We start from the raw sequence: 71,849 nt of genomic DNA on the forward strand, positions 1-71,849 counted from the left end.
TAAAGTTTCAACCAAAGTCAGTACCGTCTTGTGACTAATGTAGAGTACGCTCGGGATAAGGATGCCGGTTTGTTATTGTGTGCGTATACAAGTATATGAGAGGGAGAAGCGATGTAGCGTGTACTTCGTTGTCACGCTTTCTCTTTTAAGGACAGTCGCTGATTCGTCAACGCTAGTATTCGTCATTAAATTGCAGTGTGGCACAGAAGTTCGATCTTCTCTAGTGATTTATTTTAAATAATTTTGTGTTGATATTGGTTTAACCCAGATATGCCCACTGTCCCATGGGTAGGTCACTAAACTCGTGCCACTGTTTTTTTTTGAAATTTGAAATTTTAAGAGAACAAAATTTCTTGGGCATATCTGGGATAATTGATATCAAGGCTTCAAATATACACTGTAAGTTATTCGTTCTCTTACCCGTGGATTAAAATATTTTAATTATTTTTCCATTAATCCGTACGTTGTTGGTTTTTTTACACTATTCTCTGTAAGGCTTAAAAAAGTTATTATTCTTATCGTTGCGCCAATGATATTTTTTTAATTTATTCAATGGATTCTAATAATTTTAGTCGTCGAGCCATTAAACAATCTGCGAATAATTTCTTTCCCCATTTTATATCTTTTTGCTTTTGAAGAATAGCTAAAGACTTCATTATTTTTTTGACTAGTGAAAGATTTTGAATTTTGCAAATATTTAATTAATGACATCAATGTCTGGTTTCTTCGATTATATAATATATTTTTAATTGTCCGTTGAAATTTCCAACTGAACTCAGATGTATGTATGTTAAATAAACATATATTTTCTTGTAAAATAAAAAAAAAAAATATTCTGAGCGAAATTGTTTTGAGCCACACAGTTCACGCACACAATAACAAACCGGAATCCTTATTCCGAGCGTACTCTACTTGTTTGTATCTCCTTCATTTGTATTTTCACTATCACTTTCTTCCTCTTCTGTTTAAGTGACAATAAAAATTATATTCGCATTATTCAATCATTAAAAATCCGGGTCATTTGAATCGCGATTAAACCACTCACTAAAAAGTTCACTAATTACGTATGTAGGTAAAGGTAAATTATTACAAAAAATAACAACGGAGAATGTTATCATAAAATTAATTGAAATTGGTGTATTCAAAAGAAGCTCGAATGTATTATAATATGAATATGTTTCTTTAAATTATTTATAGCTCAATAAAAACTATACTCGACTCTCAAAAAGGTCGCATTACTAATCGAATATTAAATGAACCATATATTTGTAAAAAGCATATGTGTGGTGACAGTCACCAAAAATGAAAAAGCTGTTTTAATTTTATTGAGGAAAAAAGGCTTGTGAGTTTAATCGACGTTTTCTTGTATAATAATTCCAATAATTATGATGGCTTTTTCGGCGATTAAAATTAATATAATTATATTTATTTAAAATTCACGTCCGACTTTTTATATTTATATTATATTAAAAAAACTTAATGAATTTTTTTCTCACTGGTTTTCCGTTCCAACATAATCCAAGATTTAATGAGGTATAATAAACAATATGACTGCGCACGTTTATCACGCGCGACAAGAAAGATCCATGGGCCAATTATCTATGGGATTTTGGGAACATCCGAAATGGTATTTGTGACCCCTCAACGCCCCCCTGCCAAGGCCCTTTCGGAATGGTAAAGGTAAAAAGGTAAGCCTCGGTGTGTTTTTTATTCGTCGATCGGTTCGCGTGACTCCCTCGTGAAATATCTTCATCGGGATTGGTTTCGGAGTGGTAGGTACAACAAAGAAAAACCATTAAAAATATTTATAGAGATGTTGCATTATGCAGGTATCTTTTCTCTCTCTGTTGAAATATGCGCCCAGGTAGATAAGTCCGGAGTTAATGTAAATGTAAAATAATCTCCGAGGGAATATTCGTGTTTTTAAAATTTACTATCAGCCTTTGCTCTCTCGCTCGCTAGGTATGATATGGGTACAAGCTTTAACCCCGTGCTTTCCTGAATCCCGATTAAATTTATTACGAAGCTCGTATTTTACACGACAATGTGCAAAGATTAAAATTTTAATTATAGATATTATCATATATGGAAAATATACGTTTAATTTAGAGATGTATGTTCTAATTGCTATATTTTTTAATGCCAATTAGTGCTTACGTATATGTACATATGTATATATAAAAAAAATATTGTGTTATAATATTATATGTAGAATAAATTTGTAGTGGTGGTTAAGCCGCGAGATAAAAATAAAAACAAGGACTCCTACTGTACGATTGAGGTATAAAACAGGATTTTATTATCTGATAACTGCTCGCTAATAATGAAAACGTTCATCTCGTGTCGTTTTAGTCCTTTCCAGGTGGTATTGAATAGCCAAAAGGATGATGTTACTTTGTTAAACGATCGCGTACGTGACCCTCGCGTTTGTTTGTTTTTGGTCAGATTTATTTCAAAGGTAAAAAAGCTGAGCCATTCGTTTCGGTGGATTTATGGACACCTTTGTATTCGATAATGAAAAAAAAGCGCTCTTCTCCGAAAGAAATGTACAAATGTTAAAAAATACCACACGAACAATGAGCTTTTTGTTGTCTTTTCAAAGAAAAAAAATGTTGTGTTTTCAAAGAATACAATTGTTCCAATTAGTATTGAACCATAAAACATCTAACGGGAAACTCGTGTATAACCCGATTTTTGTCAAATTCATTGTTGTAGTATCCTTTGGGAAGGAAACAATCTCAAAAGCATATTTTTGTAGTATATTCGGTCGGTTAACTTTTATCGGTCGCAAAGTTTCGTTTATCGCATTTTAATTACTATCCGGGAAAAAAATGCGTAAAATTAGGTGAGTTAACGTTTTTTTATGAGGCGTAATAAAATATAAACATTTGCGGTCCTTAAATTTTATAGTGTCAAGGCCTTAACAACAATAAAATAAATTTTATTGCTCGTAAAATACTCCCCTTCTTGTATAAAACATTCTTTTCATTACACCACAGATTATTTGGCTATAAAAATTAAAATCACTCTGCGTATCAATTTATAGATCAATATATAGCTAATAAAATCATATTATGTATTTTAGTTGAATCCAGTAACAAAAATATATCAATTTCGCGTTTTGTCGTTATTATTGTGTTTATTGATATTTTTTGCCATATTTCGGTATTTACAAAACGATCATGGCGAAGGTTTCGGGGCCGATCGGGCATTATTTGAATTTATCGAATGATCGAGCAATAAAAGCAGTTGAGTGGAGATAAAACTTCAATTTCAACAGCTTCACCGTCTTCTCGGGGAAAACGATCGGGTCAATCTATTTCCTACCGTTTTATAGACACCGGCTCGATAACAAACCTCTATTGGCCGTTAATTGCTCGTTAAAAACGTCCTAGCCTTTTAAATTCAATTAAAGGCGCTTTTATTGCACAAAAATTAAACAAGCACTATTATAAAGACTACAGATGCTTAAACTATTCTTTACTTTATTTTTTATAGATTTTTATAATACAATAGTCGCGATGAAATCACTACGCGTAGTTAATTCGTTTCGAAAACGTAGATTTACGTCATTAATTTTAACGAAGGCATCCATCTACGGGATTTAGGGATAGCTATATTCAACTTTTCCGGGCCGGGGAATAGGTAAATGTACCCGGGGCTTATACCACCTACACCCGTATAAACACACAATTTATAGAATAGGGGATAAGGCACCAGAGCGCACAGATAGTGTTTTCTGAAAACTTATAGGCAATCTCGCAGATGAGAATTGTGAATTATCACTTTCGGCGAAATTGTATTCGGCAGCGTTGCTGCAAAATTCGCTTTCTCGCCGAATATATTATATTTAGTGTGTTATATATTTTTTCCTCTAATAAAAATACAACTATATATGTATAGTTATATAATAAGATCATAAAATAATATTTATGAAACTTTTCGTTAATATATTATAAGCTTATATGCAATATATTTTTTGAAAAAATGAAAAATAAAAAATCTAAAATACTCTTAGAATAATAAATTAAAAATATACTGATATTTATGTGCATAAAAATTTTTTCATTGCTCTCAAAATCTTACAAATCCTTACATTTTAGATACATAAATTTTTTAATGCAATTTATTTACATATTGAATTAAAAGTAATGTTTTAGAAAAAACGAATTTAACGTAAAATTAGCAATTCGAGATAGCTTAAAATTATAAAAGCCTTCTCAATGAAAAATTTCGCTCGTCTTTAATGAAGAAGACATTTATTTCTCTAATGAGCTTCTATCCTAGTTTTAGTTAGTAAGTTTAAAAATATTCATCGTATACTTAAAAACGTAACAGTAACTAATTGTATGTTAAAAATTTTAAGAAAATAGTTTATACAATAAAGAATATTTTTGTTGTTCTTTTACTAGTTATTATAAAAATTATTTTTGCTAGCAATTAGTATGTCTAATATTTTCTGTTATTTTATCATTCGCTTCGAATAGTTAATGTCTAATATTTATCATCATCTTTATCTGCGAATTTTATTTTTCAGCTTTTTATTATAAATAAATATAGTTGATTTTCTAAAATAAATATATTTTTCTATATGAAATGTATTTTGTTCTATATTGTTTGTTTTAGATAGAATCATAAATATAGTGACTGCTTTTATAAAATCTGTTCAATATTTATTTTGCTAGCAATTAGTTAGTCCATTTTTTTGATATTTTATCTTTCGTTTTAAATACTTAAAACTCGTTAGTTAATGTCCAATATTTATCAGCACCTTAATCTGCGAATTTTATTTTTCATCTTTTAAGTTAACCTTAAAACAGTTGACCTTAAAAAAAAACATTTTCCGACATGAAATGTATTTTTTTCTATATTGTTTTAGATAGAGTCATAAATATTTTGGCTACTTTTATATAATCTGCTCAATATTTGTTTTGCTAGCAATTAATTAGTTCATTTTTTGTGTTATTTTATCATTCGGTTTGATTACATATTAATGTCCAATATTTATCATTTTTTAGCTTTTAATTATAAATTAATATAGTTACTCTTCAATATATTTTTTTTACATGTAATGTTATATTTTATTAGGGTTTAATTTAGATAGAATCATAAATATTGTGACTGCTTTTATAGAGTCCGTTTAAACTTTAATTTTCATCAGTCGATAATAAAGTCAAATATTTATCATCACCTTTATCTGGAAATTATATTTTTTAGCCTTTTATTATAAATAAATTTACTTAACCTCCATGAGAAATATCCTTTTTTATATAAGATGTAATTTATTTTATACGATTTTTGTTTTGAATAGAATCAAATATATTTTGGCTGCTTTTATAGAATCTGCTTTAACTAAAAATCAGTAGTTACGAATTTCCTGTTCAATTGAATACTTCAAACACTTTTGTTTAAGCCTCTATTATCTGTAAATTTTACTTATTATAGATTAATTTAATTGATCTGTAATCATGATCATTTTTATACAAAATTCGTTTTCGAAAGAATTATGAATATTTGAGCTGCATTTGGAATCTGTTTAACAGTTATTTTTGTAGCAATCAATTGTTATAAATTGACTGTTTTATTTCAAATAGACAAAATTATTTAGGTAAATCTTAGTATTTATCATCACCATTATCTAATAACAAAGATTTTTGTTGTATTGTATTTACACATATGTAGATAAATTTAATTGCTTTGCTAGAAAAATATCATTGTCTACATGTGGTGATTTTTTTTCTATACGGTTTTCAATTTTGACAAAATTAAAAATTGCCTACTGCAAATATGCAAATATTGTTACAACACTAGAGCTTAGTTTTGATATGTAGAATTCTATGTATGATATAACTATACTATTTTATCATTATATAAAACTATCTAGAAATGAAAAATAAAAAGATTTGCTTTTCACGAGAACTTATAAAAAGCTATTTGGCTAGCTATTATGTAATAACCTAGATTGTATAATAAGTTACTGTGTTTGATTGTGTAAATAGTAGTTTTAAAAATTATATTTTATATATATGTTTATTTTATATTTATATTACACACGAAAAATGGTAATTTTTGATTAAATACATTTTATATTTTTAAATTGAAACTGAAATTTTTGGTTGATTAATAGTCGAGACATCATTTATATGTTTAATATGTTTTTTAAAGTAATAATGCAGTAATTAAAGAATGTAATTTATGTATTTTATAATTAAAGGGTATGTATTTTATATATATTTTAAAAAGTGTTGAGGGGCGTTTGGCTGTATTTATTTACATTTAGTAATTTTATTTTAAGGAAATATTTAGTTTAGCAATAAGGATATTTTTGTGGATTATATATATTTTTTGCTCGTTTTCAAATATTGGTCTGATATTATATATCACATTATGACTTCTAATTTTGCCAAAACAGATTGTTTTTGAATTCTAAACACAGCTTCCTTGCGCTGAATACTAAATACCGACTACTTAAAAATATCTTTCTATAGTAATTATAATAAAATTTCAATATAATTACTGTGTCTCATAAACTATTTATTACGTTTTAATTTTATCGTTTCTTTTTTTAAACAGCAAATAACATATAAATTAAAATTGCCTTAATTAACAAAATACCCCGTTTTAATAATATAATCATATAATACAATTACACTTATAATGATAAAAGTTTATATAGATCTTCAATATAGGTAAAAAACCTTTTTTTACCATCACTCTTGATGCTTTTTAGTTGTTTTTTTATTTATTTAAAGACAATATACTGTAAGTAAATATAAATATGCACAACATATACTTTGGATATGTTAACAAATGACTTCTTAAATCCGGATAGTTCGAGTTCACTTGGTATTCATGTAAGTTTTACTAGGTTAGCGTTTAAGGGCAGCGAAATCAAAGTCAATGGCATCGTTTAAACACGTATTAGGCGGTCGGAAAAGGATTGTGCCTATCCCGACCGCGCGCTAGTTGTCCGTTAAGTCACTTACTCGTCTTAATAATTAACTTAATGGAGTATTAAGTCCATTAAGTTAATTATTAAGACGAGCTCATTCACAATTTTGTCTAAAACTTGGGATTCAAATAGCTTGGATAAATATTTTAAGAATACAACTTTTTCCATTGTGTTGATAACATTTTTAATACGAAAATTCTATAGCGAATTTTGAAAATCGACGCCCCTGAAACTGAAGCGAGGCGTCTTTACAAAAGCGTCGGCTAACGCTGTTGAGTCGTTATTTGTATTTTTATAACGGCTCGGCCCGTTATTACGTCATAAACTCATAAAGCTCACCCCCATTCCTATCTTCAGCCTTACACGCTCTTATTTGCCTACGCTGTACGCGCACACACATATACAAAACCATAAATTATGTCAAATATTTAAATATAATCCCGGGCGCTTTTCCGACGCCCAAGCGGAAAAATATGAAAATTAAACGCCGAAAAGCGAACGGCTTTTGCGAATAATCCGATCGGGGCGTAACACCCCATGCCACTCAATGACATGCGCTATAACGAGTTGTTAATGATTTTTTTAATACTTATGCTATATACATAGTTATAAATTAATTTAGACGAATGACTCAAATTTGGATATTTTCAATTAATTTTTATGTCTCAACCTGCCTCCGCGTTATTTAGTATTTTAGTTTTAAAAAACACATTAACACGAGTTATGCCACTAATAAAAATACGTTAATGACAGCAATTCTAATCCTAAGCCGCATAGATTTAATAACGACTTCTTCGGAAAAATATTTACTGAACGAAATGAAGCGATTCCCGATATATAGCTTAATTCCTAACGACCGCCATTAAAATGATCAAGATTATACAGAATTTAATTTTGTTTATTTTTATTCTGCCCATGTATGTGTACACAGTTGGTGTGTGCAGCTATGCGGTGAATTTTATTCTTCTAATCCCCTGTTTTCTCAGATGGTAAAACAATCTAAGCGATTTCCTTAATGGCGAGTACTCCAGTCGCATTTAAAATTCTCCATCAAGGGTAGCGCCCTCCTTTCTAGACAATATATCTTTCCGTGTTTGGATGATTTAAGAGTTTTAATAATAACACTCGAGTGAAATAACATTATACTTTCAAATTAGGAGCAAAAATTTAATTTAAAATCGGAGCGAGGGAGTAGTAACGGGGTGGAAATTCGAACGACCTAACTAGATTGGTTTCGATCGTGTATACGCCGCTTTAGTTGTTTAATAATTTTTATTTTTAATATATGATCTGTGGTAAATATGCGTTTAAAGCTTTTAAGCTCTATTATAAATATATTTTTACAAAACAATCTGTGTGTGTATATTAAATAATATTAACGAAATTAGAGATTATTACAAAAAGATTTTAGAAAAAATTAAAATACCTCTGATTACAGATGATACTTTAGTTTATTATATCAGTGATAGTCAGTGCCGTAGCTATGGGGTATTGCGGAGGGGGCGGGCTGCCCCGGGCGGTACTTGCTTGGGGGCGACATATTCGCGATTGGATCGTCTAGTGTGGTTCTTAAGCCTGAATGCACTAAAACACATATAAATCTACGAATAATAAGAGCTTAATAATAACCAATTTATTATTTTAAGAAATGCTGATTTTATGACCCTGCAAAAAATAAACGGGGGGGGGGGCAATTTTAAGGATCGCGCTGGGCGGTACATACCCTAGCTACGGTATTGGTGATAGTGCATAATGATAGAAAGGTGATTAAAGTAAATGGACTTAAGCTAAGCAAAAAATAGATAGGAAAAAATTATATTAAATTAAACATAAATCTATTTATTTAAAAATAATATTAAAAAAATATATTTTTTCATTAAAAAATGCATTTTTAAAAAAACTGTAAAAAGCCCTTATATAATCCAAACGTAAATATGCCATAAAAATATCTCTAATATTACTGTTTAAATATATAAAACTTTGCACTCATACATTATATTTTAGTTACGTTTATATTGAACTACAACAACATTATTTTCTTATACAATCTATTTTTTTAATTATAAAACTATTATACAATCATTGTTTCTTTAAAGTAGAATATTTTATTTACATCTTTAATTATATTATTTTGGTAACACTCTAATTATGACTCATATTTACAATAAAAAAGATCGTCATCACTGCTTATTGTATTTTAGGCAATTTTACAAAAAATACTTTTTATTGTATAATTTATATATTATGATGGTAAAAGTCATTGGTAATCAAAATATTATTGATTGTTATACTTTATTCATAAAAAAGTACATATAAAAATATTCGTATACTAAAAGTACTTTCTTATAAAACATTTTTTTTTATTATTATGTAAGTGTACAGAAAAAATAAATATTTTATTATCAAAGGCATACTTGAAACATAAAAATTTAGTTATTCATATATTTACCCATAATCCCTGTCGGCAAGCGCCAACAACACGGGTTTCGTTCACGTCGTTTCATGGTCACATCTTGTCACATCAAAATCTATCGATTCTAAAATTCAGACCTATGTAGTCTATTTCGATTTTCAAAAATCATTTAGCGTTTTTTAGAGTTATCAAAGCTTTGGAAATCGTCACTCCGATGAGTATTTTGCTCATTCTGGAGTAGCACAGGGATTTAATCTGGGCCTTTTCCTCATTTTGCTATTTATTAACGACATATATACGACAATATATAACTCTGAATTGTATTCGCAGAAATTCGGATTCACTCTCTTTACAGAAAGACATTTCATGTATGTGTTTAAATGCCAGGTGGTGCAGACGTGTAGACGCTACTATGTAAATATGCTAAAAATAGTATTTTTCTTTACGGCCTCGTATTTGTTTTAATCTTCTTATACATCATTCTAGAGTATCACAGGAATCCAATCTGGATTCTCTGCATTGGAGAAATCATTTTACATATGACATGATGGTCAAATTTGTAAAAATATAGCAATATTTATGTAATACAATTAATGGAATATTTTTATTGTTACAGTAAATAATTAGCTATTAGTTAATATAAATAAATTATTATTTAAATATTTTATTTTTATTATAGGTATAGAATAGAGTTTAGGTTAAATAAAAATTAAGGATTATAATAATTCAACGTAGAATCTTGTACTTTTTATACTAATAGGCAGTGTTGTTAAATTTCAAAACTCTTTAAATCTCACCGAAAATGTACGTTTTTTATTTTATTTTGAAGGGAAAAAAATCGAATTTTCACGTAGAAACGATCGCATTAATCGCGTTAACGTCCGTTATAAACATGTAAAAGAATATCTATTGCAACATAAACGTATACGTTAACGAGCGGATAGATCAAGCATAAGATCTTGTAGTTTAATCAATTTATTCGATTTTTTTTATAAATAAATTACCCCATATAGTTTTGGGCTCTAATTTTAGCCACATTACGAAAAGCTTCCGATATAGTGTTATACCATATACCCCAGTATATTACACGTCTAGTACGAATTGACGATAGAGCTTTTACCGTTCAATAAATCCGCTGCGTTACGAACTAGAACAATGAGATTATGAGCAATAAAATGGCTCGCTCAGATCATTTTATTACCGGATTTATGAAAAGGTTACTCTACCGCCTCGTCGTTACAATTCATTATTTCCATTTTGGCCTCGTTCAATCTAAATACGCGTATGTTCATTTTATTTATTTTAATTAAAAAGTACCCCATGAAGGCGCAATATCTCCCATCGGAACGCGACGAGTTTCCACTTAAAAAAAGTCCTGAGCACCATGCAATAAATAAAGAAACGTTTAAGTTGTTTTTAAGAGTACTTCGGGCGAAGCCACCCTATCAACGTAAATGCCTATTCGAAATATAGACGGGGCCATTGCTGATATCGATTTTCCATTGCGACACTCTTAGAGGGTAGGAGAATCGCTTTCTTCTTTTTCACCCCCGAAGGATCAAGGGGTGTGTTGGTAGCCCCGCGCTTCCTGTTCTCTGCTCTTTCTCTCTCCTCCGGGCGGGGGTTTGTTTTTCAACCCCCCGCGATTGGTACATTCATCTCGGCTTAGTAACTAAAACAAAACAATCGCTCGAACCCTCCCCATGCGATGCGATGAACCCCTACTGAAATGCTTGAAAATTCATAAGCGCCGGAGGACGAAATGAGATTCGCATTGGGAGAGGAAAATATTAATCATTTGATTTATTTCTTGTTATTGTATTATTGTATATATATACATATAGTGTTCTCATATGTATTAAAATACACCCCAGTTATAGTTTCGAGTCATTAACTACACAAATACACGTCTTTTCACGTAGCATTTCAATTCATAATAAAATACGTTTAATGAGGTATTTATTTTTATAGAGACCCACAAAAATCCCTCGTCCCTAATGCATGCCATTAAATCAAACTCAACGAGACATTGAACTTATCATTTGTACGCTGAGTGCATAACGTAATAATGGCTCGAATGGGAAATTATATAGTATGTATCATATTCATAAGGAGTTTCCGCAAAATGCACGCACTCTGCATCGGGGTTGCAGTAGAGGAGCATAGCCCCTATTAGCTTTCAGAGGCCTCTCTCCTTACGACGCAATAAACTTAAACTGCTATCAATTTACAAGCAATAACTCGGCCGTAAACATCTAAGTAACTGCCATGAAACTGTTAAAATGTTACCACTCAGCTTGCTAATCTTTATAGTCTTTGGAGGCTTGCGGGACCAGCTTTATGCCCTCTTGTCGAACGGCCGACACGCGTGAATAATGCACCGTGGTTTTATGGGACTTTTTTATCGGTCAATATATTTGAGTGATTTGGTAATACGTCACGGGTCAAAATTTACAGTTACTTTCGTTGGAAGAAGAGTGTGGTTTGGATTCGACGTGGGTTTTCAGAGCGCATTTGGGATTTCAACGGTGATTTGTACAATGTCATTATTACAACTTATTATTTTGATAAGTAAAGTTCAATTGAAATTAAATCTTTATTTATATTTTATAATGAAGAGATCATAATATGGGTGTGAAATAAATATAGATTTATATTTTAGAAGAAAGAGATTATAGTTTTAAATATAGGCGTGAAATATTTAACAAATATATGAGTCGGTGGAATAAGTTATATATTTCTTTATTTCGTATTGCGATAATAATTTAACACTACAAAAAAATACATTATTATTGGCATCAAAATAAACTGTACTTGTGAAAATTTACGTTTATCTTATAATATTTTTACTACCTTGAATGACTTGTTCCACTTTCATAATAAACAATTTTTTCCGAAACTGACTTGTGTGATTTTTTTTAATACGTTTATTTCAATAATATAAATAATTTTAAAACATAGGTATATACTATACTTGTTACTGGTTTATGAACATTTTCATGTTTACAATTTATTAAAAAATAAGAATACAAAATAAAATGTCGGTGGCTATAATTTAAGGGAAAAAAACTAAAAAACCTTTTACTTACTTTTTCTTGAAAAAAATAAACAATAAATTAATTGATAATTTTCGTATATTTAACTGTAAATCTGGACGCATTTATATGTTGTTTTAAGCAATATGTACTTTGGCATTTTGTGCCTGTATTTAAATATAAAGTTGTTTTTATCGTAGTCACCAATACACGAAATTAGTGGGTTATTAAGATTTCGCGAAATATTTTTATAATATTTTCTCATATGAAGATGACAGTGTTTTATAACTGTTTATATTTGAAGATCCATTTTTTAAGATTAGTATAGAAAAGTGTATTACATATTATTTTATAGCTTATTTTGAATGACTTAATATAACAATTTTTATTTTAAATATCTATTAGTGAGATTAAGAAAATTTAGGAAAGCATAATCTGTGATGATCGATCGGAAATATAATGATATAGTAAATACTAACTCAGCTTTCCCAAATACGATAAAAATTTAAAACATGGTCACCGATTTTAAACACTGTTCAATCGTGATAGTAAATTCTAAATAAATGGCGAAATATACAGTAACAAATTCATTATAACTTTGTACTTTTCATTGGTCACTTGCTTTTATTTTCATTTAGATGTAATAATAAAACGTCACTGATTTGTTTTACTTCTTTTGGGAAATAAATCCGAAGTTTAAAAAATATTTTCTTTGCCTAAAATATGTCATATAATAATTTTTAACTTAAAAATCTTATCTACTGTATTTTCAAACAATCTTTCTCTCAAGAGTCTTTGTTTTAAAAATCGAATTGTATCATAAGCTTTTTTGCATCACTGTTATTAATAATTATCATTAAAAATGAATGAGCATGTTGTTTATATTAATCCCATCCTAAGATTCCAATAAACACCACTATTCAGCGAAATTGAGATTAAAATATTCAGAATGAGGGACGAGTGGTATAAGTAGACTATTAATCTAAAATACTTTTTTAGTTTGAATCCCATATTTTACAATTTTTATCGTGTCTGGGAGATCAGAATTAGTGATTGTTATATAATTAAAATTCTGATTGATTAGACATTGAAAATTCTTTAATAAAAGCTACTCGTAGAGAATATCTTATATTTATTTACCAAAAAAAAATATATGGCCTAATGTTTCGATTTTGTACTAAGCATATTATGCTTTTATCACAAGTGTAAAATCAACAATGTTTAATGTAGTATTAAAATACAAAGCAAAAGTTAGTATAGCAATTCAGACAAAGAAGAAAGTTTAATCGTTAATAAGCGCGCGGTCGGAATCGGCACTATCCATTTCCGACCGCCTAGTAAATGCTAAAAATTAGGGCCAGATTGTTCGCACTACCCGTCTTGCCTATGGCTGTCGCCATCCAGCTAGCATTGCACATTGATATATTTAATGTCAGCTACGAGGAGCTGGTCCGGTTCATATAATTTAATTTTAATATTTTATTATGTATTTTCTTCTTATTTAAATTACATATTTTTTGTATATTGAAATACTACAATTTATTGATTTTCTACTATCGTCACGATGGTCCTTATTAAATTTAAAGAGATAAATGTCACAAGAATTTTATACGTATATAAAAATATATGTGCTCAAAAAAGTCATAAACTTTACAAATTTATAGCCCTAAAATGTTTAATAAAAATATATTATCTCTGATGAATCAGATAAAACTATGTTGCAAAAATTACAAAATTTAGCAATGGGAGGAGTTTTAAATAAAATAGATTTATTAATTGTAGAAATATTTTTGAAAGCTAGGAATAGTTGGAAGTTTGAGAAATATTAAACATGAATATTTTAGCGTTTTTATACAAGTTAGAAAATAATATATAACCAGAGTATTTTAAGTATTTAATAAAAAATAAAGTTATACTTATATTTAATACTAAAAAAATATAATTCAAGGGTAGATAGGTATACAAAAATTTTATGTGTGAATATATATAATAATATTCATAGAACAATCCGCAGAGATATTCTTTAATGTAATATAGAATAGAAGGTTACCATAAAAAATATGTTAGCAGACTATTTTATAATTAATAAAGATGTACATATTATATGCTAGAAATAGTATAATAAATAAAACCACATACCTAAATTATAATATTATAAACTTTTATTTTTCTATTTGTGTTATATTTTATATAAACGATTTTTCGTTACATTATTTAATTAACTATTAGCTTTATAAATATATTAAACAATATATATTAAATAATAATAATATATTTAAAACATGTAAAATCCATATAAAATTATAAAAAATTAAAAAATTATATATGCTACTTAATTGAATATATTATTTTTTTATGTATAAACGGATTCATGTTATCCATAAAATGCACGTTAACTTGCTTTATGTGCGATATTAAAAATCACCCTAATCGCGATTTTTAATACAGATCGTTAATAATAAAATTATCACAACAATTAAATTATCATTGTATAAATTCATGGTAGAAGTGTTTTACGACGCTATAAAGTAACCATTATCACGCTTTTAATATATTTTTTACGATTTTTCACACTGTTAATTTTAAATCGACGCCACGTGATACACTCGGGATCAACAGTTAAAAACAAATATCTCTTTTATTTTTATTGACTTTTTATTACAACGATTATTATATTATAGCTTTATTCTATACCTAAACCATCAAATTGATATAAAAATCGAGAGGGACCCTCCGTGGTTCGGTTCTCGTCTAACCGGCTTAGTTTCGCCCCTCACCAAAAGATACCACCTCGTGTTCATTAGTAAAGACAATGAAAAGAGAAATTCATATTTATACTTCGAAAAATATTATAAATTAATAAATGAAGTGGAAGCACAAGTTCACGAAGATATTTATACAAATTACATTCTACATTATAGCGAATAATGTTTAATCAATATTTATAATATCTCTTATATCGGTTTTTTCATCATCAATGAATAAATGTATTCATTCTATAATATATCTGATACTTTCAATAATATATGTTAACTGCTTGTGACACTTATATTCATTCATTCAAATTAGTCTTTTGCCGATCTGGTTGTAGGTTAGTTTATCTTAAGATTGACAATATTAATTTATCTTAAAATTCCATATTTTTGTCGATTTTTAAGAACCGGCTTTACGGATAAAATTGTAAGATTCGAAAACAGGTTTTTAAGTTTTAAAATCATCAAAGCATTAGCTTCGTATATCTATCGAATATACATGAATTCGCTTCGTAACATTTTTAACTGATATTTTACAGAGTAAAAAATCAGAAATTACTTATTCTGTAAAGAAAGATTATTTAATATTTTTCAAAATATTTTTTTATAGTAAAAAAATGTTATTTATTTAATATATAACGTATGAGATTTGTCGGTTTAAAGAAAACATTTTTTTTTCTATAAATTTGTGAATAGAAAAATGAATATGTTAACTATAAAGTTAACAGTTTGACTTGAAATGGCTCCGGGGTCAATATCCTAAATTCGTCTAAAATCTTTCATGGAATAAAGAAATTTTTTATGGAAAAATATTCCAAAGATGAATATTTTTCCATCAAAGATTAATTAAGACAATACATTAACATAAACCATGAAAACTATAAAACTAACTTCAGTAGTCAGTAGAAGAGTATTTTCTATTCCAAATATATAGTGTTAAAAATAAGAGCAATATCAAGTTGAGAGGACATTTTATATTATAAATTCTGTAATGGAAAATTAGTTATTTTGCTTTATTTTGTTATGAGTTTGTAGTTAATAATAAAAATATTTAAATAAAAATAAATATTTTTTTATTTTAAAAGTTCCAAAACTGTTTTTAACCGTTTTCTGAAATTACTTGAATTCGAAAACTAGGCTTTTAAAAGTAGGTTTTTGTAAAAATCTCACTTGAAATCATTCTTAAGTGTCGCAGTAATGTTTTTTAGTACATGGAAAAAGCTTTCGCAGTCGAAAAATTAGTTAATTAGTTAAATGTATAATAAATCTTTAAATTACCAAAATAAACTTTTGGGGAAATATCGTATAGATTAATTATAGGAGTTAAATTATTTATCTCACATTCTTCGGCGTGACAATTAATGGCCTGTATTTAATTGCTGAGCTAGTAAGTTTATTAACTTTTGGAGAGTAATTTAGTTGAATAGTCAGTAACTTAATAAATGGTCCGATTTTAAATTAAAGTGTCTAATTTGTATATTTCGATTCAATGTTAATATTTTAACAGAGCACGATAATAATCTGCGTTGATAAGATTAGTAATTATGAAATTACAAAAGTGCTCTGTAAAATTTACAAAAAATACTAAAATAACATATTTATGTATTTAAATATTAAGCTAAGACTTAAATAAAATTGTTGTGGTTAGATTTGGTTAGTAATCCTGTGTATCAAATTATTTGGCGTAAAAGTAAATTAAATATTAAAAATGTATAGTCTGTATTTATTGTGTTAGTAATTTTGTTTGATTTTAGTAGGTAATTTAATTAAATGGTCAGTAACTTAACGGTGTTTAATAAACGCTCTGTTAATGTTGCTATTTAATACAGATTGATAATCTGCTTTGCTGATGTTATGCATTTTGAAAATGTTTTGTAAAAATCTACTATAAAATATTTCATACATAAATCATATAATAGGAATTTTAATGTTATTGTTCTGCTAATTTTTTTTTGTCGTTAGGTTAGGTTATGCATTTTAGGAATATATAAAATTTTTTTTGCAAAAGTAAATTTAATATTAAAAATAAATCCTATATTTGTTGTTAGTATTTTTGTTTGCTTCTGGTCAATAATTAATTATCAGTAACTTTTATAAATGGTCAGTTCATAATTCTAGTTCTAGTATATTATATAATTTGACTCAATATTCATATTTTAACAAAGAAAAATAATCTGCGTTGCTAGATATTAGGCATTATGAAAATGCTTTGTAAAAATCTACTAATAAATAATTACATACATACATAAATCACATAATATGAATTTAAAAATAATTGTAATACATAAATATATTAGTTTTATTTAGGTAAGGTTACGAATCCTAGGAATATAGCAAATTCTTTGGAGTAAAAGTAAATTAAATATATATTTTATATATAAAATATATATTACAAAAATACTGACACAATATATTGTGTCAGTATTTTTGTTTGGTTTTAGTCAGTAATTTAATTAAATGCTTAGTAAATAATAAATTAAACAATAGTTACAGTATAAATTTTGATTCAATGTTTCTATTTTATAGAGAACGATAATGTGATTTGCATTATGAAAATACTTTATGGTTACATTATATTATGAATCCTATGAATATATCAAATTCTTTAGCGTAAAAGTGTATATATTGAATTAGTAATTTTGTTTGCTTTTAGTCAGTAATTTAATTAAATAGTCAGTTGTTAAATGATCAGTATATAATAAATGGCGTTTTTAAATTAAACAGTAATTACAGTATGTATTATGATTTAGTGTTGCTATTTAATGGAGAACGATTATATGAGTTAAATTGTGAATATGCTTTGAAAAAATCTATTATAAAATAGTTTATGGTTAGGTTATATTATGAATCCTATGAATATATCTAAGTCATCGGCGTAAAAGTAGATTAAATAATACAAATAAATGGCCTTTATTGATTAAGTTAGTAATTTACTTTATTTTGACCAGTAATTTAATTAAATTATTACAAACATTTATAAAATTACTATTCAATTAATTTATAAATTTATATATGTAATATATTAACGTTGACCCCGTTTGGTATTTTTACCATGCGTTTATATATGAGGGTCATTCGTTATTTTTATGGGATAGCACAGAGAGGAGCATTTTGTGAAAATTCGTAAATTGCGACGTGAAAAAAAAATATTTTTCGCGAAAATGTAGGCCTCTTCCATACATACATAATATATGTGATATTATTACATATTATGCACATATATTATACGTATTTATTGTAAGTATCGTGTGTGATAATCGCATTGGTCGTAATTTACTGCGATAACCCGCTGTTATCGTTAACGGATGGATATTATTCAACGTTGATATATTATTAATATTAATATTTTTGTTAAAATATAATTTAAAATATTCACTATAAATATATTTCATATACAAAAAATCTTCCAGTGGAATCTGTCTCATTGTATTCTCACGAAATAAATCAATGTCTAGCAAAAATCTTATCTGGGATATGTATGTTTTTCATCAAGTTGCTTAAAAACATTCCCTTTTTTTTAAGCATAGTCCCTTTTCAAAATTCCATTCCACCTTGAAGCACGGTTTAGAGGAGCTCTGAATTGATTTTGATCTATTAAGGTTAAGAATTGTCTGTTTTATATCTAATATATATTTTTGAGATATTTTTATCTAATATGTTTATATGCATGTAACAATTCTCTAAAACTGTCAACACACTTTAATAATGAAACACTCTTTCGGAACATCATAGCGTGATGAGATAAGCAGTTTTCTTTATACATCCTCGTCCTGTGCGCATGATGAAAATGAATTCAGCACAAAAAATCGGAAGGAAGTCCATTCCCCGTCTTGTCTAAAAGGGGATGGGGGTGTATACCGACGTTGTGTGTGGGGTGGGTATCAATAGGGGGTTGTATTTTGATACCCAGCCAGCCAGCTCCATTGTTCTCCACTCTTTTGGAAGCGATTTCGTCTGTAGCGCACCATGCATGACCCCATCAGTCTCGGTTCTGGATCCATAAACCCGCCTAATGGTCTGGAAATATCAATGATGAAGACACTATACCGTCCGGAATCGACCATTTTGTTTGTACAGACGACGACGCCCGAGTAAACTCGTGTAAGTAAAAGCACAGGACCAGACAGAAAATATGCTATGCGATGATAAATATGTGTATTTTATGAAGTGTGGACCTCTGATCTGATGTGATCCAAAGTTGCAGGACCTCTGATGTCCAAAACTGAAATTAGGTGAATTATGAAATGATAAAATAATATTTCAATTAATATGTAAATAAAATATGAAAAATAATTCTATAGAATCATACGCAATATCACAATGCTGTAATTTAAACACACGTATGTAATAGTATATACGTGGGTGAGTTTTAACCACGTTAACAAAATTACCACTTACGAAGCTAAGCCGCATTCATTGGAGGTGTTGTTCGTATAATTACGGAATATATTCGTACGAAGCGATCGAATCTAAAATTGCATTTTTTTTATTCACAATCTTCGTGATGTTGAGAATAAAAAAATTATACGATGACCCCACATTTCCCATGGATACGATCATGGAACAATTGTCACATGACGATAATCGTTTTTCCCGCATAGTCGATCGTTCCGCAATGAATCAGCCATAACAATCATCGAAAATTTTGGCAATATATATACATAAAATAGCTCAATGTTGAGAGGTTGTTTATGTGTTCGCATGTGGGTTTTAGGTGATAACGAATCACCAATATGGGGTGTCGAAAGTCGCACAAAAGGTTAGATAATGCATATAAATTTATTTTATATATGTATATTATTATGATGGGTTGAAATGTATAAAATATAAATGCATATTATTTATAACATAATTAATTAAATAAATTTAGAATCATATACACAGATACAGTCGAACAAAAGGTTGCATATATTATTAGTTTATTTATTCTGGTATGCGGATTATTCGGTCCCGGATAGATAGATAAACGACTTTTAGCCCCGGCTGACTAATTATTTCGAAAAATATGCGATCATACCCGAACTACTTCTAAATATATGTGCGTTTTAATTTATACTCAGACATCAGGCGAGTTGAACTCGTGCCAAGGCAAAAGAATATTCGAAATGGCGTCCGAGCCGACCGGGAATTTTGTTAACGGTGACTCGTGAAGTGGTAAAAGCCGGGATTATAATCATTTTTATGTATATTAAATTATATAAATATTGTTAATAAAACACGTTTGCATGCGTAATGAAAAAGGAGTGTTTTATACAGCGGATCTTAAATCGATCAGTTTGTGGGAAAGCTGCGGCGTTAAAATTCTTTAACGTTTTACGATCTCATATATCGCAGATACGTTGTTTATATATTGCCGTTATAAACATATTTTCAATAATAAATAACTTTGACTGTTTTAAAATCATTATTACACAGTAAATTATATAGGTATTTGTTTACGTTATTTTGATCTATTGAATCATTTTTTTAAACATATTTTATTCTTACAGATTCTGAATAAGTTAGATTGGAACTTTCTCTATCTGAAATTAGCCAAATATTAGTCAGCTACACACTTGAGTAAAATCATTGTATAACTATGCTTTATAATATTCTTCCTAAAAAAAGATTATAATAATTAAAAAAATATTAGATATTAATAATTAGTGTTTCTTGGTTTTTCAATTTTAAAAATTAATTTTAGATACTATAATTAATTTAAAAAAAAAAAATATATTACATCAAATAACTATGTTTTTAATAAAAGAGTCTTAAATAGTAGTTTAAAAGTAAAGTGCCGTATTTTTTTCAAAGTAAAAAATTACATTATACTATTTGTCGATTTTTAAAAACCGGTTTTTCAATTTTAAAATCATTAGAAATATATATTATATACGCTTTGAATTATTTTTTACAATGACTAAATAGGTAGAACAAATTATATAATAAAAACCAGCAGAGTTTAAATGGAAAGGAATTAAAAATAACATATACTATGTCGAACGGTTATATATAAAAGTATTTAGTAGAATTTTTTTCATTGTAAAAAACGTTAGTTTTTTATATTATATTTAATATATTATATTACCATTAAGGCTTAGCGATTTTTAATATGAATTCTCCGGTTCTTAAATTTTAAAATCGCTAAAGCATTCGATTTGAAATATTTTTTACATTAATAGAAAATGTTCGAATTCTTTAAGAAATATTCTTTAATAAAAAAACAACCAGTTTTAAAAAAGAGGAAAAAAAAATAACCTAAATTGTGCAGAATTGTTATATATGTATAGCTACAGTAGAAAGTATTTTTCAGAATATTTTTTCTTATTGTCAAAAACGTTATTTATTTAAGGTTTGTCGATTTTTTTAATCCGGTTTTACGGATAAATTTATAAAATTTCCAAACCTGTTTTTTAATTTCAAATCATTTAAGTATCAGCTTTTTTACATTTATTGAACATTTTAGAATTCACTTGGAAACATTATTTAATAAATCACTATATATTCTTGCAAGAGAGGAATTAAAAACTACGTTATAGGTGATAGAAAGGTGAAACTATAGAACTTATTAAAATGGTATTTTTTATTTTTTATAAAACGGTAATTTTCATAGTAAATCTAATATAATATCATTAAATTTACAGCTTTTAAAACCAGTTTCAATGATAAATTTGTATAATTCTAAAACCGGTTTTTAATTTAGAAATCATTAGTGCATTCGATTTGAAATATTTTATTACATCAGTAGAACACATTAGAATTTTTTAGAAAATATTATTTATAAAAAAAACCTTAACTGTGGAATATGGTTGTATACAACATTAGAAAGTATTTTTCAGAAGAATTTTTTTAATGTAAAGCAACGTTTTCATTTTTAATCTTAAATACTATCATTAGAGTTTACCGGCTTTGAGAAACCGGATTTTATTAAGAAATTATGTATTTTAAAAAACCGATGCTTAAATCATTAGAAAATTTGCTAATTTACTATGTATATATATTTTATAGATCAATTGAAAATTTTCGAAATTATTTGGAAACATAATTATTCTTTAATAAAGCAATTAAAAGTTTTATAGGAAATGAATTTAAAAAAATACCTAATCTGTAGAGAATTTTTTTATTGCATATGAAACGTTAATTCTTTGTGATATACTTAATATAACATTAAGTTTATAGGTTAACAGTTTTAATGTTTTTATTACTAATGTTAGCTATAAAAATATTATGTTGATTTAAAATCGTTAAAGTGAAAACCGATGAAGTAACTAAACAGTTACTTCATCGGTTTTTACTATTTTACGGTTTGTTTATATAAAATAATTGTACTTTTATTACCATTTAATGGATTAAATTAAAACTGATGATTTTTTAATATGATATGAAAAAGTATTTTTTTTATACTTTTGCTGACATTTATTATTTTTTCTTATATAGACCATCTATCTTATGTATATTATTTAAAGATTATTGTTATTAATGTTAAAATATTTTTCGCATTGGCAATACGATTTTTTGCCGTTTAATTTCTTTGGAAATTTAACGTTGTTTGCTATGTATAATATTAAAAATAAATTATTTATTAATTTATTAATGCTATTCAGTATTTTTGTACATAAATAATTGCCTTCAATGAATGAAGCAACAACGAACATTTATGTCGTACACAACAGTCGTATTTTTTACAATGTTCGTTCGATGTATGGGACAGGTGTTAAAGCCATTATTCTTTAACCCTGGCAAGCAATGTCGTTCATGGAATCGAAATGATCCAAATAAACACGAGAAGATGGACAATCGTGTGACACCAGATATTTTAACCGTTGAAAGGCCGTCGAATTATTGTGACTGCCACAGGAGTTGGCCGTGAATGTAAACGAAGTAATTATCGCTCAGAACGCGTAAAATTATTACGATTTAGTATCGCGCGGGTGTTAAAACTAATAAATAATGTGCCTAAAATATTACCAAGATGAAAGTTTGTGTTATTTTTAATTGAACCCGCCGTTAAAACCATTACACGCCGTCGTTCTCACATAACCGGATTTGACGCGTCATTGTTATTAAAATAATTTTAATGCCGGATTATTATTATTAAAAAATATGTTAATTTATAAGTCGATTGCGGACGCACTAATAATCGAAAAATTAGCAATAAATTATATTGTGTATAATGGAAAAAATCACTAATAGTTCATTATGCGCAAGAGACCAACCAATTAAAAAAAATGCATATTATATTATTTTATGCATATTAAATGCGTGTTTTAAATTATGTGGCGTGACTTAATGGAATGGTAATACTTTGAGGCCTTATATTGTTTTTATATTGACTAATTAAGATATAATCTTAGCCTTAAAGTAATCATTATTATTATTTAAATGTCAATCTTGCACATTGAAATATGTATTATCAAATTACTGCTTTTATTTTTTTTTGATAATTTAAAATGACAATGAGACTGTTCTTAAAAAGTAGTATAGAATTTAAAAATATCTATTCTTCCACCGCGAGCCGCTACTGGTGCCGCCATAGTCTCGAAGAAGTCTCCTCCGAGGTGATAAATAGTTGTGTACGTTTTTCCATTCACACACACATATACAGAATTGTGCATTCGCAAAACAACTTCATATAGCAAATATTTCGGCTAAGTGCTCCTGCTGCGGAGCCGAAGTCTCGAGCCAAAGTCCGTATTTGTACTTGACAAGACATGGCAGTATTTTTCGCCACGGTCCTGTTATTTCTTCCGCCATCTAAATTTTGCCTTGCGGAGTTTTCTTTTGTCTGTGGCAGCGATCGGTACAATGGAACCGAAGCGCATTAACGCCAGACGCGTTAAATGCCCGGAAAAAATATTTCAGAAAGGAAAAGTCACCGGATTAAACAAGAAAAGTCGCTATTGTCAAAGGGATTTTATCAATTAAATGGCAGTTAAAGTGGTCGGAGTGGCAAAAAATAATCGAAAGTTCATTGAATCGGGAATAAAATGTTCCAAACGACATAATGAGCAATGAAAAGTAAATAATCCTTAAAATTTCCTTATATCGTCACAATTTCCATCAAAATAAATAATATTGTTAAATGAAACAATCAATAAACAATTAATTTAATTGAATGTTTCATATGAACAACAATCGAACTATAAGAAAAAAATATTTTACGGAGAAAAAATACCATTATTTGATGTCAATAAAGTTTTTGAAGCCATATATATACTATATCACTATTTTTTTATTTAAAATCTGACCATTATGACTAGACAGGTTTTCTTAATGCGTCATAAGCATTTAAAATAAAATAAAAATAAATATTTATAGTGCACACCTATATATGATCACTATTTCACTTAAGTTGACAAACTTTGTTGAATTCTTTTTGAAAGTCGGTTTTATATCGATCTGGATTTTAGATTCGAGTATTTAATAATACATTTAAGTCTATATAGATGAAATACTAAAAATAGTAGATAGGTATTAAGAATGAGTACAAGTACAAGATTATATAAGTAGATTTTAAATTATGTTGTAATATTCTTAGGAGAACATGCACAAATAAAAAATTGTTTTCTTTAATGGAACATATATTGGAAACATATTTTGTGTCTTATTTTATATATTTTCCTTGCTATGTATTACATATGCATGTATTAGAAAAGTCCAAAAGGAGTTACGCAAGCATTTGGTAAAAAATAAAATAGAGTCTTCGCAGTGTAAAAATATCTCTCTGGTTTCTGGTTTCTTGTGGTGCTGACCGAAGGTCTGATTCGGAATCGAGTGGTGCTCCCCAAAAGTCCAAGCTCTTGTAGTTAAGTGATAATGACCAAATAATTTGTTAGAATAGTTTTCTATGCGTGTGTTGAAAATCATAAATTTATGAATATATTTTGTGCAAGTAAAGTAGTTTTTCTTATTATACATCTGAAATTCATAAAGGTTCTAATTTCATCCCGTTAATATTTGTTTTGCATATTAATGATATTAATAAAATTATTTATAATTAAGAAATATTACTTTTAATATTCAATATAAATATTCAATTTGATGATGAAAATCTATGTGTGTAGTTATCTGTTAATAGATTACTATTTAGTATCAAAAAATGACAATAACAAGAACACCGACTTATTTTGATAATGTAATAGATAATATTGTGCTTCATTGCACATAAGTGACTATAGCATATATATAGAAAACACACGCAATAAAGTCTTTAAGATTTTAGGCTTTGTTTTGCAATATTTCAATATTAATTGATGAGCTCAAGGACACTATATCCCTTATATAATAATAAGTAAGCATGCTTTTCTGGTCTCGTTTCCAAATAATGCAACCACATTTAATTAATTAGGTCTAAAAATGTTTTCTCAGATATCTGTAGGTGAAGGAATATAAGTAGGGATTCCGGGATCCCGGGATTCGGGATCCCGGGATCCCGAACGATTTTCAATACCCGATGAGTCCCGGGATTATAAAACATAATCCCGAATTTTTCGGATTGGTTGATTTATCAAGCACAATCGAATTATTATTGACAACATCGTTATATTTCGTGTACAAACTTGCGCAAGTTGCACGTGTCATCTGTGAATTTTTGAGGCTGTGAGTCTGAACGTGCTTTTTCAGCAGCAGGCTGCTTAGGAACCAAAATCAGATCAAGGCTAAATGATAAAACACTTGATGCTTTGATGTTACTTCGTGAGTTTTATTCAAAATAATGTTTTCAATTAATTGTGTCTATGAATGTACATACCTATGTACATACATTGTCAAAAGTTCATTTTTTTCTTCTCAAATAAATATATAAGACCTTCCCTTTTTTATTTTTATTATATTATTTTCTATTTAAAGTCCAAGACTAAAATTATACGTACTTTATACATTGTACGTTATAAAAAACAGATGTAAAAATATATTGTATTATTCATTTTAAATTATTTTTATCGATAAAATAACATGAAAATTATCCCGGGACTGGTCCCGGGATCCCGGGATCGACTAATTGCAATACCGAAATCCCGGGATCAAAATTTTGGCCCGGGATTGGAATCCCTAAATATAAGTATTATCCATTTTTATTTTCCGAAAAATCTTACATGCTGTGCTAGGATATGATTCTTTTGAATCGCGTCGACGTTGGTAGGGAATATATACAATCTGGAAATTTTGGAAAAACTTGGTTTTTGTGTCCCACTTTATTATCAGCGCTTACGTTTCCAAGTATTGTTTGAAGTTTTACATGCAAGAAAATGAGATATCTCCCCAGTAAGTACAGCTATCCGACTTCTTAATCATTCAACGGATTATATTGATTTGTTCTCATCCAGATACTCGCAGTTAACCTAAATATTTATTAATGTATTTTTTTCTTGTCTCATTCTGGTAAAGCTGTGTTGCACTGCAAATATATGTATGTATGTAATAAAATACATGAATTTATACGAATATATTTTTGATACAATGAAACCTCGATTTATGAACATAATTCGTTCCAGAAATATGCTCCATAAAAAATAATGTAAACTTAAATTAATTCGTTCCAAAACCCAAATATATTAAAAAATATATTTTTATTCTATTTTTTAAAATCTGTACCTCTTAATTTAACATATTCGCTATTTTTGTATTTTAGTATATGCGCAATGTGTTAACATTTAATTGTGATGAAAATTTCGAAGACTTAGTTCATTAAAAATATTTTTTTTATTAATTAAAATATTTTATTTATTCAATAAATTACTTATTGAGATCTTAATTTTCTTAAATAGTGTGTGTATTAAATAACTATCCGCTTATCTTACAAATGTTTTTTTTTCGCCCATAAAATACGTAATTAATCCACCACTGCAAGTATTTCCTACAAAATAAATTGGAACAGGTCAAAAAATAAATATATTTACATTCGATATCGGTGCACGAGCCGAATTTGCATATCATATTTATTATTCAGTCGCCGCTTATTTATGTGATTAATTCCATACATTTTGACAACGTCACGAGTTTCACGCTAACAGTAATTTACGACAAAAATTGTCTAAAATGCGTAAGTGTACGGTTTTCAAAAAAAATAAATACATAAATATCACACACATATTATACGGTATTCTTAAAAAAATGTCGCTTCGCGATTGAGAGATAATAACCCGCGATAAAATTCAAAATCTTCTATCAAACAAGCTTGTATACCTATAACCTATAGCTTTTAACGTTAACGTATGCGAGAATCGATTAAAGTACCGGGTGAACGTGATATATATTTTTAATATGCTAAACGAGCCGGAATCTGTATTTGACGCATTGCGTAATATAGAGATTCCATGGTAATTTTCTATTAAATTTATTTAAAGGATTTAGTGAACTTTTTTATCTTCTGCAAATTTATTGTGATTGCGTACGAAGATTGGATAGCAATAAAAAACAATTGCGCAAGAATATACGGAACTAACTTTTGAACTCCATTCACTTAATTGAAGAAAGCTTTTCATGTAGGAACTAAAACTATAAAATTTGTTGCGCGTGCTTTTATTATTCAATTTGTAATAAGAGAATTTTAAATATATTAAAAATATGTATATGTATGTATATATATAATACATCTATATAGTTTTTAACTGCTGTATTGTTGAACTCGGCGCCAATGCCAAGGGTTTAACACCGCTGTAATTAAGGATTACTGTTATTGCGGATTAAGGTACGAACCACACGAACACCTCGTTAATTACAGACATAAAATTTATTTTGAAATTGTTTGTTTGTAACTAAAATTTTCATTGTTAATTTAAATTTATAGTATTTATCTGCAGAAATAGTATTAAAATTAATAATTGACTGGCGTGTTTAATGAGATATTAAAACAATTTTAATAAATAAAAATAACACCCCTGTCTCGAACCTTTGAGCGTGCGAACGTAACTTATGCTCCAACGTAAATTTATCGATCATCGTAAGACACGCTTGCGCAACGCGTCGCGCAAAAAGGTTCACCGTCGCTGGCGTACAATACGCCAAGTTTTAAATAACGCTACAGTAATCCAATATCCATGCAACGTCCGCTAAGGATAATTGACGGCGTGCATTGCACAAATTGCAACGATTTATAAGACGCTCTTAGCAATACATAATAAATTTCGTGCTTACATTCGATCGTGTTGTTATAATAAATTATATTACAAACATTCAAAAATCTATTGATAGATAAAAATTATAATAATATAATATCTTCCGTGGATAATATAGCGATATTTTCGTACACATAACATAATCAATACTGAAAACATTTTTCGAGTGCCGCTATTCCGGATTTTTCCTCATGATGTATTGACATTTTTAGGTTCCATTAAGGCTCCAGAACGGTACCGACGCACGAAAGCACGACGCGTTGTTTATGCATCTAATAAAGGTATTATCAAAATTTATATTTTGTGCCAGAAATGGTTTATAATATAGCTATACTCGCAACGGTGTCGCGCGACCGGCATTACTACTACTTTGTTAGGAGGTATCTATTCGAAAAATCAAAAACTGAGGAAAAATCCAAAAAAATACGGTATCGGCCCGTCAATAACGTCGTTGTGTATATTAAGCTCAAATTACGACATTGGCTATATCGCGTGCTTAATAGCGGCTCATATAGCTAAACTTGAACCGCCAGTCGCCGTTATTTTGTGCTTTGATTTGTGTCAAAAAATAAGTTTCGGTATGTTCGATGTCTAAAATCTTCGTCTCTTTTATATATAAATATATGTTTTAAATTGATAAACGTATTATATCAGTCGAACGCTGACTGACACATTCAAGCTGTGTGTGTAGTTTCAACCAAAAAGTTTGTCTGTGTTTTCGGGATAAAAATAAATAAATAGATAATTAAATTTAGGTTGATTTAATCTGTACCTATTTTCACTGTCAGCATGCCTTATTTGATCAACAACTTTGTCCTGATGCCTATCGAAGGCAGTGGCAAAATCTATACATTTCAAAAGAAATTAAAAAATGTTATCTACTAACATATTCTTCGAAAATTAGGCAAATTTGTTTTTTTTAAATAGTCTTGTCAGTTTTTCCCTTAGTTACTTTTATGGCCATTGTCGCTCTTGAGAACCACAGAAATCAAATTTGGGTCGTTTGATTTTATTTTTCTTTATCGATAACATATAATTAATAATATTAATTATGTGATGATCTGAAAGTGGTTAGAAGTAAATTTACAAATGCGGATTCGCTTGCTGCGCCGGCAACCCAGTTGGCAATATTGGCAACTGTCGACAGACTAATGACAGTCGGCTGTCGCGTCAGTTGAGATCGAACACCCGAGCAAAAACAATACATGGCATCTCTTTTATGCGCACTGAGTGAGAAAATAGAGTCCTTCTTTGTCACTCGCCTGTTAATATGAGAGCAAACATGTTTGATTTTTGCTGGCGGAACATAGTTTAAAAAACTCTGCCTCACATTCTAAGCAAAAATACTTGATTTTTTGTCTTTGATAGTTAATAGGTATTGCGCCATGTCAGTCATTGATGACTGACATATTTTTTCTCAATGCGCCAAAAAATAGTATATTGATTTTATCTTTCTTTTTCTATGAACTATATAACTAAATATGAATTACAGATAAAGATCACTTTGCAGCTATGTCGATTTTTGATAATAGGACATTTTTATAAATAAAAATTTAAGTATGTTACGGAGACCCGAACTCGTAACATCTGGATTATCAATCTAGCACCTTATAGAATACGCTATTCCCGTCTTTTATTTTTGTGTGAATGTAATTTTTTTCTTGAAACAGAATTTAAAAAAGCCCAAATTAAACAGGACTACATTAAAACTAATAAAAGATTTTTTAAATAAATTAAAACAACACTAACTTCAGAAATAAATTAAATTAAAAATACACGTTAAGAAAGGCAATGACCAAAAAAATAAATATAACTTTAACAATAGTTTAGAAGGTGATTAGATAATAATTTCAACTCTTACACAAAAAAACAAAATTGTCCTGTGTACATACACATATAAGTACCTCCCTCAAGACAAACAAAATATATTTTAGCTACTTCTAAAGCAGAAACAATCATAAACATTTTTATAGTAAATATACTTCCAATTAAAATTCAAGCAAAATAATCATGCAAGAAAAAGTTTATTTAACACTTTTTATTAAATTTTTTATGATATAAATAAACGTATAATCAAATTTTATATTATATTGGACTTGCCCTTTATGTAGAAGAATTAGAACTTACAATATTATAATAAATTTAATTTGCACTTAAAAACTTTACACACAATGGTTACTTGTGAATAAAACAGTGTTTTTTTTTATATTTTTAAACTTTTAGAGTATATGATCCATGCTCATATTTTTAACATAATTTGTAGTAGCTACTAATAAAAAAATCCAATTGAAGGAATTTATGGTTTTTGATTTACAGCATATAGTTTTTTCATGTGGTTTTATATATTTTTAATTTTCAATGCCTACAGCACAATTAAATGGAAATAATTTAATTGGTGGTTGATGTGTTAGGCCGCTCATATTTTTTGCCATTTTTGACGTCTTCGTAAAAATATTTGTACCATTTATAAAATCCTCTTTAAAAGCCTTATTTTATATTTGCAATACTTCATTGCATAATTTTCAAAATAAATAAATCGCCGAGCAAAACAATAAAATGTGTCATCAATACTTGATTTTTAAACACAAACTACTCATCTAACAAATATGTATCACAAAAAAGATATAAGCATAATTTTTTATTTTTATTATTGCCATTAAACCTAATTGCTACACATTTTCCAACCATTTAACAGCTCATTACATCTGCAATAACCGATCGATCAAATAAACACGACCGCAAATACGATAGTACGTGCGACCTTTATCGCCGCCATCGATCACATCGCGAATCCACCATGGGAAGATGATACTACACTTCAGTAATGAAACGTTGGGCAAATACATAAGCAAAAGCCCAAGACAGGAAAATTGCAGAGTGCAACATCACGCCCATTCGAGATGGCGTAAATTCACAACGCTGGTTGCACGTTGTACATATTATATTATACATCCCGACTGGAATCCACGGATTCTAATACTATTTTAAGATGGGTACAATCCTTTCGCCATCCTCTTTCCTCTCACCTGCTCGGATGATGGGTACATAGGTATCCTTTCCGAACGGTCTTGAAATAAGGGCCGCACGAAGTACGATATCGACGAGAGCGTTTAACGACGTGTTGGAATACCACTTACCTGACTGTGGCTATTTACCTTGGTTTTGTGATATATTTCAGGGGTCGTGCTGAGGCGGGAAATTGTAAAAAATGCAATTATTAAATTGGAAGGTGTAAAGCCCAAAGTGGACAGAGTGGCTGTTGGGGTTAATCGGTTACGCGTTCACTTAATTTGAGTCGAATTTGCATTTAGATTGTTGTATACAAATTGCTGCGTGTTTGTGTTTTTTTATATCCCGTTATACTTGAATTTAATATAATAAAAATACGCAGCGATAAAGCTTTGACTCGAATTAAAAATCAATTATAATAATATATATAATAAGTATCGGAACATTATCGGTGAATTGCAGTCAGTTGGCATTTCATCCAAACTCTTCGTTTATTGATATTGATATTTATGCAAATGACAATTTTTAGTACTACTCATATTTCTTTGATACAGATTAGCTATTTTAAAATATAATATACAAGTCTGCATATTTCCGCAAATGTTAAAGCAAATTGGTAAATGATGGCGTAATATTTAAAATGTAATATCAGACTGATAAGTTTAAAAGAAAAAAATTGCAAATGATTGGATACATAATAAAATTATTAAAATATTTAATTGAAATTTTCTGCAGAAAAACGAGCTTAATAATTATTAAGGTAGTCCATATTTTTAGTTAAATTTATTTAGAAGTATACTTATTACAGAGGGATTTATGACGAACATGTTTCTGAAGTTAGAATAATTAATGATGGGACGAGTAACTTGAGAATTACAAATTATTTGATTGTAAAGTATAATAGTAAACGGCTAAGTAGCTAAGCTTGACCTGTGATTCTTGTGATAGTAACCCAGATTCCCAGATCCAAACGTCGGTGTTTTTATAAGAAGCTAGTCGAAAGAATTCAACGAATTCTAGGTAAAAAAACATATCTCGATCTGGTCCGCTGCAATCATTAGCTTAAAAATTAAAAAATGTTTTGATTTTACAGAAATGCCGGTAATTAGAAATATATTCAGTAATTTAATTTAGCCATATTTACCTGTAATAACGGTTTACTGAAAATCGTTAATGAAAGTAAAACATCCCCTGCTACTTTTACCAAATATGTCTCAGTATTGTCAAATAATCTAATATAATTTTCTGATTCGCGGCCCGCAAGACTTAGTTTGCTTACTCCTGTAATATACTGTCAAAAAACTCAAGGTTTACTTGGAAACAGCAATATATTTTGAACATACACGCCTTTTATATGTTTCGTGCGTCAAAAAATGTAGCACACAAAGAAAAAAATACATAAAAACATTTTTCCTTTGATCTGGCCGAAAACAGGTGCGTCAGATTTCGTCACGTACCTTCCCATTGACATCCAAGTCGCGAAATGTCCAATAAATTCAACCCGCATTTACACCACATACAAAAAAGTATCACCCACTACGTGTCCACACTTTCAACCGAAGTGTCCATCTGAAAAAAAGCTCATTATGTCATCGTTACGTGGTCATAGCACTGTGTTTTCTAGCGGTTTCATTGAGCTCTAGCGCCGGTCGTGTAGTACTCTCCCAAGTACCAGCACATTTGAGCGTAGTTGTGTACTGGCAATAAAACTTGCCGTCTCGTCTCGGATAAATCGCTTTTATGATTATTTCCAAGTAATACAATAAAAATATACTGCGCAATTATGCCGCATTAACACGCCGTTAGTGTCGCGTGATTTGAGGACTTTATTTGACTTTTATTGTTTATTAACCGACCGCCGTGATGGTTAACGATCGCTTAAATACTCTGCTGGCCTTTTAATACCACTTCTTTTGGGAACTTAGAATTAAATATTCAATTAGCGCTTTATATTTATAAAAAAGAGCGCATTAGCATATCAATAATCATAAGCGTTATGCGTCACGAAATGCCCCATTAGAATAATAAAATTAAGAGCGCAACGAATATGTTTAATATTTATAAATCATGATTAGAATTTGTTTTAAGATAGAAGTTTTTTATTATAAAGTTTAAACATATACATAAAAATGTCGCATCGTTAAACGTTTAAGTATCCTAGAAATTCTTTGCAGTTTTAATGGCATTACTGAAAGAAATAATGGTTGTTGTTGCATGCTTTGGCATACTTTTTTCGTACGAAAATGTTTCAGCTATAAATTGAAAAGAGTTCCTTCTGATTTTATGTAAGATTATGCGCTAGAATTTTCTAGTATATTTATTAATTATTAATTTATTACTTAATTGCAGGAAATTTATATTGAAATCGTCTAAATTTTTACGCTACAAAATTTTAGTTTGTATGATTATGAAATTAGTAATATAATATGTATATTATAATAGCGTGCAATTGTAACTTGAGATATGTTTAATTTTTAATAATTTAATATTTTTTATAACCTCTTTAAAAGTGCTTACAAATAAAAAAATAAAATAAAACAGAAAAATTTGCTTTTAAAAAAACTTTGAAATTCATTATTAAATTCTAAAACATTATTTGGTGAAAAATTGTTTTAAAATCGTATATAACCACTAATAAACAGTAGTTATGTAGTATATTATTATTTTGTTACACCCTTTTTAGCCTAAAATATTTCTGTAACACGAAAAAGAACGATTCAATGAATTCATTGTCTAATTCGTTGTGGCAAACTATTTTGATCACTTCTATAATTTTTTAATTGCTTGAATTGTTCCATCGATTATTTTTCCTAATTATGCCAAAAGGATATTCTATCATCCTAATGAAGGACTACTTCAGAGCCAGTCCAATATAATAAATAAAACAGTGCAATATAATAAATAAAATAAAGTTTGTGTGATAATTAACAAAAACTTTGAAACTCATCATTAAATGTTAAAACATCATAAAGTAAAAAATTAAAATAATAAATTCGTGGTCTAAATCGTTGTGGCAAATTTTTGATCACTTCCATAATTAGTTGTTTACTCGTTGAGTTCTAAAATCAAATTTGTTTTCAATATATGGACTAGTTTAATTTTTGATTATTAAAAAAAACATAACATTTTAATATATCATAAGTTTTATTTATATTTTTTAATCGCATCTTGACTGCATTTATTTGATAAAATATATTTCTGAATAATTATTGAAACATATTTCAAGACAGTTTTATCATTCACCGCTGTCAATGAAGTGGATACCTTCCATTACGGAATATAAGAAGCACCTACATATCATTTGGTTCTCTGGATTCTAAACATTTTTCGCTGAATTTCTTGCCATCTTGACGACGAACATAATTCAAGCAATTTGATCAGTATAAATGTATTTTATTCTAATCAGATAGAATCGCTCTTCTTCAATCTAACAGTTAAGTTTTTTTGTCGATTGCTTAATTTAATACGTGTTAGATAAATTGATTCTGGCAATAATGTTTTTTTGCAGTTATACGACTGCATACACACCATTCCTAAGCCACATCGATGGGTTGTCTACGTTAATAATTTTATCAAATGTTTCGCCAATACTTACTGGTATAATCCACGGCAATCACATAGCATATGCACCATTATGACATTAAATAAATTTGAACTTTGAATAACAAACTAAAATTTATCTTATCGATAATCTAATTAAAGAATATGTAACAATATCGCATTTTTATACATATATTATATTTTTTATAGATATTTTTATCAAGAAACCTGACGGTTAATTAAATAGGTTATCACTTAAAAACAATATAGACGAAATGAATGTTACGTGGAATTTAACCAAATATCCTTCAGTGATTTCACACTACTGTGTATGCAGTTTAATACTTTTATATTACATATTCAAAGTTGCGGTTATATAATTTGGCAAGCAAATTAGACAACGTAACAAATTGATGCTAGAAATCAAGCTGCCCCCAGTACAATATAGTACATAGACTACACCGCATCCCATGCTAAATTTGCAGTAAATTTTGGTCTGAGGTTACGTGCACATTGGTGCGGCGCACTGACTGTCCCCTAAATTTAGCAAAACTTGGAACGGCACCACTGTACAATACCCCCGTTAATTCAACAACATTAATAAGTTTAAACCGAAAATATTAAAAATACCAGGATAATTCTTCGATTTACGACAGCTTAGCTCAAATTTATGGTTCGACGTTGGAACGGATCAACAAAATTACTACTCTCGCAGGGAGCGAGTTTTGTAGTAGTTCTTAATGTAATTTATGTTCATGTATGCATGATGCATTGGCCCAGTTCCTGTTTGCTTACTTTACTAAGCAAAAAAAATCAGATCTTGATAGTGGTTGGTAGTATGCCGGCTATCTTACATCTCTGTGGCTAGTTATGAAATTGTTGTGTACGGCGTGCACTTTCCAGATATATTGCCAAAGAAACTTTACCTGAAACGGAGCATCAAGATTAGTGCATCCAAGACATAATGTGTATAGTAGCTACGAGGAAACTCTCGCTACTACATACCGGTTGAATTTGTATAAGCTGAAATTGACGACCTTTTCCAGACGTGTATTAAAGTTTTAACGTATTGGCGTTACGTGTGAGGAAATTTAAGTTAAGACTAAAATCAAATAAGACGATAATTACTGCTTTCCTGGGGAATCGAAGTTTTTTCCAATTATAGTGAAAGTCTCGAAGAAGTGACCAATTTATTTATTGGAAAAAATTTGTTCGAAATAATAGTTTCGGAAACAAATTTATATCATCGGTAAACATTTCACAAATACAAAAATATATAAAAACCTCACAATGGAACGATGTGACAGTAAGTGAACTAAAAAAGTAGTATAGTTTTCTTATTATAATGGTTCTAGTTCATAAGTTTAACAAACTACATAATCGAGACGGAAATATTTTTAAAAATATAATATAATATATAATATTTCAAAAAACAATGGAATAAAAAAATTCAGTTGTTTTTTCATTTAATTCAATGCGCATTGTTTTATTCGTTCAGTGTCTATCGAAATTTGAATCGTAACAGTAAAATTAAATTAAAGGACTTTATTTTGAGTGAGGCTAAGGATGGATGCAGAATTTAGTGAAATCAGTTCTGAAGATATTTCACCAGATTCTACCACATCTTGCCGTGCCCGTGCTGTCGATCCACCAGCAAGGCTTTCGGATAAGCTAAAAAACCATCAGTTAGTAAAAATCAATAATGGGGAGAAATATGTGAGAAGAAAATGTCGTGTGTGTTCTGCACGTGGAATAATGAAAGATACAGCATACACGTGCAGAAGTTCTGAAATTTCTCTTCATATTGACGAATGTTTTTATACGTGTCAAAAAATAGTTAAATAGATAAAAAGGTGCAAATAATAAAAATAAATATAAATAGTGATATAGTGTGGTTTGTAAGTGTAATGTGTTAAAGTAAAATGTGCCCGTGACAGTTGTAAGCAGAAAAAGGATGCTGAAAAATTTGGTGAGTGCAAATTATATTATATTATAAATGGATATTTTTAAAAATCGTTTTTACAAAAAATGATAGCAGCATTTAAACTCACATATTATTAAATTATAAAAACTGGTTTGTAACCATTGCAACCATTTTCAGTTCACACAGAATATTAGGATTGATAAATACATATTATTTCTCAGAGATTATTTTTAGTGCAATAATTTTGTTTTTTTTTCAATTATTTTACAATAAACTAATACGGCGATAATTTATCCAAATCGTAGCTTTTCCCCCTGATTTCTTAATCTGTGAATCATTGCGGTTAATTAGATTACTGTGCTATCTAATTTATCTACATTAACAATTTTACTTTTTAATTTCGCAATAACATATAGAATTTTAGGTTGAAAAACTTTGTTAATTGATATACTATCAACCGGGTTGTTTCGATTTCTTTTAATTGGATTGATTTTATGTTTACCTAGTCAAAGAGTTTGCCCCTGAAATTTATTTCTGTTCAAGAAGTGTAACATAAAATATTTTTTTTGTATGAAAAAAATATTATGGTTCATATATTTCATAAAAGAAATTCACCAAAAAGACAACGTCTCATTGCATTGTATCGCGATGAGATAAAACGACTTTTTACAAAAATTTGAAGTAAAATATAATTTATTTTCCATTTGATAGTACGTGGAAATAGTATACTAGCATCTCTGATTTTATTATAGAGGCAAACTTGATGGTATCTCAATATTTTTGTAAGTCAACTCAGAACTCATACGTTCTGAGTTGACGGCCACTAAACAATGTTCTTTCAAGACTCGTATACGAGTCCTCGGGCGTAAAGTTGTTTATTTATTTTATAGTTTATTGTTTTTATAAATTATTTTCAAATTAAAATTAATATTTAATTGGACTGAGGTGGAAGAGTAGTGAAAGTTGTTGCTTTTCTCAGGCTTTTAATGATCGTTTCGGTCGATTTGGCGTAGCTCCGCGTGGTACAAGTTCGACGGAACTTTCATTGGTAGTGTTTTTAGCTTTATATGCTCTTGATGAATTGAGGGAAGTTCATAGTATATTTCAGTCCTCGTTCGGGACTCTTAGTTTTGGTTTAATACAGATCTCATCAGACTTTTTCGCATGTATTATATAATAGTGTAATAGTATATTTATAGCTCAACGTGCAATTCTGTAGCTACTCAGCGGATATATTTGCCATTAACCTTTGTTTTCTAATAAAATATTACTAGTGGTAGACCACACCAAGCAATTATATGTTAGAATGGGTCAGAATATTTGTTTGCATGGAAAATTATTTTATAATTTTAATGATAATAGACACATGAGTTATTTGCTAACCTTTGTAAAAGTTATTTAGGATTATGGTTTAAATATGTATTTTATATTATTTTAATGGCTATATAGCTAATATATTTTGGATGAATTGCAACTTAAAAAAAAATATTAGTACAGGTACCCACACCACGCGATTATATGTTAGAATAGGTCGAAATATTTGTTTGGATGGAAAATAGTTTTATAATTTTAATAATAATAGACACATAGGCTATTTGCTGATAATTGTATTACATTTATATTTGTAAATAAATTATATATATATATATATATATATATATATATATATATATATATATATATATATATATATATTGGGTTGATGCAAAAGTTATGACCGTTTTTTACATATACAATTAAACATTTTTTTTTTAGATTTGTAATATTTATTTATTCAATTATATAATTTCCATCAGTTCTTATAACCTTCTTCCATCTTTCTATGAACTTATAAATACCATTTGTGTAAAATTCCGTGGATTATGATGCGAAAAATGTAGTAAGGGATGTTTTTACCTGCTCTATTGTATCAAATTTTTTATCATTTAAAAATTTTTTCAGTGATCGGAATAAATGAAAATCGGAAGGAGCAAGATCAGGAGAATACGGTGGATGCTTGATAACATCCAAATTCAACTCATTTAGCTTGTGTTGGGTCATCATAGCCACATGTGGTCGCACGTTGTCGTGGTGAAATACTACTCCTTTTCTGTTTACCAATTCTGGTCTATCCTTTTGAAGGGCGATGTTCAATTTGGATAATTGCTGACAATATCGTTCTGCTGTAATTGTCTGATTGTGTTCCAAGAGTTTAAAATACACAATACCCTTACAATCCCACCAAAAACAAAGCATAATTTTTTTTTATGGATTTCGGCCTTCCAAGTTGTTAATGGGGCTTGTCCAGGTATAGCCCAATGTCTTTTTCTTGTCACGTTGTTGTACACGACCCATTTCTCATCTCCCGTTACCAAACGATGCAAAAAAGGTTCATGTTTTTGTCTCGCACTCAAAGCAACACACGTTGAAACACGGTCCAATAAATTGGCAGCCGACAATTGATGAGGTATCCAAATGTCGTACCGCGAAACCATCCCCATACGGATCTAATGTCTTAATACGGTTGTTTTGTTGACTTCCGTCATAGACGCGATCTCCCTGGTGGTTAGACGTGAATTGGTGTCAATTATGACTTTTAACTTGTCGTCATCAGATTTCTATGGCCGCCCGGTACGTGTTTTATCAATTAGTGAAAAATCCCCAGATCGGAATTTTGTAAACCATCTTCATACCTGTCGAACTTTGATGACATATGCTCCAAACACTTCGCAAATGTTTTTGGTTGCCACACTCGCGGTATTGTCTTTACGGAATTCATAAAGTAAAAAATGACGTAAATGCACTTTATCGACCGACATTTTGAAAAAATACAAGGGCTCTTCACTGTACTCTGGCCAGGCCAAAACTGAATAGAAAGTAGAGGGAAAGTATCCTTTATACAATGGAGTCATTTAAAATAAGATACTATTCATCATTTCTGAAGAAAATTTTTTTTTACCTAGGATCATAAAAAAGGGTCATAACTTTTGCATCAACCCAATATATATATATATATATATATATATATAATTTATTTGTAAATAAATTATTGTAAATATATATATATATATATATATATATATATATATATATATATATATATATATATATATATATATATATATATATATATATATATATATATATATATATATATATATATATATATATATATATATATATATATATATATATATATATATATATATATATATATATATATATATATATATATATATATATATATATATATATATATATATATATATATATATATATATATATATATATATATATATATATATACAATACTTACAAAACCAATGTTTACATAAAATGGGTAAAATAGATTTGTTGTGCAAAAAAATGAGCTTCTGTATTATCTTAAAAAATATATGAAAAGAAAAAAATAATGAAAACTAGGCCTAAAATTTATTATAAATTTATTACACCGCGCAGTTAATATTAGAAAAATAATCTGAAGTCCTACTTAAATATGTAATTACAGGTCAAAATCCATAAAATTTTGGCAAAATAAGTTTTTAACTATATTTGCAACTTACGAATATAAGATTTACAAATTTGTATGTGTATTTTTATACTAATGATTTTATTTATAGACCTGCATATAAACAGAGTAGGCCAAATATCACTATACCATTAAAAAATTAAATAACTTTAAAGCGTTATATAATATTTAATTTTTCTTTCAGATCATAAAAAAATATGCCTAGTATACATACATATTAATGTATAATTTAATTTTTGCAAGAGGGAAGGATTTTTCATTTTTATAATAATGAAAACTATTTTATCTCGGAAACGGATTTCTCATTTTTAATTTGATTTTCTACAGAAGCGATTATAACCTTTTGATATATTATGATTATTACGGTTCTTGAAACTTTTGCCTTTGTTAGTAACAATTTTTTTATCATTTCCAAAATTCCATTTTCCTAGGGAAAAAAACATAAATTGTATTTGTCCCGTTGTAACTCATTGGACTTACGTCTATCATGTTGCAATAAAGGAATTTGTAAAATTCTTGTTCAAAATTACTTATGTACGAATATTTTTAAATGTATAACATACGCTGCATTTTTATAAATCTGCATGCTTTATTGAAAGCTCTTATTTAAATGACAAGAAATGGTTTACATTACTACTCTAATCGGTATTATCTTTGCTATGGTAATCTAAAAATTATATTAATAATCAGATAAAAAGAAACCACTATGTGTGTGAAAATCTATGGGGGCTTTCCACAGAGTTACACCATAATATATGCCTGTCGGCGAAATTAAATCTTGTTTTTTAAATAATCCAAAGAGGTTTTTCTTATCCTTATTTTGTTCCAGATTTTTTATTGATAATTATCTCTAAGATTTAGGTACAAATACGGAAGTCAGAAATTCTACTTGAAATCCTCACTGTAATCAATCGAAGTAGACCAAACCATTCTGGTCCTTCGATTAATTGCGTGCATTATAATTCTTTTTTTTATTTACAAATCTGATTATCACGACTTGCCAGGTTTACCCAATGCGTCATGATGGCTATTAAACAAGCAATAATTAATATTTAAAAAATAAATAAAGTGCACACCTAAAATAGACGAGCACCATCCCACATATTTTTTTACTCTTAGCCGAAAACATACGTGTGTTTGGCAAACTCGTTGAGAAGCTGGATATCTTGTGCAACGTGAACGCGATCGCGACTCTCTAGGGTACTTTTAAGCTTGAAGCCGAAAGTCACTGAGCATTGACTAGTTGTTGACTGTGCCCATCGGTAACTTTAAAAAGTGCTTTAACTACGACGCTTTAATATAAAATCGTATTTTTACTATTTTCTGGTTCAAAGACATTACAGAAGCGAAAGCGTTAAATATCTGCTTATTATTTTCATTGATGCGTTAAGGGACTACATATACGTATGTAGTGAACAACACATTAAATTTTACTTTGGAGATCAGTGCTCTGATCTTACTCATATAGAATGCATACATCATTTTTCTTGCCTTGATATTTGCATTGGTTCAGTGAACAGCGAAGTGCAAAAGACAAATTTCTGAAGAAAGAATAAATTTCAATTAGGATATTAAAAAGAGGGAGTGTTTGTCAATATGCCTCATCTTTTCTTGGCCTAAATAGCAATATTCGTGGATAAATCCAAAGAGATAGTGACCTTTTTTCAATGGTACGGTCATTTACGATATTCATAGATAAAAATAATATGCTTGCTATGATCAACATATTTTTGATTAAACAATTTCTAGCCTCAATTTTTTAAGTTATTTTTCTGCGACTTTCCACGACACTGCAGCACAGCAACGTATATAACAATTTTAGAGCATTCCAAGAGATGTTTCGAATACAGAAACCGTCATACACAGAATAGTATCCTATGTGCATGCAGGGCCGTTGTTATAAGCACAATTGAAATTCATGTAAACCGCTGCAGATGCCGCAAGACGGCAGAACATGCCCCTCTGTACGTATCTTACGTATCTTGGGGGCACCGTCTCCGTACATAAGTACGAATGGCCAAACTTTGGCCGTTACGCTCTGCGTAACAGATGGAAGCTGAGAGGCCATAAGACAAGAAAGAGGACACGGATAGTAGATATGGCCCGAAACTCTATCCCGACGCCTCGTTATTTGCCCCGGGCCCGAAAATCTCCCATCCCCCCCTGCCGCCATGCTTTGAATTTAATTCCACGGCTCTTATAAATTGGCCGCGGTCGTTAACCATTTTTTTACCATCCGTTCATTATTACACTTTAAAACTCGATATATGCTAATTCGAACGCTCTGTGCTTTGGGCCATTACGATCCGAAATTATATATTTTACGATTTTAACGATTGCGCACACAAAACAATAATACGTTTAAACAGTAGTTTGAGCTTTCGCATATCGAAACTTATAGCCGCTGGGCGTAATGCCGTAACGCGATTAGTATTATTATTGTGTTTCGTAATAAATGGTCATTTCTAACTATTAAAAACAATTCTATAAACATTATTTAAGTCTTCATGTTTAATAGTATTGTATCTACATATATATCAGTTTTTTGTGTAATTATTATTTTATTATGAAGAAGTGACTGCATATTTATATAAAAATTATGTTTATATAACAATATTTTATTTTAAATGTGTATTTTTTAATAATTAAATAAAAATTGCTAAACACACGAGAGAGGTCATTGAAACGTGTTTAATACACAGCGAGGTATGGCGAACAAGTCTAGAGAGTATTTATTGCCAAGCAAGGATAGGATCTGAATACAGACTCCGGGTGAGAAACAACAACAGCGAGATACACGATAAACATGAAAGGGGAAAAGCCCTTGACTGTATTCTAATGAAAAACGCTACTTTCGCAGTCTTGTTTCTCTCTGTTTATATATTATGCCGAGATAAATAATATTGAATTCAATGCCGGAGATGTTGTGTGCTGAGAATTTACATTCGTGTCCTTTGGATTCCTTTAGATAATGCTTGATATGTTACATAAATTTGACGCAAATGACTTCATTGGACTGCATATTTTTTACCATTTTCATGTAATATATAAATAAATCAACGTAACTGCTAAAAATCAAACAATGACTGAGCATATGTGTGGTTCAATTTAACGGCAGAAATAGAACTCGAAATAAGGAAGTCCTCAATTCTCGCTTCACTAAGAATTTAATATCGATAGGTGTGAACTCTATATTTATATATAACTCAAACAACGTCCTGTTGAAGCTATTTAATATTTTTATTTTTATTACACACCCGATGCGAATAAACCGCGATAAACTAGACACGTTTGCGTGATTAACTCGAATATTTCAACCCAATCCAACGCCACCTCGTTCATTTCCACACGTTTTCATACGTTAATGCACATATCGATTGTTATCTCAGGAGATTTCTCTTCGAAAGAATATCTATTATACATGTAACATTACGCCCGTGTAAACAGTGTAGATACTTGATTTAAAATATACATCCGCCGCCTATAAATTATACTTTGGTTAAGTTAACTTCTTGGGTGGGGTTGGCGATGTGTTTTTCGTTCAAGTTCATATAACCTATTGAAGTGTATCGTGTATAAATTAAATTCTGCAATCTTTCAGTCGTTAAATATGTACATAATTTAAAGAGATATATAACTCTCGTATGGGTGGTGGGTATAAGCTTTAAATTGTACAAGCGCAGATTAATCACGCGAGTGGAAGAGATATTGCGCGCCGCCTGAAAACCAGTTAAAAGTGAGAAGAATGAGAAATTGTCCGAGAGATAAAATTACACCGATAATAAATTTTAACTACGTAGATTTCGTTTAAATTAATTTTAATGCAATATAAAACTGTTTGGTCGTTTGATTGACTTATATTCGTGGGCGTTAACGTTTGAAAATCGCAAGAACTATTTAAATTGAATATAAAAAAAACATTTCTAATTAATCAAAGTTATTACAATTAGATCTAATTCATTATGTATGTAGGTTAAATATATAGTATGTTAATGGTATTAGTATATAAATGAAAATCTAAGTTATTTTAATAAGTTTTTGATATCTCGTTAATTAAACTTTTAGGCTAATTATTAGCACATCCATCCCGAGACGCTCATCACTTTTAAGTACTCACAACTGTTCTTTGTTTGGAAAGGATACGCGATAGACAATGCGTTTTACCTTATGCAAAAGAACTATAGTCATGTCTACCTCTTTTTGTTAACGATCGCCAGAGTGGTACACTTTCAGTAGCTACATTTCTAAATGTATTTGGTAGTTCGTTAATGCTTATAAAATAAATTGCTACTAACTTTTCCGGCTTCTATTTAGTGTGTAAAGTCGCATCCCTTCGGCTTCATAATATAATACAGAATACACGACTGTGTTTTCTGAGCTAGTCGGTTTTTAAAAAAAAATATTCCACTATCAATTCAGAATTAAAGTACTAGGATTAGAGAATATAGCTTAAAGTAATATCAATAATTTACAATATACATCTTTATACTAATATCTTATAAAAATATTTTGCTTAACAACAATAGAAAAACAACACCTATCTTAAAAATAAACACAAATTTCAATAAGTTATCCAAGTTAAATTTTTTCAAAGGTTTTTAATTTTTCTATGAGTATATTAAGTTCATCGATTATTTGTATTTAATAGATTATTAGAAGTCAAAAATCTTTGCCATATATTAGCAATAAAATCGTTCCGTAACCGTCGTAGTGAGAACGCTCGGTTAGTTAATCGGGTTTCTACACTTTACGGTTATTTTTTATAAAATAATTTTTAAAATTGCACTTTTAATACTTGCTATGATATACTACATATACAGGTTCGATTAATTTAAAACTATATTACGCATTTTTAAACCTTCCAGCTTTTTTAATGCGTCTTTGGACACTTGACACTTAAAAATCAAGTCTTGTTAGCTATTTTCTGACTTGACATCTTTGGATTTGCCTCAGATTCAACAGCTAATATTCATTGACAACTCTAAGGGCTTCCTTTCAAAGTGTCTTTATCCTTTGTCTTTCTTTACAAACATCTTTTTTGGCATTAAGAACTTGCAATAAAATTAAATAAATAATTTACTGTAAAATTTAGCAAAAAATAATTACTATTATAATTAATTATGAATGATCTGTTTTTTGGAAAAATTCTCTTTACTTAATTATAAGTGATTTATAAATTATTTATTTTATTATAAACCATTTTATTCGTCGATTGACATCACAATGTCTTTTGAAGATACATCCAGTAGCAACGTGACTTGGAAGATTTATGCAAAGTTTGCGTTTACATATGCAAATTTTTCACATCCAAACAATGACCCCACTTTGCTCGCTCATTATTGAATTAATTTCAATGATTTTTTACTCTCTTTTCGATCGACAAGAATTTCCAAAATTGATACTGGAACGTGTACAAGCTTTCGATGTACCCTCTATATGGCGGCCGAACGACGTCGTAAAGTAAACGACTTCCTTTTTGTATTTTTGCGGCAAAACTCGAACGACACCACTTGGTAATTGTGAACGACCTCTTTTTGCCAATAAATGTGTATGTAAATATAATATTGAAAAAAAGCATCCGTTTTAAATGAGGTTGTTTAATTAAAAAATCGATTTAAGCTCTTGTGCGCGAAATGTATGCAAATTTAAACATGACATTATGTTCAAAAGAAATATCAATGTTGTGTTGAAAAAGTTTCTTTTATATATTTTTTTTCAAGTTGTTGATTGTATATGATTATATAAGTTGTAATTTTCAGAACGAACGACCGCAAAATTTACTTTGCGGCGTATTATATTAATATGAAACCATTCATTATATGGTTTCTTAAATTTTAAATTAAAATATGAAAAACTGATAATAATGGTTTATTTAAAATTTATTATAATTTTTCCTGAACTTAATTTAAACTACAGTTGTAATGAAAATGTATTTACCACGTAACTGTATAGTGGGAAATAGTATATATTATAATTTATAACCTATATAAAAATATTATACTTTTCACTAGTAACAGATTTATTAATTAATATTTATAATTGTAGTATGGTCATTTAATTTATTTATTGTAAATCTTTCATTCATTGCAACATGACAGGCATTAGCCTGATGCGTTACAATGGAATGAAACAATTTACGACTACTAAGTAGTGTCTCACTACTAGTAAGACATTAGACCAAACGCAATGTAAATCAGTATCATATATTTTATTATTTATGGTTCATATGGGATTTGATACTCTTTGAAGTATTAGTCAGTTACCAAACTATACAATGATCTCTCGTGCTTTTACTTCTTTATTTAAATAAGAAAGAGTTAAATTAAATTATTAATTAAAAATTGCCTTCAGCTTGAACAAAAGGGCGACCGCTCAAAAATTAAGCTCTAAAAACAACACGTCCGAAGCTTTTCGCATGGGTGTAAGGAGCTTTAATTTATTCGTCGTCCTTCTTTTTTCCACTCCCCATCTCTTTCACCCCATTTTTATACGCGATCATGCATGTATATGTTCAATATGCGCATTTTATTACAGTCTTGCATACTTTGGATGATAAACTGGTCCACTCCGGTCTCCTCCTTTTCTCTCTCTCTCTCGAGAACAAGGACACGCGGGACGGACTCGCAACTTTTATTTATTTCTTAACTTGCCCCTGCCACTTCTCCTTCTTCTTCTTTTTTGCCCCTTTTATAATTCATCTTATGGAAATTGCGAGACGGCCGAGTTAAAGTATTTCAACTACGTTACGTTGATTCATGTCGCGGCGGCCGCATACATTAGCGACGTTGGCGTGCAAAGCTCATATCGTAACTCTGCTTTATCATGTATTACATACACATACAGACGTGGTCGTGTTTTTAGTTAAATGATTTAAAAAAATGTGTTTGATAATTCGTCATACAATATAAATACGCATTGCGTATGAATAATTAGCGAAACGATAACATAAATTGTACAGAAAACAATAATGATAAAAAATGACTAAATATTTATTAATAACTTATAAGTAAAGCTAAGCGGACATATCTTCTCTGTTGCAAAAGTCATACTCTATAATTAAATAAAATTATATAACGGTAAAAGTTTTATTTGGCTTTATTTTATTAACAGAACCATTAGATCATATCTTATATACGTTTATTGTGTTTAATGTAAGAATACATTTGACCCTAAGGTTTTCTTTGAACTTAACAATGCTTAACCTTGAACACATGAACTTACGATGCCCAGCTTATAAAATTAAGTAAAATACGATCTGTTACTCCAAATATCGTTTAAGAAAATTTTCAATCCATATAGGATGCCGTGCGTTTAAACCGCGAAAGCTTCAAAGTTTAACCGCGTCACGGGAGCGCAAATCGTTAACCGGGGGTGCGCGTAATCATAACGTTATTAATACATAACGCCTTTGGCTACTAACCATTTAATGCGGCGGCGAAAGTGCCCGTTTAACGGGATTAAAAAAAGCTCAGAATTTTTTTCGGGGTACCAAAAAAAAGTTTTTAAGATCCGTATCATAATTGCGTTTTGATTTTTTGGCAGCGCCCGCTATCGTTTCGGGCCCATATTCACTTTGTTAATAAACAATATTTTACTGCCGCCTAGCCGTGTACCAGTTAAAATCCAATTTAGATCGCCACCGAACGATAAAACCACACGCCGTGTGGTTGGTCGCCAATGGCGCGAGAGGGTTAAAATTGGAAAGGGCGCACAGAGTTCATTTCGCAAGCGCCAAAGACGTATTTGCACATAATATAATGAGATTATATTGTATACAATTATATTGTTTTTTTAATAACTTTTTATTTAGTATTTCCAACGCATTTAATTTAATACTTCAAATAATACTATATTGGAAAATTTCATTTTGCTTCATCACATGGAGAACATATGGAAGGCTTGGAAATGGTGTCAGAATTGTTTGATATATATTTTTCTGCTATTAAGATTGTCTTTTGAAGTCTAAATTTTTAATACTTGCTATAAAAATATAGCCATAAATGAGTAGGCGCTTGTTATGTGGCTATTATTTAGGGTAAATCATAGTATAAAGAAGATATTTGTAGTTTGTAAATAAAAAATATATTTTGGTGCGTGTTTTCTAAGATAAATGTGAAGTTTACATTAAATTTGAAAAAGTATGAGTTAATATTAACCAAAGGGTTAAAAAATCACGCGTAACCCAATTTCAAAATTATTCCGTGCGTGTTCATATATTTTTCGTCAATTGTGCAAAATTTCCGCGGTTAACTGCGCCGTTAAGCGCGGTAGTTAATTTTCGATTGTTGTTTTGCTTAATTAAATGTATACGGCGCGCATTTGTATATACACACACAATATAAACTAGCGTTGTATAATAATAGTGTGTATAGTGAAATTTATTGATGTCACATTTGGTTTAAGCGTCGTTTTTACGAGCCATAACCCAATTTAATAGTCTTCTTTACGATCATTGATAGATCATAAACATAATATACGACCAATTCGCGAGACTGACGGTGAAACTTTTTACGATTGCAACCGCAAATCGGTAAACAAATAATCGTATTATGTTGTTAAATACTGGAATGTAATAAATTTGGATTACGTTTAACTTAATGGAAATTAAACGGCCAATTTATAAAATAAATATCTTTTGGTTAATAATTAAGAAATGCCTATCTAAAAAAACTTAAATAAAAGCAAGAGTATCAAAATATGATAATAAATCATACAAAAGATAATGTTTGAACTTTGATTTTTTTTAGAACGCTAAAAAATATTTATTCATATTTGAGTCGTTGGTTTAATTTAATATATAATAAATAATGAAATATATTTGCATGTTATTATTATATATACAAGAGTAGTAATTTCATACACATTGCCCCCCTGAGGTTATCTATTTGTGATAAAATACAGTACACATTATATAGTTTATTGAATATAAATATTAATAATGATTTTTAGAAAAACATAAACAACTTCAATGGAAGTTTAACTTTCACTTACACTGGCATTCGCACTTTAATTCTTACTACGATAGATAGTCATTCAGAAATACACACCAGGTCCATCCAAACTTCAACGTCGAAAAGAAAACAATGCCACTGTTGCCCATTATCTTCTATTATAAAAAAATCCGGTAAACATAATATTGAAGATTTGTAATTGCATGTGATATTGTTATAAGATTCATCACTAAAGTGTAGTATAAATTATTCCATTGATTACGTAAATATATATGTAGGAAAATTTGGCAAAAAACTCTTATTGACAATATTTTATTTATTTTTAAACTGACTAGCTGGCGTAAAGTTTGTCAAAAGCTACTTATCTATTTATACCATCAATAGATATCTGATTATTTTTACAAAAAAAATATTTAAGGTGTTTATTTATTTCATTAAGGAAACCCGCTACGTTTTTATTTTTGCGGATTGTCCTAGGAATATTATTATACAAATTCACATGTCCGTACAATATTACCTTGGCCGTACTCATTTTCTTATAACTATCTATCCTTAAATTATCTCTATTTCTGGTTTTAAATCTATGAATGTACAGCTCTTAGTTTTATTTAATATTTGTATTCTCTATAAATACTAAAACATTTATCTTTGATATTTCTTGAATATCTTACCATTCCAATTTTTCAGTCATATTTCGACAACTAGTAAATATATTTTTATTTAAAACTACTCTTATTGCTAAATTTTGTGATTTTTGCAACATCGTCTTATTTATTTTATTAAGCATATATAATGTTGTTGCACATTGATTAAATTCGGGACGTTCTTATCCTAAATAATATACCTATTCTGATTATATAAACACAATGTTCCTTAAAATTTCATTTTTTATCTGCAATTACTCCTAAATATTGTATATTATCAACAATTTCTATATTAGAATTATCAATCATTTTTTTTATATTATTATCTAATATATATTTATAATTAATAATCATACATAAGTACATATTTTCAAGCTATATTTCTATTATACTTAATTCGTTATTCAAGCTATCTACAACTTCTTTAACATTATCACCTATGCAATAAATATTTTACATTTTTCTATATTATTAATTATATCATTAATATAAATATGTTATAAACAACAATGGGCCTAATTTGGAACACAGTGAGATATTATTTTCTCTTCGGAATAAACATTTTGATTTTTTTTTGAAATAATTATCAAACCATCTTAAACTTATTTAACTTATACCTATAATCTCTAATTTCTTTAACATGATACTTCTGTCTATTATTTGAAAGCTCTCTTGAAATCCAAGAAAACTGATCCAATGCTTTTTTCATATCCTCGGCTAAAATCAATCATTTATCAATACTTATAACGCAGTATCTGTGGAATGTTTTTCTCTGAATCCCGATTGTTGTTCACACAAAATGTTTTGTAAAATAATAAAATCTTTTAACTGTTTGAGTACAACTTCTTCCATCACTTTTTCCATACAAGACAACATGTTAATTGGTTTCATTTCCTCAACATTTTTACTATTTTATATTTTAGGTATTGGTATAATAGTAGCGACCTTAAAGTTCAGATATTTCTCATTTGAAGAATGCTTTATTTACTAAATAATGTAATTTAGTTCCTACTTTTTCCCACGTTTCTTTAATTATATTAATATCCAATACTTGAGATACTCTGATTAGAATATCTCACGATTATTAAGAAGCCTTTTTAGTAACGATATATTGCCTGTTTTTCAGATACGCAGTTATGATACATATACAATTAAAATGTGCATCAACTCTTAGTAATTTTAATAGATGGCCGTCGTGCCATACCTTGTCGAACGGTTTTTCGATATCTAAGAAGAACACTTCCGTGTCGAAATAGGCAAAACAATATTTTTAATAACTCTATAATTCATTAAATTATTGAGTTTATTAGATTGAAGTCTTAGTAAGAATGTTCAATATGTAGGTCTTGGTGTAAGCTATTCTGTAGATGGTGATTTATCAATATATTTTGAAGGTTCATGCGGTTTTAAACATGTAGTTTATCCAAGCCTTCCTTTTTTTTTAAAAAAGATTTTTCCGTCGTACGTCAAAGTTGATCCGATGTCGCGACATTTACGACATTTTATGACATCGTATCTCACGCACGCAGTTGACCACTTGGTAGGCATTCACCCTCGAGTGGTGCTTGGCACCGGGGTTGGGCATTGTTGTTGTTTAATTGTTACTCACGATCTGGCAACTTTACGAGCCACGGTGTCATTGTGCCTAGATATAGAGAATTCCAGGCCCATTCGTTACCCGAAGGTGTTTTATCTATGCCCCGGCGGTGGTATGGGCAACAAGTTTTGTGTGGGCACTGAACTACTTGTGCATAAATTTATAGTTCCGTTGTGATTGTGATTAAGCAACGTCGATTATGGACAAAGTTAGCTGGATGGATAAAGTGACATCTAATCTATCGAACGTTAAAGATTACAATATATACTTGAAACTGAGTTTGAAAACATCGATAATCATTTGGTTGGCTTGATTAAAAAAATTAATCTAGTAAAATCTAATATATAGATAGCTAAAACAGAGGTAAATCATATTACGATATATTCATAGAAGATAATCGTTAAATAAGGTTAAAAATTAAAACCTTCTTCTTTATGAAAAAAGCAATTATCAAACAATATACAATATGAACATCAATCGAGCTTTAGGCAAATATATAATTCGGAGACATTATAAGTAATAATATATGATTGTAAGCAATTATATATTATTACTTATAATATCTCCGAATTATATTTATATATCAAAAGCTTTTTTGAAGTTTATAAATTATGCTGAACTTTTAGTTTTGATGTAGTTAATCTATTAAACCAAAAGCTGCATATTTCATATTGTAAATGTAATATAAAAACTACATTTCTTAAAACTTTATTTATTCTTTTGGCAAAGAGTGATTACATTTTTTTGATAGAATTAGTAAAGCAGAAAAGGACGATAATTATTAGTGATCCTCTTATCGTCATCTTTGTATAAAGGAGTTATTTTGGCAATTTTTAGGCAATCAGGGAATATTTCTTTTTTCAAACATTTAGTGAATAAGCAGTAAGACTGTTAATTGATTCGATTGTTTTAACTGTCATGCCATCAGTACCAAACGCTGAATTATATTTTTAATTTTTTTGTATATCTTATGACTTCTTCTAATTTAATTTTGTGAAAATAAATAGATCTGTTAGTTTAAGACATATTTATGAGTGTTTATGTCATCTAGGTTAATTTGTATTTGGTCAGATAGAAATGTATAATTATATGCCTAGAATAATCCGCAGAATTTAAAAATAAGCCAAATTCCATAATGGAGATAAGAAACTCCTTCATACTTTATATTTATGCGTATGTTTTAGATTTTTGTTTAATTAGCTATTAGCTAATATAAATTAATAAATAGAGATTGTACTATAAAAACATATAATAAATCTAATAGAATATTTTCTGAATTATTTTTTTTAAATTAGACTTATTACTTGTTATTTAATAAGCGCAAAACATAAATCTAAAATTTTTAAATTATTTTGTATTCATAAGTCAGTACTTAACGATTGGCACACACAAAAGTCAATTTACGATTGTTTTTCACTGTAAGTTCTCTCTTAATGAACCTCTCGACGATCTTTAAACTATTTTCAATTTTTTGATTTATTTAAAAAAAAATGACCTCGAGAGTAAGCGCTTCCTGAATCTAACAAAGCGACAATGTTCTTAATTTGAATTTACGATCTTTACAAAACTCCCACGTGCGTTTTGCATCGGATGCGAATAAATAAGAGAAGATGACGTTGAGATTTACATATTCCATGTTTTTATGGTAATAATATCGTTATTATTTTAATAATTTTAGAGGAAAATGTCGCATTCATTCATATTCATTAGAATTTCTCGGGGGAATGTTAGAAATTTATAATTTGTGTCACAGTGGCGTGCTAACAAAAAATATTTATTATGAAATATTATTTATGCTAAAAATATTCTGAAAGCTAAATGGAGAATCCACAATAATAATTTTCAGACGCATTAGCGCTGCATGCTTAAGCGAATCAGATTTTTCCACAATTTTCCGCCGTAAAGTAACGGACGTTAGGACGGCGATGAAAACGCGCGAAATACGAGCGCGACGACCGAAATGTTGATCAAACACGATTCGCAACGGTGGGAATATACAAATGGCTTCATCAGATCGAAAACAAGCGGTCGCAACAAGAGTTATGGTCGAATCGTTTCGAGCGGGAGGCTGCGTACCTATATAACCAAGAACTCCAAGAGCGTAATGGCCGCCCGCAAATCTGATGCCGATCGAGATAACGGCGAGTGTATGAGATAAATTTTACCCGTCGGTCCGTTGTATGTGTGTGTATGTATGTGTCGGTTATCAATCATCCATCGATTGGTTAACTGTTTTGCATCCGAGAAAATTTATCGGCCGATCGAGGCGAATATCTATAATTGATCTCGAGAGAGAGAGAGTCGGTATACGTATTTTTTTCGATTGAGATAGGGTAGATGCTAACTGGGATTTGATAATAAAAATATGAGCTGTTAAAATACTTAGAAAATTGATAATATTATACGATTTTTTTTAAATATTGATAACGGAGATATTTTAAAACTTGCCAAAGAACGCAAAATCCTCACAATTTCAGTTATTTTATATGTTTTTGGGAGAGTTTATTTAAAACTACACATTACACTTAATTATAAATAATAGGAATACGTCAGACTGAACTAAATTGTTATAACTTAAAACTTTTGTCTGTGTATGTTATATTAAAACTCTGATATGGGTCTTTGATAAGATCTTTATATACGATAATCAAAACTTGATATAAAAAAGTTCTAAAATAACCAAGTATATCGTATTTTTATATTTTTTTTTAATTTACTGATATTAAAATATCCGGGTATCAAAGTTATTACGTCATTTATAATCATGACCTTGTATTAAAATTATTAGTAAGCTTATCAAAGTACACTTTCTTATCAAATTGATATATGATTATGCTTTTTAAAATACATCAGTATATAATTTAATATTATAAAAATCGAATAATATTAATATAAATCAAAATAAGAGTGAATTAACAGCGAAAACATATTAAATTAGCTCCCAAAGAGCCCAATTAGCCGAGTAAGTGTTTACTACATAAAATCAATAAAATTTATGTGATGCATACTAAAAAAATATGTAAACTGTCTCATCTCAATGTTGTGCATTAGCTTCTATTTTACTTTAACATATAAAGATCTCTAACTTTGAATTCCAAAGGCAAAACAGAATTAAATAAATATTTTATAAGATTCTTAAGTGGCATACGTATTACCAGGATTAGTTTATTGCGCACCTCGGAAAATTTATGGCAAAAACGAGTCAAAATAACACTAATATGCGGTTGCAAATAAAATATCACATTTTAAAAGCCGTTTTTTATACTAGATAATTACAAACATTGTAACAGACGAAAGAAATTATCTTTTGCGATCGGTCCAGTGCAAAAAAACTTCATCAGTATAAATATAAGCGTCTTGTTCATAGCCCATTGTTTCTTTATAGATCTATAAAAAATTGAATATACTGTTTAATACTAAAAAAATACATTTTGCTGAGATCTACGCACTGCCGAGAGGTTTGATCGTTGTACCATTTATCAACTATTATGCCTGTGTAATTTACGACAAAACAACACAACGCAGACGTGAACGATTTATTATCAATATAATAACAGTATACTTAACAAGTAGATAAAAATACAGTAATTTTACTAGATATATTATAGCGATTTGTGCAACTTAACGGTCCGTTAACGTAAAAAAATGTGTTGAAATAATTGATAAAATCCGAACAGGTTGGAAAGCGTGGCTGATTAGTTTTGCATAAATGTATTTCTAATTTTTTATTCGTCGTACTGTTTTATAAATTGGAAAATCAGATGATACCCATATCAAATACTACATGTTATAAACAATTATAAATATATAAATTCACTAAGCTATTTTTATGGAATAAATTTTTGTCATGGGTTATTATTAAATAATTGTCAGGCCTTGGTTGCTCGGATGATTTAACTCGGTAGACAAATTGTATCTTATTTCGAGCGAAATTAATTTTATTATTATCAATGTAAGTGCCACTTAACTTTTTTATATATGAATCATAAATGCAATATTTTATAGTGCAATAGTAGGAGTAGAGAAAATGTTTATTATTATTTCTTTACATTAAAATATTAGGTTGAATAAAAATCACAATAAAAATATTTTGATTTTACTTTGGCATTCATAGTTTCTTTGGTTTGTATATAGTGAAAATAAATAATTACTTTAGCAATATATTGTGGATCAGTATTTATTTTTCAATTGTGAACTCTGGTTTTTGTTCATTCTTAAAAATCTGATTAAATATTTTATATTTCTTGCTTAATTGCTAAAATTCTGATACTGGTTTTAGATACCAGAGTTATTATGTAGAAAATATTATATTTTATTATTTTAATTAAATACAAAAAAATTAAAACATTCGCTATATTCAGTTTGGCACCTTTATAGCATTCGCTTCAGGATATTTTTTTACAATTATTAAACATGTTCAAAATCACTTTGACATATTCTTGAGTTTTAAGTTTGTCGTTTTTTTTATAAATTTATAAATACTGAAATTAATATCTAACATTTTCCTTGAAACTAAAACTAAACTTAACGAGTATTAAAATTAACTTCCAAAGTTTACTACAATATATTTAAAAAATCCAAGAAATATTTCAACAAATAACTACGCTCCGCGTAGGAATTGTCAGATTGCAAAAATGTATGGAGGCCTTCCACAAATTTACTTCATAATATTTGCCTGTCGACAAACTTAAATCTCATTTTTTAATAAGCCAAAAATCTTTATCTAGTTTGAAATATGAAAAATGTAAAGTAGCAATACCTGTTATTAAAAATTTTCTCTACTATTTTGGTATAAATACGGGAGCCCGAAATTCCTTCCTAACTCTACTCTCTATAATCAATCAAGGTAGATCGATGCTTTCTGGTCTTTTAATAATTCGTGTCTATTAAGCAAATCATCATTCTATTAAAGTGTGTTATTGTCAACGATCATCCAGTTTTCTGTTCATTAATAATATAAACATATATACAATAATATGCTGTATTATTATAATTACATAATATATTCTATTTATCAGTATTGTATGTGAAGTTTTATGTCATTCTTTTTTAGAACTCTATGAAGTGCATCTTCTCAATTCACGCCCCTTTAAATTTACTAGCCGTTTTATTTCTTATGGAGTAAAGTTTATTATTAAAATTCTGGCATGTAAAAATTTATTTCTTTACAGATATATTTCATCATTGATATATTTTAAATCTATTACATTCATCGCCAATGTTTCACAATATAATATCATAAATATTTTTATTAATTTTCGATATGCGTCCCAGTATGTTTTGGCACGTGGCACGCTCCTCATACATGGCACGGGGCGTGGCAAACTAGAAATCAATACTAAATGCACAAGTCTCTCTCTCCACTGCTGCATTGCTCCATAATAAATCAAGCCTGCTGCTTCCTCCCCCTCCCAACAAACTCCAATTTCAAGGCTTACTTCAAAAGCCGATTTGAGAACCCACGCCCGATGCCAATGTAACCCTTAAGAAAAAAACACCCAAGGGTCAAACTCGCAAGCTCCCGGGACCATCACGGTCGGCAGCTTCTTTCGTACGCGTTATCTGTTCTATGGGTTGGAAATTAGGTATCTGGGTGCTGGATGAGTGGGAAATACCTACCCCTTTCTCGTTCGACGTTATTATGAGGAGGCAATGAGCTTTCGATAATGCAAACATGCTAGTCAAGTGAAAATTTTATAAGGGTGCATCTTTCGAATGCTTCCAAAAATATACGCTTAGCTAATCTTAAAATATAGCATAGAAATTGTATTTATCTATAAATAAAACTCGAATTGCTTCGCATAAAAACTGTTTTTATATCGTTCGATAACATTGTGTTGGAAGTGTGAAAGTATAAAAAACTACACTACGTTACATTACATTAAAAAAGGAGAACATTTACGGGCGCATAAAATAAATAAAAATAAAATAAATTGCGTATCACAAAGTCGTTTCTCACCGCCCAACACCGTCGAGATAAACGTTACAATTTTTGTTGGCGAGCCAAAAGCAACTTTGCGACCGCCCTATATCGCGGCGATCATGCGAGCCGAGTTCACGTAGGCCTACAGGGCAAACAGAAAGGATCGCGTGATAAATGCATATTAAATAATATATATAAAAATAAATAAATTTACAAAATTAATTAAATACGAAATCTATACTTGCGTGAACGCAGCACAAGGGCGTTGATATAATGTAATACGTGTTTCTTATTTTTCTTATTTCTTTCTGTGAGAAGTTTGAACGCTTTGGTTATATAAAACGTAATGTATCACGTTATGAATTGAAAGTGAGGAAAATACTACCTTTTTCGCACAATGTAGGAAACGAAAACGAAGGTAAATTTGTGTAAATGAATTGTATTAGCAACGATTATTAATAAATTATTTTTAAAAAAATGGTGCAGATAAAACGCTATTTATGAAGTTTGAATGCCATTTATGGTATTTGTATTCTTTTTTTTTGTTACAAAAATAATAAAATTATTTACAGATTTAACGTTGATTTAATAATGTGATTGAGAAGCGCTTTTGTGCCTATGATCCTTTGTATTTTTCGTGTATAAATATGCATAAATTGCATTTTTAATTATTTGTTGATCGGAAAATTTTGGAGGAAGTCTGCCAATCGTAATACCTAGAGTCGGTTATAAAACTTATATTGTCAAACAATGATTTCGGTATGTTCTGACATAAAGTTAAACAAATGTATAGCTCTAGACATGGAACTTGTCCTATTGCAATAGTGTGAGTAAATATGTATACTAATCTGCACTGATTGGACCCTGTAAAATAATTTTTGACGTAAAGACTTTTTAGTGGACGGCGATAACATAGGGATGGTTTAGGATCAAGCGGTAGCGGCGAAATACTTTCCCTATCGCTCGCTCTCGTGTTAAGTGACTAGAGTGAGTGAGAGATAGGGCATTCGGACCGTATCCCCTTATCGCTCACACACTCTCGTCACTTAACACGCGAGCGAGCGAAAGGGAACGTATCTCACCATACGCGCCTGTTGGTGTTAGGTAGAATGGGTGTGAGTCAGTAGGCAATTGGCACAGAGCGAAACTGTCGTCTATTGAGTACACGGTGTTTATCAAGTATTGAGATGTCGGAATACAGCAAATTAGGGCAAGGAAGAGCATTATCGGGACAAACTAAAGAAATGGCTTTAAACGTATATACATATTTTAAAAAGATGGACGATACTAGCAAATCGGTAATTATTGATAAAATGACAATAGATTCAGTAAAAAAACTAGTGGAAGAAAAAATAAATATCATAACTGCCAACGAATGGAGTAATGTCTGCCGAAATGCAATAAAAAATGAAAAAAAATATGAAGTCAACGATATTGCCATGGATGATATTATGAATAATATGAATTTAGTGTTTAGTGTAAACGAAGATTCGGATTCTAGTTCAGAAGATTCCTTTGATGGATAGATTATTTTGTCTGCAATTTTTGTATTAATTATATATGTCATCACGTATTTAATACATTTTAAAATCTTCATAATTTCTAAAGTATTTAATATAATTTAATAAAATTTTAAATTCTAAATTCACCATATACATATCAAGTTTACAAATTCTAAAGATCCATGGAAGATCCATTGATATTAGTTTCATCACAATGCGACAAGTAAGACAAAAAAAATCCCTTCCGCCAGCCCCATGTCAATAAACCATCCCTATCCAGGTATAAAAAATGGTTTGAACATAATTGCAACAAAAAAACAGTCCATCGAAAATCTGACATAAATACGATCTGTTTCATTTATTATTTAAAAATAAATGCTACAAAAAATAATATTAGAAAATAAATTAATAACAAAATGTAAAACATTCATCAAACACCCTGTGACTCACACACACGCAATCGGACAAGTTCTGAGTCTAGAGCTATACATAAAGTTAAACAAATTGTCTCCACACTACTTGACTATGTTTGTCATTTAAAGACTTGGATATATAATAGATTAATTCAATAACAGTCCGCGTGCCTAAGATAGCGATCAGCTGCTCACACACAGCCACCGTGATGCAATAGAATAAAAAATAATCAAGACAGCCCATTATAGACACAAATTATTTCTCAAAATGGCTTCAGAGGCACACTTACTGGTTCGGTCGTCCCATCATCGCGCCATCCTCGATTCGAATACCGGTTTCTGGTGAATAAGAAGGAGATTATACTGACTCCATCTTGGCTGTGACGTAACGACGATCGATGTGGGACCTCACGTACACGCCAAAAGGGCCTGTAAAACACTCAACACGAGAGATTCCCTTCGCCCATAAAGGGAATACCCATTCTGCCCATTGGGGAATTCGTGCCTTTTCCCATTCCGACTCTCTCCCCCCGCGCCTACCTCTTCGCTAACCTTCGTTTCTTCTTCGCTGATCCTTGGACCGAGTTCAAGTCTGGTTGGATTTATTTTTAAAGTGATTTAAAGCTGATCTTTATATTGAATGGGGAGATTTTGTGCTACAACGTTACTATGTGCGTAATGTGTAACGAGATTTTTTTTTGTAAATGCATAGTAAGATACATTTTTTTATTTTTAACTGTATATTTGCTATTAGGTCCCTAGTAATAATTCATAATGGTCCCATTTATTATTACTAAGTTTACGCAACAAAATATTATATTTAAATAAAAGCGCCTAATTGTGCGCCTAAACTACCATTTTCATGATTTTTTATGGTCAGTGAACTTCGATGTTTTTGTGAAATTATAAGTATGCAGAAACATTTTATCATTAGGTCTTTTACCACAAAAAATAAAAAAATGTGTTATATGTAGAATAGATACTGTAGATATTTTAATGTGCAAAAAGTGGTTCATGAGATTTAACCTTTGGTTGTCAGGCTTTTTAGAATTACTATTTAAATATCGATGAGATACATAACAATATATAATATATCTTCTCCTGATGAAAATATCATACAACCAAATAAAAATGTATCTGATTCTTTTTTTAATGATGGCGTCGGATCCGAAAGTTTTCGCCGAAGAGGCAAAAGTCAATATATTGGATTTCGGCAATTAAAAGGTTAATGATTAAGGTTGAGTAGCTTTGTTGCCAAATATGCATTTAGCGCTGGATAATTTGTTACAAATATGAATAAAATCTAAATTATGGTTGATTGTGGCACTACTGTTTCAAAACGTTTACAAAAGCTTAGGATGGCCAAGTAGCTCAATATTTGGGTATCGCATTAATAAAACAATACAAATTATACAGATCGAATTCTGTTTGTAATTGATTTAAAAATTACGCAGTGGAATTATATTTTAAAACAACTCATTACTGACGATACAAATAAATTCAGTACAATAATGTAAAGTCAAGGTTAAAATAAAACCATCTTAGAACTGAATTTCGCCCAAAGAATTGTCATATGGAGTATCTATTGCAATTAAAACGCTATCGTGTTCTACTAGCTGTTGCATTAAACCATACCTTCGATTCTACCATGTAATCTACTTCTCAAAAATTGCTGCAACATAGCTTTGATGTTTTAGTATCAGTCATAAAGTCCAGACCTTGTACTTTCAGAATATTATTTTCTTAAAGATTTTCAGAACTCTGTTCACTAGATTTTAATCAGTTTTCACTGACAAGTACAAATAATTGTCAAAAACTACCAAAAATATAAAAGAATGTCATTGTTGAAAATGGCATATATGCAATTGATTTAACATGTAAATTTATATGTTATAGCGAAATACATTGTAAAGCTTTTATTATGGTTTTTTTAAGGACTAGATTTGGTTTTTTAAGGACTATTTAAATGAACTGCGTAGGAAGTATTTAAATTTAAAAATTTATGTACTGTATAATGTGTTTTATACCTATAATGTGATTACAGTCCTAGGAAATATAAGCAATAGCTGCGCAATTGTATGTAACAAAAAACCAATTTAAAACAAAGCTTTCGATATTAAATGCTGAACATTACTAGTAAATAATTGACTTTACTGAAATATATTTATGAGGACACAGTAAAATTGTACGTTGCGAACGCATAGACACCCCCATAAACGGCCGCCCAAAATGAAGTTTTATGGATTCGAATTTGGCCCGAACGAGCCAAATATCGGCCATAAAATCTCATTCAGTGAGGCGACACGTCGGCACGCACTATCTACCGGGTGTTCCTCAATGCTCTTCAATACATATTATAATACAATCAATCCGGGAGTTCAGAAAATTCCGTTCGTATATTACGTTATATTATTTTTCCGATGCACGTACTCCGATTACGAACCGCGCTTTAGTAGGTGTGTAATAAATAAAAAAAAATAAGAGGGGGGTCTCGGGAATAATTACGGGTCATTTTCGTGTGCGGCGAGCGAGCGAGAGAACGAGGCGGCGACAAAAGCGGAGCGCCTGATCCGAGGGCTGTGACCTTACTCCGAAAAAAGAAGGAGAGAAAAAAGGAGAGGAATCTTCAGAAGAAAAATTGCCGCAGCCTCCTTCTCGCGGTGTTTTATTATGGCGTCTCGAGGCAGCGAGATGTATTTTCGCCGCTTTGGCGAGAGAAGCGTAACGAGCGCGAAGGGGACGTACTCGGATGCTGTGGAATAAATTGTGAAGGAAAAAATCTCCGGAAAGATTGCGCGAACGTTTATTAAAACGATTCGAGCCGAGATCGTATAGTACGTCACGAGAAATGTTTGACGGTTTTATACCGCTCGCGCGACAAAAAGAAAGCTTATGGGTTATGGGCAGAGAAAATAGAAGGGGGATGCCTAAAGCGTCCTGTACATTTCATTTTTAAATTACGAATCTAACAAGAGATTCGAATCAACTTATAATTTATATTTATTATATATAAATTTCTCAATACCACTCTGTTTTATGCAGCATTTCAACACTTATCGTAATAACACATCAAATATATTATTATAAACAAAATATGGGAGTGGCGATTTATTTCATTTGATAAGGAGGAGGTGTCTATTAATTAATGTATCGTTTATTATAAAAATCTCATATCATAATTGATAAGATACTATTTTCTAAGATATCATCATTGAATATATCATATAACAAGCAGCTTGGTAGTAACGTGTCAATGTAAAGTTTATAAATAAATAATAATTCTGTGCGGAAACAAAGCGATTTTAATATCCAAAAATACTCTTATTAAAACTTTCAGCATTGCTTGCAAAAGAAAATGAAATCTAATCGTTTTTTTTAATTCTAATAATGTAAACGTAATTTAAAGGGATAAAGTATTTCGTAGCAATGATGAACTATTATTGATCTGAAATTGATTGTTTCAATAATTTTTTTGTTCCTATGCTATGAAGTGTGATTAAACTTAATAATAATTTATTTAATCTTCAACATTGATATTAGATTCAATTATATCAGCGTTTCTTTTGTGAATGTATTCAGCTCACTCAGCTATTGTATTTTTATTTATAAATTAAATAAATAATAATATTATTATATGGTTGAGGTAAATATTAAAATAACAAATGTTCCACAGCCGTGAAGTACCTACCCTTTCAATTACGTTTAAGATTAGAAATACTGAATAATAAATGTTTAAAAATACATTCATACAATGTTACCTCGTCTTTATTCCAAAAAGTTTTTTTTTATTATTTTTATAATTTGAAGTTAAAAAATCGGTTGCAAATTTCATATAGTGTTTGAAAGTTTTGTTATCAGTACTTGTAAAAAGTGGATAGGAAGAAATCCTTATAATTTCTAATTTTACGCTATGGTGTTTTTTTTTATATTTTTGTGTTATAATATTTTTAATATATTTCCATTTGTATTTATCTTGTCAATTAATTTGTTTTTGTCTATTAAAATGAATTTTGTTTCAATTTTTTAACAATTTATAATTTATTTTGTAGTACCTACATCTATTTTGAAAAAAAATTATGTATGTAAATATATTTTTAAATATAAAACATACTCTTTTCTTGCATTTCATTATCTAATTATGTTTATTTTACCATAAATATTATATTTATAAGCAAGGAAATAATACTTTTTTTGCATAATTTTAAACAAATATTTACATATTTTTTTTAAATAAAAATTTTAATCATACGTTTTTATTTTAAACCGGTTAAAGGTTTTTTATTTATAAAAAAACGATAACCGTTTTTTCGGATGGTTTTTTGAAAGTCCTAATGAAGGGTCATGATACAAAGAAAGTAAAATTTAGCCTTTATTAAAAAAAATCTACAATAACGTTTCTTAAGTATAATTATTTGTATATATTTAAAGTTACGTAATGAAAATTTAAATTAAAAAAACTAAAAGTATAAATGAAAATTATTGTTCATTTTTTTTAATCGCATTACATAGTTTGCGCATTTTCTTATATCTGATTTCATAAAACTAGAATTTTTAAATAAATATTTATTAAATTTCACATCTTTTTTGCAAAAATATCTACAATATATTATAATAGCTAAGTGAGAAATAAAGAAACATGAATTTGTCTTAAAAAATACCAAAATTTTTAGTTAAAAACATTTTTGTTACACTAAATATATTTAGCTCTTAATTTCGAATATTTTAATACTTATTGCTAAGTAATTAGCATGATATTCATTCATATAAGGAAAATATAATCTGCTCCGTCAAATTTATAAGTATAATCAATATTTCTAATCTCGTAGACGCGATAAAAATTTAATATATTATTTACAGACGTTGTTTTACCTTCACTTGCATAGTTGTTTGATATAACTATTCACAGATATATCCACAATCACTGTTGGCAAGCGCTAGTAAACCATCAACTCAGGTTTCGTCCGCGTCGTTCCACGGTTACTAAACTTTTGTGCCTTTCGAAGACAGTGACGAAATCTCTAGATTCTATAATCGTATATAGACTTTCAAAATTCGACAATGTTTGTCATGTGCTACTTTTTTCGGAAGTTAAGACACTACTTTCTTTTGAACACTAAGACACTACTTTTTTTTTAATTTGTCACAGTCAGTATATGAGCTATGGAAATCATCGCTTCGATCAGTACTTTGCTCATTTTGGATTACTACAGAGATCCAATCTGAGTCCTTTGCTCTTTATTAACGATATACATTCATGATTATTAACTCTGAATATTTATTTGAGTTAATAAGTGTCAGAATTGTAATAAAAATAAATATGAAAAAGTTGAGTGGTATAATAAAGCATGCCGTTGGATTAAGTGAGTATACACACAATAAAAACAGCTAGCTTATCAATCCCTTGAACTCGAAATAATATACTAAAAGTATCAAAAATATTTCTAAACAAACTATTTCATGTGTGTGTGTGTGCATACAAATTTATTTAATTCACCCCTTTAATATAATCAGAGAACTGTAAAGATGGACGTATTATCCCCGGCAGCATCCGAGCAGAGTAATGGACGCGCCGCGGGGGCTGGCCCATCATACAACATAATACCAGCTCGTATTTATTTATTCATTCATTAAGTGTATCCCTTCGCCGAAAACCACCCCCTCGCCGGCGCCTCTTGCTTCCCTAGGGTCGCAACATCACTCACCCTCACAGGGGCGGGGGGCCCTTCATAAGCGAGAGATACCAGAGGTTCAACGCCTGGCGGGATATCTGACGAATCTTCGTATAAATACTATATTAAAAAAATGTATTAGATATGCTACAATAATAACGGTCTACGTCCTACATACCGCTCATAGGTCAACCACAAAAAATAAACCGCTAACCCAGTAATTTCGAACTAATTCGAACAGGTGATTCAAGTTTGTCTGGATTAAAAAAAACTAACTAGCACTGTGAACATTCTTATTGGTTTTATTTTTAAAACTTAAACATCACGATAGCAGTAAGCTGAATCACGACTATCAGTACTAATATAATAAGTGAATCTAAGAATCCCATGATTTGCCTCAAGCTTTCACGCTTAAGATTGATTAGGAAATTTTAATACAAGTGGTTTCTATCTGATATTATTTTAATACGATATTTAACCCTTTGCGCTCGTAAGTCGACTATGTGTCGACATCGTATTTTAAGCGTTGTACTCGAACGTCGACAATATGTCGACAAAACTTTGAATGCATTTATTGGCTTTGTGTTCAAGCAAATTTTGAAAATTTAAATTTATTAATAGTAAAAAGACTTCTGTTAAACACATTTCAGTAATATTGAATTTTTAACTTATGCTAATAACTCAATAATCTTAAATTTACAAGTGTAAGTTTATTGTAAAATTTTTCATCGGAACATGGTCAAAGCGCGCGCTGTTAGGACGGCATCGCGCTAGACTTGACAGATTTAGGTTGTCAATTATTGCCTTACAACTGATTTTTTCCTTCTAAGGGCATCTATATTTTTATGATATGGGATGAAACGGGATCATATGCTCTAATTGTGCATAATTATTACTTTATATTGTGTGTCTGTTATGAAATAAAAATAAAATTTTTAAGACGGAAAAAAGAGCGAGATGCCGTTATGCTAGCAGAGCTCGCTTACTCGCTCGCACTAATAAAATGAGCGATTGACAACTATCGACCTGGGTACTCAACTCAAACGATAATATTAGTCTCGACACATTTAATATATTTTCGAGCTAGTAAATAGCTAAATTATGTAAAACAGAATTAGTAATCTGTGTTTTAATTATTTATAAATACATATATTGATTTTCTTTTAAAAATTATCCATATAATTACGAATGACGATATAATATTGAATTTTTAAGGACGTGACGATGAATTCGATATTAACCGTGATATTATTACTGTGACAGTAATAGTATGCGTTTATGCTAAGACTATTTTTACCAATTTTAAATCTGGTACAAGTATTTAAAGTTTCAAGTTTTAGGATAATCTTTTAATGTAAAATTTTTTTATGATCAATTTATTTATGTTTTTAGAACTGTTTTAATAAATTCAAAACTTACAAATTCAAAAATAAAGCCACGAGGCCAAACTACGCTGCTTCGCTCTAGGTGTAAAAACGCCTGCCAATCCAAAACAGATCCCCACAAAAAAAACAATGTAATATTTATCATTTCTGCCTCAAATGGGCAAATACATACGAAAAACTTGTAGAATATTTGTCTAAATATAAAATTTGATCATTTTCTCAAAATATAATAAAACTTTACCAGCCCCACCTATTTTTTTTTTATGTACGAAAAAATTGGGTGGGGCCTGGCCCCAATTGCATTTATATTATCACCACAGCTGATATTTTTGAGCGCCATTTCAAAATTTGTTAATATGTGGGGGCACCTATTCATGCCATATTTTTAAAAATATTATGGTTCAAATAATTGATTTACAGCCTTAAATTATACTAAAAAGCCATTTTATTAGGCTCAAATGCTTACGCCACCTTTAAATGTCTAATGAGTACTGGCGATTTTCTTGATGACACCTATAGATGTCATCCGCGGTGAAAGGGTTAAAAGTCTTGTAAAACATATTTTTTTCAGTGAGTTTTAGGATTGTATTACACTTATATAAATTTATCCATATTTAACACTCTAAAGGTGGATGACTCAAATATGCGTCATTGAAAAACTATTGGTAAAAGTCGTTTATGCACAACATAATCAACACTTACACGTTTAATTGGATAAGATTTAAAACACAGTTTGTAAATTAGTGATATCTATTATATATTGTTAACTATAATTACAGCTTACAATCAATAGATGTCGCTTAGCAGTTAGGGCTTAATTTTAATAATAGCGCATTCTTAATATTAAAATGTTTAGTTTGCTACGGGACCTGAACCGATAGTCTCTAGGATATCAGTTCAACGCCTTAAGGACTACGACATTCCGGTTATACAAGACAATCTAAATATAAAGTTGTAAAATCGCCATGACGCGTTTTGAATGTCTCTCTGTAAAACATATGACTGAAGAATATAGACAAGGTTATTTTGCTCGTGTAACACCATAGACCAGGGGTCGGCAAACCTTTTTTGTGAAGGACCAGATTGTAAATATTTTAAGCTCAGCGGGCCAGGAATTAAAATTAAAATGAGCTTTATCATTTCTCTCAAATATTCAAATGTATTGCAAAAGGCGTTACGTGGGCACTGAAGATGCTTTCAAATTTAAAGTGCATAACGCCACGGTGAAATACAAAGCAATAGGAGCACCTTATAATGTGATACCTAGCTAGCTCCTTAACTCGACGGTTGGCCGCTCTATTATAGCACATACTTTGATTTTTTTATATGTCAAATCTAACAATTACTTGCAGCCCGGATTAAAATAAGCAGTAATTTTCTGACCTCTGCCATAGACAGTGAATATATTAAAAAATATCTAATTTAATTTGGCCTTATTTTTCGTATTTTAAATATTCCTATCCTAAGTGCATGTAAACGCAGGACAAATACCCCCTGGATAGATATATCTCCCATCAAAACTCCCCTGGACATTAACCCCCTGTACAAATAATCCCCTGTGCAAATAACCCCCTGACAAATAGCGCCCTGAAAATTAACCCCCCGTGTAAATAACCCCCCTGACGATTAACCCCCGCCACGTATAGAGATAAGTTTTTTATATAAGTTGTTATTATTTATAATAAATGGTCATTATTTTAATAAAATAATGTTTAATACGAATAATAAGTATCAATACTAATTTATTTCATTCAGCAAAATACAGAATTTTGAAAATATCAATAAAACTAACACATTTACGAAGAAAATATATGTATTGTATATTTTGTACCGGTGACTAGTGCGAGCAAAATTGTTATAAAGAGTATTAAAAAAAATAAAAAATATTATTAGGCTAGATACATATGTATGTATAATACAGCTAAACTTTGGTAATGGCGTCAGTATATGTTTTATTAAGTATAATAGAGCGTCACGAGACGTGTTAAGTAATATCTGTATTATCTTTATACGTGGCGGGGGTTAATTGTCAGGGGGATTATTTGCATGGTGGGTTAATTGTCAGGGGGTTATTAGCACGGGGGGTCAATGTCCAGGAAGGTTTTGACGGGGGGTTATTGTCCAAGGGGAATATCTAGATTCTCCTTTATATATGGACCTTCGCTTTAATTTATTTGGAATCTCATTATCGGCAACTTAGCGTCAAAAGTGTTAAATTTTGCTTTTAAAAATCATTGGTTATATCGTCAAAATGTATCCTTTTGCTTAAAACATATGTGCTGATGTGCATATTGTTTGTGTTTTATTTATTGTAAGGTGCATAACAATTTTTCGTATTAAATGTGTTTTTAAACGTTATTATATGTTGATATATGTTTTATTTAACTAACAGTATATTTTTTTATTTTTTATAATACGTTTATTGTAATCTGATTTTCTATAAAGTCTAAAACTTGTTAATGGGAATATATTAACTATTTACCAAGAAAAAACAACAATTAAAAAAACTAAAAACTAAGGTTTTACTAAGAAAAAAAAACAACAAGTAAAAAACTTGTGCTCTTTGTAAGTTTAATCTTGATTAAATTTTATTGTAACCATTATTTTTTTGTATGAACGCAAATTGTTGATCGATGTTATGAGCGCTAAACGCTATAGAACGAGCGCGATGCGCAAGATAATAAGCGCATTGCGCAAGATAATAAACGATAGGTGCAAAAAAAATACAAACAGTCCAATATTTTAATTATTCAGAATTCATATGACATCTAGCTATTTACAAATTTCTTAATGGTTATAAACCCCTGCCGCTACAGCACTCAGCTGTTTTTTTAAATAATTCATTTATTTGTTTTACCGCGCATTTGATTGCGATGGACGAAAAATCATCTAAAAACATCATTACATTTACCTTCCTATACTATGTATACCTAATACTATGTCATTTATTTTTGGTGAATAGTAAGTACAATTCTTCGTGAACACATTTTAATAAATTATTCTTTTCTAAGTTTCATGGTTAACGTTTTACAAATTATTTAAAAAAGTACAATAAAAAAAGTTATTTTCCGATTAAAGTATTTAAATTATAATATATTTTAAATATTTAATTAATTTTTTTTTAACTAAAATACTGACAAACTATCAATCTTTCGCTGTATTAATTTTAATTTGTAAAAAGATTAATCAAAACATGTTTTATTTCATTTTTACTTCCAAAAATTGAACATAAAAAAAGTCTCGAAATTAAATACGAGCTGGCGCTACCCCAACCAAAAAAAAAATACGAGTGCAAAGGGTTAAACTTACGTGTTTTTAATTTCTAATCAAATACTAAGATAGTTATCTTGCTTATATTCGAAATTATGAAATTTTAATTGAATTTCTTAATATAGTATCCAAACAAATCCGACGCAATTGGTGCAAAAGCAAACGCTAACCCTTTCGTTGCGTACGCAAGCGATCCCAGCGCGAGATTGGGTTTGGATGTTATTTCTGTTTATACAGCGTGTTCCAATCTAATTATCAGAGGCTTAATAACGTCATAAATCGTCCCAATAATCTAATCTGTGAAACTTTGGGACCCCTTTATACGGGGTGCGCGACAATAATGGTTTTAACAGTATGTGTTCGCGTAAATTTCAAACCATATATGTACACGTATACAGAAGCCGCACCCCTTTCGGCATATACGCGTATTATAATGTTGTTCAAGTATCCTATAACTCTCATTGTTATTTTGGTTTTAATTTTTGATAGCCTTGTATGTATGTATTTATTTGTGAAAATGAACTGAGGCGTATTCCAAAAGTTACGTAGCTTCTTCATATTGAATGTTAATTATTTTAATTATGCAATGATCAAAATCTTATTTAATTAATTCACACTTTACATAATGCAACAATTTATCAACAATGTATTTTTACCAGCTTATATAAATTAGCATAATCGCGTATGAATTTTTGATTAGTTCAAAATTGTGTTTTTTCAATAACCCAACCACCAGACAAAATGGAGCCGTAATTATACACGCAAGAGGATATTCTTGTATTATATACAAAACATGCAATGATTTAAAAACCTCCTCGACGAAACGATTAACCACCATGCAATCTGGGGGGTTCTATAAGGTTGTGACGATTATGTGTAAAATTATAAACACCTTTGATCACAAGGTGTGATGTGAGCGTATATTATTAAACCGCGATTTGCATAGACTCTCGCTCAATTTATCTTTTCAATTAACATATGATAATTTTACACACATATACATATGTATAGTATACTTATACTTTACCGTCGAATTAATTTCATATCATTGATACCAAAGATTTATTGGTTCAATCAAAATATACACGGTTAGTTAACGAGTAATCTCCATATACGTAGGAGTAGAAACATACGTGATTATGTCTATACTCATATGTTATTATAATATAAAAAAATACGCAGCGTACTTTTATTAATCGTTATTGTTTAAAATTTTGATTCGTGTGAGTCGGATTTATTGAGATCGTTGAGAAAATTCGTATCACAATAGACGAGTTAGTTAATTTCTTGTATATAATATTCTCAAATTAAATAATTAAATGAGTGGTCTTGTAATCATTAAAATTACCATATGTAAGTACATACGCTTTTTGGTGCATTGAATTTTCTTGGCATTGTAGGCGTACGTATAACCTACTTGGCAATGTTCAACAACCATGACACGATTTTATAAAAGTATAATATTTAAATTGATCCTATGCATTTTAATCATATTAAATATTTTTATTGCTAACTATATACTAGGGTTATTGATCTTAAGTCATATTAATGAATTACTGCACACATTAAGATAATATTATTGCTCAATATGCATATAAATCTATTGCATCTGACTATCAACACGAAACAGATATGTCTCAGACATAATATATGCACCAGATAAGAAACAATCGCGTCAGTACGTCGTGGATTATCGTCAGATTAAACCCATGCGTGTAATATCGACGAATTAGATCAGGGAATGTGTTTTAGAGTACCTCATGCATAGGTATGCATACTCGACTACCTCGTGAGACGTGTTACGTTACAACACGTGGTAAATTACACGGTTTGATTCAATATAACGGCGAGTATGTGAGACCAGGATATAAATAATAATCCAAAATATACGTAACTGAATAAGACCTTTCACTATTGGCCCTTACTGTACTATAAGGTGTTAGCATGGTAATGCTTCTTAATTAGTTGCATATGCTACGATATATAAATATAAAAATAGGGTGTATTTAGACGAAAGAAAAAAAGGAAAACTCGTTTTTGATTCGATCGTAATCTGGTTAACGTTGTGTTAATTGGCGAGATTGTTGATGTTTTATGTGGTTTAAACAATATGGGGCATTTCATTCGAGGTAATTGAACATAAAAATAATAACTTTAACACCTTACAGCGCTTAAATTGGTATAATTAAAACGAGACTTAGTACTCACATAAAAATATGAGAGGAATACATTTTATACAATATTAATACTACTTTAGCCGTACGCAT

At 29.6% G+C, this 71,849-nt stretch overlaps 1 protein-coding gene across 1 annotated transcript; it reads right to left on the reverse strand.

Moving 5' to 3' along the window:
* Positions 1 to 32,885: 32,885 nt before the first annotated feature.
* Positions 32,886 to 39,200, reverse strand: LOC148234830 (histone-lysine N-methyltransferase SETMAR-like). The gene is made up of 3 exons (XM_088186000.1): positions 38,934 to 39,200; positions 38,708 to 38,892; positions 32,886 to 32,991 (listed from the first exon to the last, which is right to left on the reverse strand). Exons 1-3 carry the CDS (start codon positions 39,198 to 39,200, stop codon positions 32,886 to 32,888), a joined length of 558 nt encoding a protein of 185 aa, XP_088042126.1.
* Between the last annotated feature and the right edge of the window lie 32,649 nt (positions 39,201 to 71,849).

Source organism: Plectrocnemia conspersa, unplaced genomic scaffold (assembly GCF_051122295.1).
Source record: "Plectrocnemia conspersa isolate PC_06_02 unplaced genomic scaffold, ASM5112229v1 ptg000005l, whole genome shotgun sequence".
Lineage (NCBI taxonomy): Eukaryota > Metazoa > Arthropoda > Insecta > Trichoptera > Polycentropodidae > Plectrocnemia > Plectrocnemia conspersa.

What these genes read in the sequence shown, in the direction of transcription:
- LOC148234830 (XM_088186000.1), bottom strand. Translation starts at nt 39,200, where the DNA reads ATGGGGATGGTTTCGCGGTACGACATTTGGATACCTCATCAATTGTCG. An exon ending in GCTTTGTTTTTGGTGGGATT is followed by an intron (nt 38,893 to 38,933) that starts GTAAGGGTATTG and finishes GAACACAATCAG; the next exon opens with ACAATTACAGCAGAACGATA. An exon ending in GATGTTATCAAGCATCCACC is followed by an intron (nt 32,992 to 38,707) that starts GTATTCTCCTGA and finishes TAATCATAAAAG; the next exon opens with CGATTTATCCGAGACGAGAC.